The sequence below is a fragment of the Anopheles maculipalpis genome, chromosome 2RL (assembly GCF_943734695.1).
Source record: "Anopheles maculipalpis chromosome 2RL, idAnoMacuDA_375_x, whole genome shotgun sequence".
Lineage (NCBI taxonomy): Eukaryota > Metazoa > Arthropoda > Insecta > Diptera > Culicidae > Anopheles > Anopheles maculipalpis.
This window is the reverse complement of record NC_064871.1, coordinates 59,783,639-59,853,654: the sequence shown is the minus strand read 5'-3', so window position 1 is coordinate 59,853,654 and position 70,016 is coordinate 59,783,639. Positions and strand designations below refer to the sequence as shown.

Sequence of the window (70,016 nt, the reverse complement as noted above, 5' to 3'; positions counted from 1 at the left end):
CAAGAATTCTCAGAAGTCTTAGGAATTTCAAATATCTCAGTATTCTCAGACATCGAAAAATTTTCAAAAACCTCAGAATTCTCTTAAATCTCAGAACTCTCATAAATATCAGAAATCTCAGTAATTTTAAAAATCTCACAAATCTCACAAATCTAAGAAATCTCAGAAATCACACAAATCTCAGAAATTTTAGAAATCTCAGAAATTTCAAAAAAATCAGAATTCTCAAATATCTCAGAATTTTCTAAAATATCAGAATTTTAAGATTTCTCAGAAATCTCAGAAATTTCAAAAATTTCAAAAATCTCAGAATACTCAGAAACTTTGGAAATTTCAGAAATTTCAGAAATTTAAGAAATCTACAAAATCTCAGAAATCTCACAAATATCAGGAGTTTCAAAAATCTAAGAATGCTCAGATTTTTCCGTATTCTCAGAATTCTCAGAAATCTCAGAAATTTAAAAAAATCTCAGAATCCGCAAAAATCTAAGGATTAAAAAAAATCAGAATTCTTAGAAATCTCAGAAATATAAAAAATCTCAGAAATATTAGAAATATAAGAAAGCTTAGATATTTTAGAATTCTACGAAATTTCAGAAATCTTAGCAATCCTAAAAATCTCAGAAATTTAAGTATCTTCAAAAATTTCAAAATTCTTAGAAATCTCAAAAATTTCATAAATTTAAAAAATCTCAGAATTCTCAGAAATCGCAGAATTTTAAGAAATCAATGGAATCTCAGAAATCTCAAGAGTTTCAAAAATTTCAGAATGCTCAGAAAATGTCAGAATTTTCAAAAATCTCATGATTCTTAGAAATCTCAGAAATCTCACAATGTTAAATAATCTCAGGAATCTCACAAATCTTAGACCTTTAAAAAATATCATAAGTCTCCGAAATCTCAGAATTTTCAAAAACCTCAGAATTCTAAAATGTTCTACTTCGAAATTCTTAGAAATCTCATAAAACTTGAAACTATCAGAAATCTCAGAAATCACAGAATTCTCAGATTTTTAAAAATCTCAAAAATCTGAAAATATTCAAAAATTTTCAAATTCGAAGCAAACTAAGATTTTTCAAAAATCTCAGAATTCTTAGACCTCAGAAATCTCAGAGAGTTAAAAAATTTCAGAGATCTCAGAAATCTCAGAAATCTCAGAAATCTTAGGAATTTAAAAAGTATCAGAATTCTCAGAAATTTAGGAAATTTCAAAATATTCAAAAATCTCTGAATTCTCAGAATTCTCAGGAATTTCAAAAATCTCAGAACGTTCAGAAATTTTAGAATTCTCCTAAATGTCAGAGTTCTCAGAAATATAAGAATATTAAATAAATCTCAGAATTCTTAGAAATCTCAGAAAGCTCTGAAATTTTAAAAATCTCCGAATTCTTTGCAATGTCAGTAATCTCAGCAATCGCGGAAATCTTAGGAAGCTAAAGATTTTTAAAAATAAAAACACTCTTAGAAATCTCAGAAGTCTCTAAAATTTCAAAAATCTCTGAAATCTTAGAAATCTCGGAAGTTTCGAAAATCTCTGAAATCTCAGAAACTTCAAAAATCTCAAGATTCTCATAAAATCTCAGATTTTTCAAAAGTTCAGAATTTGAAGAAATCTCAGAAATCTCACAATTTTCAAAATTTTCAGAAATCTCAGAAATCTCGGAACTCCAAAAACTTTCAAAAATCTTGGAATTCTCAGAAATTTTGGAATTCTCAGATTTTTAGAATTTTGAAAAATCATAGAACTTTCAGAAATCTAACAAATTTAAAAATTCTCAGAAATCTCAGAATTCTTAGAAATTTCAAAATTCTCAAAAATCTAAGAATTTAAAAAAAATCTCAGAATTCTTTGAAATCTCAGACATATCAGAAATGTCAGAAATCTCAGAAATCTCATCAATTTCCGAAATTTAAGAAATCTCAGAATTCTTAGAAATTTCAGAAATCTCAACGATCTCAGAAATCTCGAAAATCAAAGAATTTACAAAAATCACAGAATTCTTCGAAATCTCAGAAATCTCAGATATTTCAAAAATCTCAGAATTTTCAGTTAATCTCAGAGTTTTAAAAAATCTCAGAATTATAAGAAATCTCAGAAATCTCACAAGTTTTAAAAATCTCAGGAATCTCAGAAATCTCAGTTATTTCAAAAATATCAGAATTCTCAGAAATCTCAGAATTTTGAAAAATCTCAGAATTCTTTGAATTCTCAGAAAACTCCAAAATTGAGAAATATCTGGAATCTGAGAAATTTCAGAAATCTCAGAATTTTATTTAACCCTAAAAATCTCAGACTTTTTGAAAGTCTCAAAATTCTAAGATATCTCAGGATTTTCAAAAATCTCAGAATTCTTAGAAATCTCAGAATTCTCAGAAAAATCAAAATTTTCAAAATTCCCAGAGCTCTCAGAAATCTCAGAAATCTTAGAATTTCATAAAACCTCAGATGTCTGAGATATTTCAGGAATATAAAAAATCTCAGTATTCTCAGAAATCTTAGAAAACTCAAAAATCTCAGAAATCTCAGAAATCTCAGAAATCTCAGAAATTTCGGAAATTACAAATATTTCAGATTTATCAAAAATCTCAGATTTATCAAAAATCTCAGAATTGTTAGATATCTCAGATTTCTCAGAAATCATAGAAATCTCAGAAATTCCAAAAATCTCAGAATGCTCAGAAATTTCCGATTGCTCCGAAATCTCAGAAATCTCAGAAATTTAAAATTCTCAGAAATCTTATTTATTTATATATTAAAAAATTAATTATGACGGTCCAGTGCCGTATTGTTCATACCGCTTGTGTAGAAAAAAAAAAAACAATTATATTGATAAGGCATTTCCTCCTTATTCTTTGCGTTATCCCGGGCACACTCGGTTGTGGTTGGTTGTGGTGATGGTGATGATGATGAAGATGATGATGATGATGATGATGATGGTGATGATGATGAAGTTGATGATGATGATAATGATGATGATGATGATCTATTGGTGGATGTTGTGCGTTTTGATGGTCCAGGACTATTGTTGTGTCTATTGTGATGATGGAGGTTCATTATATCCGAATTCTGGTGGTGTTGTGGCCGTTCTATTGTTGATCTTTAAGATATGGTCTGGACTGTAACGAACAAATAAACATTGTTAAGACAGTACGAACATTTATTTGTCTGCGTACAGTGTTCCCCAGTGCAGTCCAGCAATGACATTCCAAGCTCAATCTAGTCAACGTCCAATCAAAGGATGATCGACAAGCTCTATCCCGCAGCAGCGAAAGCGACTTCACTACTCCCGAGACTGAGCCCGCCAACCAGCCCGAACCCGGCGCCAACACTGTCTAACTCAAAGTGTCAAAACTGGACTGGAGTGGAGAACACTGCACTTTGAACAACGCCTGCCTCCCTTTTACGGCAGTGTTGGAATCACCCTCGAGTGCTGTTGCCCAGTCATCGGATCACCCGTGGCACTACAAAAAATACACTTAAAACATAGACAACACAACATTTAACAAAAAAGTAATGGGGAATACGAATAAGGATTGGAAGGATGCTTGGGATGTGGAATCATAGGACAAGACCGTTGTCTCTGGCGAATCGGAAGATGGTCCTCATGTAAGGGAGGTCCTTGGTAGCCAACACTTCTCTAATTTCTGTCCCCGCTCGTCTGCCGACATTCTCGACTGCGCTCAACAAGGAGGGTCTTGCGGTTTCAAATTCCACGCAGGACCACAGAAGGTGATCCACATCGTGGAATCCGTTACCGCAGCCACATACTTTTGTCTGAGCCAGAGTTATACGCTGTAGATGAGCATTCAACGCAAAATGATTCGACATCAGTCGAGACATCATTCGTATGAATGCCCGGTATACAGAGAGCCCATCGAACCAAGGCCGCAGGGACACTTGCGGAGAGATCGCGAAGAGAAAACGCCCTAGTTCATCCGCCTCCCACATGCTCTGCCAGCGAGACAGGAAAAGTTGCTGTGGAAAACGAAGGAACTCCTGGGCCGAGATAGGTCGGTCGTAAAAAGCGCCTTCTTGGACGCCTGTTTTGGCCAGTGAGTCAGCCTTCTCATTGCTGGGAATTCCACAATGAGAAGGGACCCAAATTAGCGAGATCTTAAACGCATTTTCGAACATTGCGCCAAGCAGTTCAATGATTTTTATGGTGAGGAAGTCCTGACTCTTAACAGCCTTCGGAGATCTCAGAGCTTCAATAGCACTGAGGCTATCAGTGAAGATGAAGTACTGGTCCGAAGGTCTCGCTGCTATCATCGATAGTGCGTAAAATATTGCGGCTAACTCTGCGGTGTAGACACTACATGGCTGCCTCAATTTGAAAAATGCCTCGGTGGACTCGCTGAAAACACCGAAGCCAGTGCCCTCCTCAGAGGATGATCCATCAGTGTAGTACTGGCTTATTTGCTCTAAATGACCATACTTATTCATGAAAATACCCGGAAGTACCCTCGCGCAAAGATCATTCGGTATGGTCTTAATTTCCTCGTGCAATAAGGAATCTGTTATTAAAATGGAAATGTAGTTCTCAGGAAGGGCAGCACGATTTAATGCCTGTGGAGCGCTAGCATGCACTTGCAGGGCAACAAAATCTTCGTAAATCTTGAGGATTTTGCTCTTAGAACCTGTCTCTAGAAGCGCTTCAAAATTTTCTATTATCAAGGGATTTGATACTGAACAACGAACTAGAAGGCGAAGCGACAGCATTTCAAAACGTAGTTTGAGCGGCATCACTCCAATCATCACTTCTAGGGACATGTTGTGTGTGGATTTCATGCTCCCTAGTGCGAGTCTAAGACAGCGGTACTGTAGCCTTTCAAGCTTGAGTATCAGCGTATTGGATGCCCAATGGAAGCATATGCTTCCATATTCCAATACGGATAGTACCGTTGTCTTATACAGTCTCAGGACGTCTGATGGATGTGCGCCCCACCAGAATCCTGTGACTGTCCTTAGAAAGTTGATTCTTTTAATGCATTTTTGCATCAGATGGTTGAAGTGAGAACTCCAGTTTAGCCTTGAATTAAACTATACACCAAGGTATCGAAAATTGTCGGATGTTGATATCTTTTCACCATATCAACACACATACACCGTTTCGCACTGACAACACGTACTTTGCACCGCTCCTCGATATAACGGATTAAATTAACCGATTCATGTTACTTCTCACAATTTCGCGTACTGCACTGATTACTGCAAGTGGGCAGTTGTTTCTCTGCGTTGGATTGCGGATTGTTTGTTATCAGCATAAAACTCCCACTGATCTTGTGTTTTTGTGCCTCACGAGTTTGTTCCGGTTAGAAGTTTGCTTGGCGCCTTGTCATCGTCGGTCGTTGATCTCACACTTCCTGATGGCAGACGTATGCGTGTCATGTTCCCGTGTATCAGCACCCGAGGATCCCTCCTACAAGTGTGATGATTTCTGCAAAGGCTGGATGCATCGTTCGTGTATGGGTGTAAGTAACGCAGTGTTTAAGGAACTTACCAAGGGAGGCACCCAGTTTCTATGGTTATGCCCCGGATGCTGTGAGCTACGCAGCAGCGGTCGCTCAGTTGTGATTGCTGAGCTGAACGATGCACTCAACGATCTCAAATCTCAACTAACGGCTGAGTTTGAGTCCTGCATGTCATCTGCCTTGGAGAAGACGAAACGTTCGTTGCTCTCTTCACTGACACATCACACTAGTGTCCGACCCCAACCCAACACTTCATCCTCGAACCGCATTGCCGCAACCGAAACGCACACTTCTGAATGCACACTTACACCTTTAACCGAACCGGCTAATCCTGCAAAGCGTCACCTGATTGATCGCTCCCCCCCGTCAGATGTACAGACTCATCCACTACTTACCGGCACAGCCCCGATAATAGCTCTATCTCATGCTGCATTATCGCTGCCACCCGAAACGCCTAGATTTTGGCTGTATCTGTCGCGCTGCCGACCGATGGCCACTGTCGAAGAAGTACTAGCGTTTGTTTAGCAGCAACTCAGCACTGATGATGTCATTGTTAGAAAGTTAGTGTCGGCTAGTCGAGATCCCAGCACGCTGACCTTTTCGTCATTTAAGGTCGGTTTGTCGCTCGCGCTCCAGGATCAAGCCTTGTCACAGTCCACCTGGCCTATCGAAACAGCCTTGAAGGAGTTCGTTGATAGACGAACCGTAAACAACGTAGCACGTTCCGCAACCGAGTTTCACCACCCGCAGTCCATCTCCAGCACTCATCAACGGACGGATCTTCAAGACACTAATGCTAGCTTATCGCCGGCACGCACATCTACATTGGCTCCCACAACACTCAATACCACGGGTCCGTCTTCACCACCACCATTGCAGGCGCAGCAATAACAATCGTCCACACCGGTTCCCACTCTCCCAACACCAATCATAAGCTAAATCTCTACTACCAAAATACGCGAGGTATTAGAACTAAGCTTACTGATCTTCGCCTCGCACTCACGGATATATTTTATGACGTCATTGTTATCACCGAGACTTGGTTGGATGATTCGATACCCTCGTCACTCTTTTCCGATGACAACCTCATCGTTTACCGATGCGATCGTACATCTAATAATAGCAGTGCCACCCGCGGTGGTGGAGTTCTTATTGCCTGCTCATCGAATCTCACAACATCGCAAGTTCCTGTGTGCTATCCCTCCTTAGAAATCCTGTGGATAAATGTGCTCTGTAAGGGAATCCGTGTCTTCATCGGAGTATACTACATCCCTCCCGAATCAAGCAGAAACACAGCAGTGTTAGATTCGCTGTTCAACTCGATCGCGGATGTATAACGGCGTATGAAGCCGCAAGACGTATTACTCCTTTGTGGGGACTTCAATCAACCACATATTTCCTGGTCGTCCGCCGATGGATTCTTCGTCCCATTCCCCACGTCACCCTCTCATGCTTATTTTTGTGATGGAGTACATGAATGTAATCTTAAACAAATTTCTAACGTAAAAAACTCAATGAACAGACAGTTAGATTTAGTTTTCATTAATGAGTCGGCTCTGTTCACTGCCTCGAGAGTATCAAGTGCTGCCATACCTTTACTTAGGTTAGACAATTACCACCCAGCTCTAGAGTTTAATTTATCTGTTAGTGCTAGTGATTCCCTCCCCTCCCCTATCCATAGCATGAGGCGAGGATTTAACTTTCGTAAGTTGGATTCCGCGAAATTGGCTCGTATGTTGGGCGCTTCCGATTGGTCTTTTTTGGACTCTTCTCGGTCGGTGAATGAGGCAACTGACCATTTTTACGAAATTATAAATGCGGCGTTACCGTTATGTTGCCCTCCATCATTCCCCCCTCAATCCCCCCCCTGGTCCGATTCGACCGTTCGTTCCCTCCGCAGAGAAAGATCTCGAGCACTACGGCGTCTGCGTAGACATCCGTCACATCATCACCACGTGACATTTAAATACGCAGCTTATGCTTATCGCATATACAATCGGGCACGATATTCCCGTTACCTCCACATACTCCAAATCCGTCTTCATTCCCGTCCTAATTCCTTCTGGGCTTTCGTCAAGAGTCAGCACAAAACCGCCTCCATTCCCACTGTTATGTCGCTCGGAGATGTGTCAGTTGACAATAGCTCTGATATCTGCGCCCTTTTTGCTGAGCATTTCTCCGCCAATTTCTCTGCTCCTGTGAATAGTCAGCCTCTAACTACTTCAGTTAGATCACATATTTCAGAGACTTCAAACACTATTCCTTCCTCTCTTATTACGATCGATGCAATACTCCTCGCCATTAACAAACTCAAATCATCCTTTTCTCCTGGTCCTGACGGTATCCCTGCTGTAGTTGTGAAAAAATGTAGTACTGTTTTCGCCCCTCTGTTACTAAAGTTATTCCGTTTATCTATGTGTTCGTCCGTTTTTCCTTCGGTCTGGAAACAAGCTTGGCTTGTTCCTATACTTAAGAAGGGAAATCCCTCCATTGTCTCGAACTATCGCGGGATCTCACTTTTATGTGCATTTGCCAAGGTATTTGAGTATGTCTTGCATGCCTGTATCCTTAACGTTTCACGTAGTCTTGTCATCCCTCAACAGCACGGGTTGGTTCCTAAACGTTCCACTTCCTCCAACCTCATGTGTTTTACGTCGTTCGTGTCGACTCATCTTGATGTTGTGCCTCAAGTCGACGCTATTTACACGGATTTCAAATCCGCGTTTGATCGCGTTCCTCATGAGTTACTTCTTGAGAAATTGTTACAATTAGGGATCAACAGCATAATTGTTTCCTTGTTGCAGTCATTTCTAAGTGAACGTACATATCGTGTTAAACTAAATGTTAATTTCTCTACTTCCTTCGGTTCTGGGGCCGGTGTTCCCCAGGGTAGTGTCTTAAGTCCTCTATTGTTCGTCCTATTCCTTAATGACATTACTTCTGTCTTGCCACAAGATAGCTTTCTTTGCTATGCCGATGATGTGAAAATCTTTTTCCCAATCTCATCGGGTGCGGATTGCGTTTTCCTTCAAACTGTTCTTAACCGTTTTTCCTCTTGGTGTGCTCATAACTCTCTCACCCTTTGTCCTGTGAAGTGTCAAATCATTTCGTTTACTCGTTCCCGCACTCCTTTCCTCTATCCTTATGTGCTTGATCAGGTCCTAGTCAACCGGGTTTCGCTGGTCAAGAACTTAGGCGTATGGCTCGATAGTGGCCTTACCCTAACGTCCCACATCGACTCTATGGTTGCTAGAGCCTGGAAAACACTGGGTATCCTGAAGCGTATTGCTCGTGACTTCTCTAATCTTCTGTGTTTGAAAACGCTGTACTGTTCGCTGGTCAGGTCATTGCTGGAGTATTGCTCAGTAATCTGGTCACCAACGGCTCGGATCCATATGGATCGAATCGAGCGGGTGCAGAGGTCTTTTACCAGGTTTGCGGTTCGCAAATTCCTTGGAAGATCCACCTCCACCATGCCCGGTTACGAGTCAAGGTGTCAGCTGCTGAGTCTTGACTCTCTCGAAGACCGTCGATCACGTTCCCAAACACTTTTTGTCGCTTCCCTCTTGTTGAACTGTATAGATGCTCCTTCTCTGCTTGGTTCCATCCCGTTCTATGTCCCTAACCGTTCCCTTCGTATTCGTCCCCCTTTGATTATCCCTAGGCGCCGTACGTCTGCCGGTCGCAACGATCCTTTTTTGAGGGCACTGCGTTCGTTTAACTCCTCGTCTCTTGTGTTCGATTTCCATCTCTCCCTTCCATCCTTACGCTCCAGTATGCGGTCTTCCCTTTAGCACTTAACTCCCTCCCCATTTCTCTAAGTTTAGAGTTATATAATTTTAAGTAGAGTGTAAGAGTGTAGTGAAGCCAATAGGCAGACAGCACGTTAATAAATAATAATAATAATAATAATAATAATAATAATAATAATAATAATAATAATAATAATAATAATAATAACAATTTCAAAAGACATCAATTTTCGGATCATATAGCCTTTTCTCCCTGTTTTTTCCCGTGTCGCTCAAAGGAGAAAAGACTACCATCTCAGTTTTCGTAGCAGCCAACTTGATACCAAGGTTTTCAGACCACTCGGAAAGATTATCCAGAGTGGTTTGTAAAGCCAGTTGTATTTCGTCGGCGTCTCTGCTTGCAACAGATATAACGCCGTCGTCTGCCAATTGTCTAAGACTGCAGTTTGGCGCTCGACAAGAGTCTATCTCACTAACATAAATTTTATACAACAGGGGGCTCAAGCAGGATCCTTGTGCTAGTCCATGGAAACTGGTCCGTTTTAACTGCACGTGACCATTGTTGAAATTCATAACTTTTTCCGACAAAAGGTTGAATAACAAGTTATTCAACTTTGGTCCCAGGCCCGCATTTTCTAATTTTTGACTCAGTTTGTATGGAGAAACTGAGTCAAATGCCCCCTGTATGTCAAAGAAGATAGACCCCATGTTCTGCTTGCGTGCACGGGCAAGCTCTTTTTCAGTGACCAAAAGCACTAAACAGTCATTAGTACCCTGGCTTTACGAAAACCAAACTGAGTACTTGAGAGAAGGTTGTTGGTTTCCAACCATTCTTCTAACCGTAAAAGAATCATCCTTTCAAGGAGTTTCCTCAGAAAGGAAAGTAGCGAAATTGGCCGATATGAATCGTGTCTTGATGGCGGTTTGCCAGGCTTCAAAATAGTGACAACTTTCACTTCCCTCCATTCTTGCGGGACGCTGTTGAACTCCAACATATTGTTGAAGATTCTCAACAGACGTTTCTTGCCCATGTCGGGAAGATTTTGCGGCAGTTTGCTGTTGATCTGATCCAGGACTGGGGAAGAATTTTTGCTTGAAAGGAGAGCATGCGATAGCTCAACAATAGTGAACGGTGAGTCCATCATGATAGGGTCACTGCCAGGCGCATTTTGATGAAAGTTCTGCGCAGGAACGAAATCGGGGCAGAGCTTGTGGGCAAATTCATTTAGCCACTCGCCAGAAAAGCTTTCGCTCTCGTTGATGTTGTTACTGTTTCGCATCCTTCTAGCCATCCTCCAAAGCGAATTAAGTGAAGCGGAAGGGTCTAGGTTATTGACGTATCTACGCCAATAGCCCTTTTTCTTCGCCTTCAACAGGTTTTTGCACGATCTCTCCAGTCCTTTATATTTTTCATATAAAGACCTTGAGCCCGTGTCCCGGAATGCTTTAAACGCCTCCCGCTTCTTATTAAAAGCCGCTTGGCAATCCTTGTCCCACCAAGGAGTGGGGGTTTTTTTGAATGTCCTTGCTTGGTGGGAGCGCCTGGTTTGGGCCTTTTTGAGATTCTTGAAATTTCTGAGATCTCTGAAATTTCTGAGGTTTCCTAAATTTCTGAGAATACTGAGATTTTTGAAATTTTTGAAATTGCTCACATTTCTGAGATAATTGAATTTTTTGAATTTCTGAGAATTCAGAGAATTTTTCAGAAACTTTTGAAAATTCTGTGATTTATGAGAATTCTGAGATTTTGGAAATTTCTGAAATTCCTGAGAATTTTGAAATGTCTGAGATTTCTGAAGTTTCTGAGATTTTAGAAAATTCTAAGATTTCTGAAATTTCTGAGATTAATTTAAATTTGAGAATTTTAAAAAAAACTTAGAATTCGTTGAAATCTTAGTCATTTCAGAAATCTCAAAAATCTCAGAAATCTCAGAAATTTTTAAAATCTCAGAATTCTAAGAAAATGCAGGAATCTCAACAATCTCATAATTCTCAGATATTACAGTATTTTAAAAAATCTAAGGAATCTCAGAAACCTCCGAAACTTAAAAAATCTATGAATTCTCAGTAAATCTCAGAATTTTAAAAATCTCAGAATTTTAAGAAATCTTGGAAATCTAACAATTTTTAAAAATCTCCGGAACCTCAGAAATCTCTGTTAATTTAAAAGTCTCAGACTTCTCAGAAATCTCAGAATTTTTAAAATTCTCAGAATTCTTGGAAATCTCAGAAATCTCAGAAAATCTGAAATTTCTGAAATCTCAGAAATCTCAGAATTTTCAAAAATCTCAAAATTCTTAGAAATATCTGGATTTTCAAAAATCTCAGAAATCTTTGAAATCTCAGAATTCTCAGAAATCTCAGAATTATCAAAAATTCTCATAGCTCTCAGAAATCTCAGAAATCTCAGAAATTTCAAAAACCTCAGAATTCTCAGAAATCACAAAATTTTCAAAATTCTCTGAATTTTTAGATATCTCAAGATTCTCAGCAATCTAAGAATTCGCAGAACTCTCAGAATCTTCAAAAATCGGAGAAATCTCTGAAATCTTCGAAATCTCAGAAATCTCAAAAATTTCAAAAATTTCAAAAATCGCAGAATTCTCAGACATTTATGAAATCTTAGAAATTTCAGAAATTTCAAAAATCTCAGATAAGTCGGAAATCTCAAGAAATTCAAAAATCTTAGAAAACTCAGATAACTCAGAATTCTAAAAAAAACTCAGAAATTTAAAAGTTCTCAGAAATCTATGAATTTTCAAAAATCTCAGAATTCTTAGAAAACTTAGAAATCCCACAATTTTTAAAAATCTCTGGAATCTCAGAAATATTAGTAATTTAAAAAATCTCAGAAATCGCAGGAATCTCAGAAATCTCAGATATCTCAGATGTCTCAGAAATCTCAGAAATTTCAAAAATTTCAGAATTTTCAAATATCGCAAAATTTTCTAAAATCTCAGTTAATAAAGATATCTCAGAAATCTTAGAAATGTCGGAATTCTTAGAAATCTCAGAAAACTCAGAAATATCAGAAATCTCAGAAATCTCAGAATTTACAAAAATCTCAAAAATATTAGAATTTTCAAAAATCTCAAATTTCTTGGAAATCTTTGATTTTGCACAAATCTCAGATTTCTGAGTAATCTCAAAATTCTCAGAAAACTCAGTGTTGACGCGTAGGCGTCAAGAGGGCCATTTAACGAATGCTTGTTTCGTCAAGTGAGTAGCGAGAAAATAGTGAGTAGTGAGACGGTCTCTCACGATAGGAACACTCAACAAAAAACTTATAAATAGGGCTAGAAAAATGGAATAAACTCTCTTACATTTTGGAACTTCGAAACCTACAATCCTGTTTGGTAACTATAACTGCAACAAAAAATCGATCCGAAATTTCGCGAAGCTGTTCATGGTGCCGTGACCAGGATAGTTCGAATTTATGGTTTTAATTCGCGAGTTTCGATTGTTTCGCTGTTTTTGTTGCCTGTTAACCCGTTTCCCGCCTGTGTCACTTCGTTTTTTTGTGTATTGCTTCGCGAAACACACAGCTGCTATTTTACCACATCACGTAGATACACTGTTGATCGCACTCAATCACAATGCCCGCGCAACCAGTAGTTTTGGCGTCCCGGCGGACAGTACTGTTGTCGTTCCTTCCGGAATACGAGCGATTCGTGGAGAATTTCGTTCCGGAGCGAGACCAGATGGAGGTGGAAACGCGCATTCGCAGTTTCGACAGCTTTAGTCAAGAGTTGGAAAAGGAGCAACAAATGTTGGAAGATTGTGCTTCCACAGAGGAGGAAGTGGAATACAATGCTGCACTGAGGGAATCCTTCGTAGATCGATTGATTCGCGTAGAAGCTCCGCTGCTAGCAAAACAACGTTTATGCCAAGGGCTGAGGGCGCAAACCAACACCGGCACTCATGCGCTTCCATTAGTGTTTACAAGTAGTATGACGTCACAAGTTCACGACCTAACTCAGCCAAGGATATTGACCTCTGCGCGTCAGGCTAGTTACGCGTCTACCTTGAACAAAGCACAAAATTGCGAGGCAGGATTTTTAAAACCCGAAAAACTGTCCTGTACACACACATTACTAGTTCCACTGCACCGATGCCAGCTGAGAACTCCAGTTACGATACCACTAACGATCACGACACGGCCACGCACACTACACTTTACACCGTTGCAGCAGCTTTAGGGCAAGCAAAAGCAGAAGTCTGGCACCAAACTGCCTCTGTGAAGATTAACGATTTCGGAATAGCTCATCCCGCGCGAGCGCTGTTGGACAGCGCATCGCAGCCGAATCTAATAAGCAATCGACTCGCTCATCGGCTCCGTTTAAAGAAAAATAATGTGAACATTACCATTGTTGGAGCTGGGCAATCTACAAAAACAGTACGTAAATCCGTACACGCCCAGATTGTCTCTAGATTCAGTTCGTTTACGGTGAACACTGAGTTGTTGATCGTAGACAATTTGATTGCGAATATTCCGACGCGCGATATTGACCGCAACGATTGGGCCATACCACCTGGTTTCGCTTTAGCAGATCCGTTGTTCGATAAAGCTGCCCCCGTTGACATCATTCTTGGCGCTCGTCATTACCATACAGTTTTCGAGAATGCATCTCAGTTCCGTCCAGCACCTGATCTACCCGTCATGACAAATAGTGTCTTTGTTTGGGTTGTGAGCGGCGCAACGTCCGTTGGAAGTTCTGCACCTAAAACCGATTCCAACGCTTCGTATAGGGTCGTCTGTATGGCATCTTTGGAGGAGTCGCTACAACGATTTTGGCAATTAGAAGATTTAACGGTGAATGACGCATACTCACCGGATGAACGGTATTGTGAAACCCTTTCCAAGACCATAATGCGATATATCTATGGATATGGATATGGATATGGATCTAAAAGTTTCCTGGTGACGCGAAAAATCTGCTGGCAACCTGAGACTTTGACCGTAGACTAACTCTGCTGGAGAAAATCCTGAGTCTTCTTTAGCGCATGATCGTATGCCTAGCATCACTAACGGTAATTTTTCAGTCCATTTCTCAGACATATCGTTTGCCATAAGCGCACCTTTTAAATGGCGGTGAAACCTCTCTATCATGCCATTCGCTTGAGGATGGTATGCTGTTGTTTTACAATGATTGCTGCCTAATAGTTTTGATAGTTCTGTAAATAGTATAGATTGAAACTGTGTTCCTCTATCTGTAGTAATGATAAGAGGGCATCCGAATCTAGCTATATATTGTGTTACAAATGTTTTTGCGACTGTTTCGGCAGTTATATCTGTTAGAGGAATTGCTTCTGGCCATCTGGTATACCGGTCTATTATAGTTAACAGGTAATTGAAGTTGTCTGATGGAGGAAGAGGCCCTACGATGTCTAAGTGTACATGATCAAATCTTCCTTTCGGTATATCTTTTTCTTGGAACGGAGAACGGGTGTGTCTGGTTACTTTCGAGATTTGGCACCTTTAGCAGGCTTTACACCATGAGTTAATGTCTTTGTTCATTGCGGGCCAAAAATATTTTGAAGAAATTAATTTTCTCGAAGCTCTATTCCCAGGATGGGAAAACCCATGTAATTTGCAGAAAAGATTGAACCTCAATTCGTCTGGTATATATAGGCGATTGGTACCAGTTGAACCTTCAAAGTATAATTCTCGATTATTAATGAAAACTTTTTCTAATCTATACTTTGAGTTAGATGGTTGATTTTGAATTAAATACTTAAGTTCCTTATCCATTCCTTGGGATGTGGCCAGAGTGTCATAATCGAACGCTTCCACACTGTTGGTCTCTCCAATTCGTGACATCGTGTCCGCGACGATGTTGCTTTTTCCCTTCAGGTACCTAATGTCGGTCGTGAACTGAGCTATAAAATCCATGTGTCGTGATTGGCGAGGAGATTTTTCTGATTTTGTGGTAAATGCAGTTGTGAGGGGCTTATGGTCTGTTGGGACAGAGAATTCTCTCCCTTCGACGAAATATCGGAAATGTTTTATAGATAAGTAAATTGCTAAGAGCTCCCTATCGAATGTGGAATATTTACGTTCAGCTTCTGAAAGTTATTTCGAGAAAAATGCCAATGGTTCCCAGGTATTATTGTGCCATTGTTGCAAAACTGCTCCTACTGCAACGTGCGAAGCGTCAGTAGTAACATTGTACAAAGTATTGCTTCTTGGATGATGCAGCAACACAGTTTCAGCTATTTCCGACTTAAGCTTTTCAAAAGCAACGTCACATTCGGGTGACCAAAACCACTTTTCTGCTTGATTTTTGGAACAGCTGGACATCAACTGATATAATGGTTTTGTAATTTCAGCAATGCGTGGGATGAAACGGTGGTAGAAGTTTACCATTCCTACGAATCGCTGAAGTTGTTTTAGAGTAGTGGGCTGTGAAAAATTGCTGATTACTTTAACTCTTTCCGGAGCTGGAGCTATGCCATCTTTAGAAATGATGTGTCCCAAGAATTCTATCTCAGGATGTCAAATTCATCTAAACGCCTTAACACTTGGGAGAGATGATCTCTATGTTGTTCTGGAGAACTGCTTCCTATGAGGATATCGTCTATGTAGACGTAGACAAATGTTAAGTTCTGAAAAATTGAATCCATAAATCTTTGGAAAGTGGCACCAGCATTCCTAAGCCCGAATGGCATTCTTAGAAACTCGTATAACCCAAAAGGAGTTGTTATTGCCGTTTTATGCACGTTTCCTGGAGCTACTGGAATAATATGAAAGCACGGACAATATCCAACTTAGAAAAAATGCTGCAGTTTTCTAAGTGCATCGAAAAATTTTGAACGTGAGGAATAGGCTACCGGTCAGGGATTGTTGCAGCGTTCAATCTGCGATAATCGCCGCAAGGGCGCCAATCAGTATCATTTTTACCAACCATGTGTAACGGTGAGGACACAGGTGATGAAGATTGTTGACAAATCCCTAATTTCATCATATGCTGAAATTCAGAAAGGGCTGCATTATGTCGAACTGGATCTAATCTTCTAGGTTTGGAAACTGGTAGCTGACCTGTGGTATGAATATGGTGAACTATGTTGTGCCGTACAGGTTTGTTGTAATTAGGAGACTATGTCAAAGATGGAAAATTATCCAAAAGGTTTGAAAAACTACTATTAATGACAAATAGTTTGGGACTGGGCGTTTCAATTGTGGCAATGCGTGCCGTAACTTGTATGTTTGTTAATGAGTCGATAAACTTTTTGTTTTTTAAATCTCTAGCAAACCGTATTTTTTCAAAAAATCGGCGCCTATGATTGGGTGGCTAACAGCTGCAAGAATGAAAGTGTGGGGGAATACGCGACGAAGACCTAATGAGACCTGAAGCAGCTTAACACCGTAAACGGCAATGGATGATCCGTTGGCGGCGATAAGGCTATCACTGGATTTCGTCATTTTCCGGAAAATGTTGTTGGGAATGACCGATACTTCTGCACCACTGTCAATCAGAAAGGTTAACTTGGACATGTTGTCGAAAACAAAAAGACGGCAGGTTTCTAGGGAACCACACTCAGACCCTGCCACATCTGGTAACCCTTCTCGTTTTTTTTGCACTCTTGGTTTGAAATTGCATGGGGGAACACACTTAGTAGCTGCGTTACCGAACCGTGTATGGTACCAACATTTGAGGTTAGGAGACTTTGATCGATTCCGACCACGTGTTACATTACGATCACAACACCCTGACCGACCATGAGGACGTCCGCGATCGCGCGATAGAGCTAATTTTTTCATCTGGTTTTTTAGCTCCATTATTTCACAACGTTGAGATGCTATTTCATGGTTCGAAGAATTTCCCGAAACAACAGCACACTCGTTCACCGTTGCTCCTTTTGAAGCTTCCCAAATCCTATCAGCTATTTCTACTATATCACGCATTGGACGCTCGCCTAAAGATATAACCGCAATTTCGATTGCCTTTGGCAATCGGCCTAACCACAAACGCTTTACCAACCTTTCCGATACATCGGTTGACGATCCTACTAGTTAAGTCATTCGGCGATGGAACTCTGATGGGCTAGAGTCCCCCATCTCTGCGTTGTACAACAGCTTACCGATGCGTTGTTCTTCGCTGGCCGAGAGTCTGGTCATCAACGCATGTTTCAAGCTGGTGTACCGATTTTCCTCCGGTGGTGAGCGGATGACATCTATCACTTTATCCAACGCGTCGGGAGTTAAGCACGCGAGAAGATGCGCGTACTTAGTGTTCTCAGACCGAATGTGCGTCAAGTCGAACTGCGCCTCCGCCTGGATGAACCAACTGTCGGGTGCGCTCATCCAGAATCCGGGGAGTTTGAGAGAACATACTTCCGCATACAACTGCGGTGTTGCTGCTATCGGAGCATTCTGTGGTGGTGGGGCGATCGGAATATTCGGCGGTGGTGATGCGCCCGCCACTGGTAGAGGCCGGTTCTCGTCGTTGGGCATCACTGGGCTGGTAAATCACAGCAGGATTATAATCACAATCGGCGAGACGTTCAGGCGATTGATGATCTTGAAGGAACGTGTCTACACTGGCTGTGAGATATTGCCTTTTTTTTTTAGCTGATGCCACTTTATGAAACGATGACGCCGTTGCCGCGTGGGTTAGCTTTTGCTAACAAAATGGTGGACTCACAATAGTGTGTGAGTAGCGATGCAGATGTTTTTCGGAAAAAAATGGTCCGAATAAGTATAACTTATCTTCCTCAGGCAGGCGATCGCGTCGGGGTCACCAATAATGCGAAATATCTGTAGTTTTCCTTGCGCATTAAAATAATTACGTGAATTCGCCTTGCGCCTGGATCGCTGTGCGGCCACTCGTTTCTCGTGTTTTATTTCTTCTTTTTTCTCCTGTCCAACTTGTGTCACCTTGACTAACAGTCCGTACGTCTATACCTGTCACTACATGAGTTGAACCGCTACAACCACTACCAAACGTGACGACACCGGCAGATATATTGTACGCCTACCAAAGCAGCCTGACTTCGACCAAAAGCTCGGCCTTTCTAGATTACAGGCCATCCGTCGTTTCGAGCTTCTTGAGCGGAGATTGGAACGCAATCCTGCACTTCGAGAATCATATCAAACGTTCATGAAGGAGTCTTTGGAACTTGGGCACATGTCTCGTATAAGCACTGAATGTGACGATACAGCTGCTTATTATTTACCACACCATCCAGTTTTTAAGGCATCAAGTACCACTACAAAAGTTAGAGTTGTGTTTGATGGCTCAGCTAAAACGTCGACTGGACATTCACTGAATGAAGCTTTACGGGTTGGACCCATAATTCAGGATGAACTCATCGCCATCATTCTTCGTTTTCGTACCTATAAGATCGCTGTTGTAGCTGATATTGCAAAAATGGTCCAGTGGTTCATATTGTCAAACATTGCTCGAATGTTTGATCCTCTTGGGTTGATCGCTCCAGTCATCATACGCGCGAAACTGCTGATGCAGGAGTTGTGGCTGCAGAAAATCGGGTGGGACGATCCGGTTCCTGCACATATCTACAACAAAAGGAAATCGGTTACTGACGACTGGAAGGATTTGGCTGACTTCAAAAGTGAACGGTATGTGCTTTTCCCTAACTCTGAAATACAATTCCATATATTTGCAGACGCGTCAGAGGTTGCATATGGTGCCTGTATTTACGCTCGTTGTGAGGACCAGCAGGGACAGGTACGAGTGACTCTGCTCGCGTCGAAATCTCGGGTGGCTCCCCTGAAACGTGTTACGTTACCGAGATTGGAGCTTTGCTCAGCCGTGCTAGCAGTACATCTGCATCATCGTGTTCGACGGGCGATGAAAATCGATGCGATCGAATCGGTTTTCTGGTCGGATTCAACGCTAAACTGGATTGCGTCTCCACCCAACGCCTGGAAAACATTCGTGGCGAATCGTGTTGCTGAGATCCAGAATTATTCGCATCCCCGACAATGGAAGCGCATTCCCGGTACATCGAATCCTGCAGACCTGGTGTCCCGAGGGATGTCCGCAGCTGAGATGCTGAAAAGTTCGATGTGGCGTTGTGGTCCCGATTGGTTGGCGTTACCTGCCTCTAACTGGCCTATTTCGAATCCATCACTGGTTGCTGAAACGGATATGGAAACTCGTCAGAACGAACAACTACAAAACGCCATCGCATCCAAATGTTCCGACTTGGGTATAAATTGGCACTTTACCCCACCTAAGCCCACACATTTCGGTGGATTGTGGGAAGCAGCGGTAAAGACGACCAAACGACATCTCTATCGGCAACTAGGCAGTTCGAGGCTATCGTATGAAGGGTACAGCACCATTCTGCAGCAGATAGAAGCGGCAATGAACTCGCGTCCTTTGTTGCCACTGACGGATGACCCAAATGATCTGGCGGCGCTTACTCCTGCGCACTTCCTTATTGGCACGTCAATGCATGCGGTGCCCGTTCCCGACTACACCCGCTTGAAAGCCTACACGTTAGACGAATGGCAGAGCTGGCAATTGCTTGTTCAACGCTTCTGGAAGCATTGGGCAACAGAATATCTGCAGGAGATGCAGAAGGATAACAAGGTGGTGAATCGTAGTGAGATAGTACCTGGCCGACTAGTCATCCTAGTGGACGATTCGCTTCCCATCACCCGATGGCCCCTCGCACGCATTGTCGAAATACACCCCGGAGAGGATCAGCTTACGCGTGTAGTGAAACTGAAAACGGCGAAAGGTATAATAACGCGTCCAGTAACTAAAATTTGTCTGTTACCTGTTGCGAAGCCGTCTGCTTAGTAGCACGTATAATTTGCTTTGTTTTCTTTATGACGTTCTGTCATGGGGGGGAGTATGTTGACGCGTAGGCGTCTAGAGGGCCATTTAACGAAAGCTAGTTTCGTCAAGTGAGTAGCGAGAAAATAGTGAGTAGTGAGACGGTCTCTCACGATAGGAACACTCAACAAAAAACTTATAAATAGGGCTCGAAAAATGGAATAAACTCTCCTACATTTTGGAACCTCGAAACCTACAATCTTGTTTGGTAACTATAACTGCAACAAAAAATCGATCCGAAATTTCGCGAAGCATTTTCTTAATTCTGAGCGATCTCAGAAATCTCAGAAATTTCTAAAACCTTGTAGTGTCGTAAGTATAGTTAGTATGTAAGCGTATAGTGGAAGCGTTAGATGTAAGTACATGTATGTATTAGTAAGAAGGAGAATAAACCGGACAGTCATAAAACAGCACTTGAAGGATCAACACCTAACTCCATAACAGTTGACGACGAGGATAAAGCAAACGTTAAAGTCAAATTAATAGTCATGTCGTTAATCGGTGTAATCGAACCATTTGTCATGGGTGAAAGCATCAAGGAGTACTTGGAAAGAATGGATTTTTTTTTTTTTTCAAGTGAACGAAGTCGAATCATCGAAGAAAACAATAATGTTGTTAACCTTGGGTGGAGCGTCGCTGTACAGTCTTATATCAAAGCTAGTGTTACCTGAACAGCCAAAGAAGGTAAACTACGAGAAGCTGTGCGTTAAGCTACAAGACCAGCTGGAACAGAAAGTCAACATAGTGGCGGAACGTTTCAACTTCAGAAACTTTCTACAAAAGGATCAGTCGGTTGCGGAGTACATAGTAGAATTAAAAGTGCTTGCACAATCAGGTAAGTTCACGTGTTGTTTAGCGGAAAGCTTGCGAGATCAACTAGTAGCTGGTGTTCGAGACGAAGGATTGAGAAAACGTCTTCTACGAGAATCGGACTTAACATTCGTGAGTGCAGAAAATATAGCCAGAACGTGGGAAGCTGCTGATGAACAAAATGAAACATTTACATCGAAAGAGAAACAGAGGGAAATGGCGGCGATTAAGTTCGCGCCAAAACGTAGCGTCGGTGCGAAAGTGCACTACTACCGTGGAAGCAGTACACCTTTACACCAACAGAGCAGAGCGCACAAGCAAGAAATGAAGTGTTACAGATGTGGAAGATCACATAATTCACAGACATGTCCTGCGCGTATGTGGCAGTGTTTCAACTGCAAAAAATATGGTCATGTGTCGTCGTGTTGCCGAAGTACGAATGTGCAGAGTTTGAGGTCGGAACAAAAGGATGTGTTACTAACACGCATATCCGAAGATAGAGCGATTAGTGGTCCAGAAGTGTGCGTATTGAAAATCAATGGTATAGACATTGCGTTTGAGATAGACTGCGGTGCGTGTAATACAGTCATACCGGAGAATGTGTACCGAAAAGAATTTGCAAATATCGAGTTAGAACAAACACATTTGCGTTTTATTACTGCATCAGGTCAAAGTTTAACACCGTTAGGAAAAATACGTGTAAATGTAAGCACAAAAAGAAAAACGGTCAGTTTAGTAATCACAGTAATTCCAACCGAAAACAAAGGGCATCCTCTACTAGGTCGTGATGCATTAGATATATTATTTCCAAATTGGAGAAAAAGTTTCAATTTAAATCAAATTGATACAGATAAATGGCTTGATGAGATGAGAAAGATGTTTCCGAATCTAACAAATAGCAATTATAAAGAAGCGATAGAAGGATTCGAAGCTAATTTAGTGTTAAAACCAAACTATGCACCCGTGTTTCACAAAGCGTATTCAGTCCCGTATGCTCTTATAGAAAAAGTAGAAGCAAACCTAGATAAATTAGTGGATGATGGCATATTAGTACCAACACGTACATCAGCGTAGGCGAGTCCTATAGTGGTAGTAGGAAAAAGTGATGGCTCAGTACGTATTTGTATAGATGGAAAAGCTACGATAAACAAAAACCTTACGGTGGAACATTATCCATTACCGAAGATTGATGATGTTTTGGCAAAAATTGCAAATTGGAAGGTATTTTGCAAAATAGATCTAACAGGAGCGTACCTACAAGTAAATCTCTCAGAAAATTCTCAAAATATTTGTACTATAAATACGCATAAGGGGTTATACAAGTACACTAGAATGCCATTTGGGGTTCAATCGGCGCCTGCAATATTTCAATCAATAATCGATCAAGTATTGTTAAAAACTAAAGCCTGTGTGCATATGGTCGATATATTTATAGGTGGAGCAAACGAAAAACAATGTAAATAGAATTTATGCGAAGTTCTAAAAAGGCTAAAAATGCATAAAGTGAAGATAAACAAAAAGAAGTCAGATTTTTTTAAAACTGAAATTGAGTACCTGGGCTACAAAATATCAAAAAATGGAAAAAAAAAAAACACCAAATGAGTCAAAAGTGGAAGCTATTAGTAAAGCTCCGGTACCATCAGATGTGATGAAATTACAAGCGTATCTAGGCATGATAAATTATTACAGTAGGTTTTTGCCAAACTTAGCAACAATATTGGGTCCTCTGTACGAACTTCTACGAAAAGACAAAAAATATGTATTGTCAAAGGAATGTCAGGAATCATTCCCAAGACGGAATCGATGTTAATAGACAACAACGTTTTGGTACCATTTGATCCTAAAAAACCTGTGTAACTCTTTCTCAAGCACAGAGAAACTATGCTCAGGTCCATAAGGAAGCATTAGCTGTTGTTTTTGGTGTCCGGAAATTTCACAAGTACATTTACGGAATCAAATTCAAACCCGTAACAGATAACTCTGGAGTGAAAGAAATATTCAAACCGTCACATAGACCAGGAAAATGTATGAGTCACGTGGATGGGTTGAGCAGATTACCTTTAGCAGAAGGTTTAGAAGTAGGAGAAGAGTTCATACAATTGAATGCAATTTCGTCTTCCTCAATTGTCGATATAGAGTTGATGAAACAATTTCAAAAGCCAGACAGTATATTACAAAAAGTCTACAAAAACGTTCAGCATGGAATGGTTAAAAAATGTGAAATGTGAGTTAAAAGATAATGCTAAAGTTTGTAACAGTTTAGCAATAGAAAATGAAGTGTTGTTTTTCAACAATCGAGCAGTAATACCAGATAAGCTGAAAGATAAAATTGTCAGTCTATTCCATGAAAATCATGATGGGTTAGTAAAAATGAAAATGTCAGCTAGAAAACTTGTATGGTGGAAAGACATGGACAAAGATTTTGAGCAGTTTCTAAAGGCATGTCAAGTCTGTCAGTGTAGACAACCCGTACGAAAAGAAATAGTCACAACCAAATGGGTACAATGTACGCGTCCATTTCAAAGAGTACATATCGATTTTTCTTTTTTGAAAATAGTACATTTTTCATAATAGTTGATAGTTTTCCAAGTTCATGGAGGTAAAAATTATGAAAAGTGCTAAGGCTGAAAATGTGATAGAGAAGTTAGAAATATTCTTTGCATGCTTTGGATTACCAGAGGAAATCGTATCAGATAATGGTCCTCCTTTTGGTTCAGAAAAATTTGTAATGTTTTTGAGAGCAAAAGACATAAAAATCAGTAAGTCCCCTCCGTACCACCCACAGTCGAACGGGTTGGCCGAGAGAGCGGTTAGGACAGTAAAAGACAAGCTGAAGAAGTATTTGTTGGATATGAGATTGAAACCATTAAGTCTACAAAGGAAGCTAAATTATTTTCTAATCAGCTATAGAAATAGTCCATGTACGGTTACCAAAGTAACGCCATCAGAAAGAGTATTTTATTACGTACCACATACATTAGTAGCGAAATTAAACCCTAGGAAAGGACATGAAAGAAAAACATCGAGTAAAGAAGAGTCAAGAAGACTAGTTCCAATGGTGAAATATCAAGATCATTATAAAGAAGAAGAAGAAGTCTATTACAAAAACCACTTTAAGGAATACGTGAGATGGATTCCAGCGATAATAAAGAAGAAGATAAGTAGTCTAAGATATTTAATAAGTCTAAATGGAGTAGTACGATTGGTACATGCAAATCAAATAAGGAAAAAGGATAACGGAATGTATAAAAATGTTGTCGTAATACCAAGAAATGAAACTAAGTCATTTAAAAGGAAAAGGAGTGAGTCTAGTCCTCCACGTTTAAGACGGTCGAAAAGGTTGGAAGGACAACCTAGATTAAAGTATCCGAGATAGAAGTAAACTTTGTTTAAGGGGGAGAATGTAGTGTCGTAAGTATACGTAGTATGTAAGCGTATAGTGGAAGCGTTAGATGTAAGTACATGTATGTATTAGTAAGAAGGAGAATAAACCGGACAGTCACAAAACAGCACTTGAAGGATCAACAACTGACTCCATAACATACCTCAGATTTCTCAGTAATCAGAGGAATTTCAAAAATCTCAGAATTCTTAGAAATCGAAGAATTTTCTAAAAATCTCACAATTCTCATTAATCTCAGAAGTCTCAGAAATCTCAGAAGTTTCAGAAATCTCAGAATTCTTTGAAATCTCAGAAATATCAGAAATATCAGAAATCTCAGAAATCTCAGAAATTTAAAAATTCTCAGAATTTTCAGAGTGAAGAATTTCAAAAATCTAAGAATTCTCATGAATCTCCGACGTCTCAGAAATCTTAAAAAATTCAGAAATCTTAGAAATTTCAGAAATCTCAGATATCTCAGAATTCTCAGAAACCTCAGAAATTTCAAAAATTTCAGAAATCGCAAAAATCTCAGAAGTTTTAGAAATCTCAGAATTCTCAGAAATCTCAGAATTTTAATAACACTCAGAATTTTAAGATATCTTAAAAATCTCACAATTTTTTAGAAATTTCCGGAATCTCAAAAATCTCAGAATTCTCAGAAATCTCAGAACTTTGAAAAATTTTCAGATTTCTTAGAAATCTCAGAAATCTCAGAAAAATCAGAAATCTCTGAAATCTCAGTAATCTCAGAAATCTCAGAATTTTCAAAATTTTCAGGATTCTCAAAAATCTCTGAATTGTTAGATATCTCAGATATCTCACAAATATCAGAAATCTCAGAAATCTCAGAATTATCAGAAATCTCAGATATCTCAGAAATCTCAGAAATCTCAAAATTCTCCGAAATCGAAGAACTTTCAAAAATCTCAGAAATCTCATAAATCTCCAAATTCCCAAATCTTTAAAAATTCTCTTAATTCTCAAATATTTTGGAAATCTCAGAAATTTCGAGAATATTAAAAATTTCAAAATTCTCAGAAACATCAGAAATTTCAAAAATCTCAAAATTCTCAGAAACCTCAGGATTTTCAAAGTTCTGAGAGATCTCAAATATCTAAGAAATCTCAGAAATTTCTTAAACCTCAGAATTCTCAATAATCACAGGAATTTCAAAAATCTCAGATTTCTCAGTAATCGAAGAATTTTCAAAAATCTCAGAGTTCTCATAAATCCCAGAAGTCTCAGAATTCTCAGAAGTTTCAGAAATCTCAGGATTCTCAGAAATCTCAGAAATCTCAGATACCCAGAAATCTCAGAAATCTCAAAAATCTCAGCAATCTCAGAAATCTCGAAAATCTCAGAAATTTCAAATATTTCAGAATTCGCTAATATCTCAGAATTTTTAGATAACTCAGAAATCTCAGAAAAATTCAAAAAATTTAAAAAAATTAAATTAAAATTAAAATTAAAATTTTCAAAAATCTAGGAAATCTAAGAAATCTCGGAACTCTCAAAACTTTCAAAAATCTCAGAATACTCAGAAATTTTGGAAATCTCAGAATCTTCACAAATCTCAGAAATTTCAGAAATCTCAAAAATTCTCAGAAATCTTAGTATTTTCAAAAATAACAGAAATATCAGAAATCTCAGAAATTTCAAAATATTCAGAAAACTCAGAAAATTAAAAATTCTCAAAAATTTAAGAACTTTAAATTTTTTTATTTATTTTTATTTATAATTAATAATGACGGTCCAGTGCCGTATTGTCTACACCGCTTGTGTTGAGTAAATTTTATAATCATCTTGATAAGGCATTTCCTCCTTATTCTTTGCCGTATCCCGGGCATATTCGGTTATGGTGATGATGATGGTGATGATGATGATGATGATTATGATGATGATGATGATGATGATGATGTATTCGTGGATGATGGTCCGGTTCTATTGCGGTGGCTATTGTAATGATGGTGGTTGGGTGCATCCGAATTCCGGCTATTGTGGTGTTGTGGCCGTTCTATTGTTGATCTTTAAGAAATGGTCTGGACTATAACGAACAAATAGACATCGTTAAGACAGCACGAACATTTATTTTTCTGCGTACAGTGCTCTCCAGTGCTTTCCAGCAATGACATTCCAAGCTCAATCTCGTCCACGTCCAACCAAAGGATGATCGACAAGCTCTATCCCGCAGCAGCGAAAGCGACTTCACTACTCCCGAGACTGAACCCGCCGAACACCCCGAACCCGCACCAACGTTGTCAAACTCAATGTGCCAAAACTGGACTGGAGTGGAGAACACTGCACTTTGAACAACGCCTGCCTCCCTTTTACGGCAGTGTTGGAATCACCCTCGAGTGCTGTTGCCCAGTCATCGGATCACCCGTGGCACTACAAAAAATACACTTAAAACATAGAGAACACAACATTTAACAAAAAAGGAATGGGGAAATACGAATAAGGATTGGAAGGATACTTGGGATGTGGAATCATAGGACAAGACCGTTGTCTCTGGCGAATCGGTAAATGATCCTCATGTAGAGGAGGTCCCTGGTAGCCAACATTGCTCTGATTTCTGTACCCGGTCGTCTGCCGACATTCTCGACTGCGCTCATCAAGGAGGGTCTTGCGGTTTCAAATTCCACGCAGGACCACAGAAGGTGATCCACATCGTGGAATCCGTCACCGCAGCCACATACTTTTGTCTGAGCCAGAGTTAAACGCTGTAGATGAGCATTCAACGCAAAATGATTCGACATCAGTCGAGACATCATTCGTATGAATGCCCGGTCTACAGAGAGCCCATCGAACCAAGGCCGCAGGGACACTTGCGGAGAGATCGAGAAAAGAAAACGCCGAGTTCATCCGCCTCCCACATACTCTGCCAGCGAGACAGGAAAAGTTGCTGTGGAAAACGAAGGAACTCCTGGGCCAAGATAGGTCGGTCGTAAAAAGCGCCTTCTTGGACGCCTGTTTTGGCCAATGAGTCAGCCTTCTCATTGCTGGGAATTCCACAATGAGAAGGGACCCAAATTAGCGAGATCTTAAATGCATTATCGAACATTGAGCCAAGCAGTTCAATGATTTTGATGGTGAGGAAGTCCTGACTCTTAACAGCCTTCGGAGATCTCAGAGCTTCAATAGCACTGAGGCTATCAGTGAAGATCAAGTACTTTTCCGAAGGTCTCGCTGCTACTGTAGAAATGCTTGCCATCGTTTGGGCATTACATACATTGAGAACCTTCATATTCGGATTTAAAATTAATATTCATACAGATCATCAACCTTTAACATTTGTTTTAACACCGCAGAATAACAACGCAAAACTGAAAAGATGGAAATCTTTCATGGAGGAACACGACTACCAATTATTCTACAAACCCGGAAGATCAAACGTCGTAGCACACGCACTTTCCCGTATACAACTAAACTCACTAACCCCAACTCAGCACTCAGCTGACGAAGACGATCATTCGTATATACCTTCAACAGAAGCACCAATTAGTGTATTCCACAACCAACTAATATTTAAAATTGGAACTTATTTTCCGACCAATTAATTACCCCTTTCCCGAAATTCAAAAGACATATTTTCATTGAACCAACATTTACTTCTGATTTTATCAAGGATAAATTCAAAAAATTAATCAATCCAAATGTAATTAATGGTATTCACACAGATGAACAAACAATGGGAATGATCCAAGAGGTTTATAAAACTTTCTATAATTCAAAAACAGTCAAAGCTAGATTTTCTCAAATACAAGTATAAGACCTATGCGATGAAGAAACACAAATTGAAGAAATCAAAAATATTCATAATTTTGCTCACAGAAATGCTAAGGTAAACTCATCTCAATTTATAAAAAAATGCTACTTTCCTGGAATAACAAAAAGTATTCAAAACATTGTAAAAAATTGTGAAATATGTAAAACAGCAAAATACGAGAGAAAACCCCAACAATTTATACCAGTAAAAACACCAATACCGACATGCTACAGGACACTTTTGCGAAAATCAAAACATTTGTGAAAAGACAAAAACGATGGGACACAATAGGCAAAATTTGGAAATGGATTTTTTTTTTAAAACATTTATTAGAAAAAAAACATAAAAAACCTTAAATTCTAGTTTACAAATTAAAGAAAACAAAAACTGGATATGAGAATCAACTACAAAGATTACAATGAACATTTAAGGACTTCTACATCAATCACAGCATTGTTGTTTCCAACAATGTGGATGATGTAGTTAGCAAACAAACGTAGGATTGGGATCCGCTTACTTTTACTAACATTTGTTAGGACAGGTAAGCGGAGGAATTGGAATGAGGGAGTAAGGGAGGGCTCGACGTTTTGGATAGCTTGCATCAGAATACTCCAGGCTGTGGACACTCTGGAACACAAAGCAAATTTGTGTTCAACTGTATCCACCTGGGAGCACTCTGCGCAAGCTGAGGATCCACGATTCATCCTGTAAAATAGCTCTCCGTGAGCTATTTTATTGTGTGCCAGCAAGTACAACACTGATCTCTGTTTGGAAGACAGCCGTTGCGAACCGATGTTGCTCCACACTAGTCGCCAGCTTACGGTTGGAGATTCCTGCTCGACCTTTGTGTCGGGAAGCCTCTCAACTAACATCCGACGAATCGCTAGGGCGGTGATCTTATTTGTTTTGGTTGGTATGTATGCTAGCTGCATGACAACCTTTCTGAGGCACGGGTAAGTTGTTGTAACAGAGTTGATGTTCGGCGGGTTTCCCGCGTACAAAATTTGCTGGCCACCGACTCGCAGATAGTCCTGTTCTGCGACATACCTGCTGGTCAGCAGCGCCTGGGTGTTGATGGCCGGAATATGCAGATTAAGCCCTCCACGGTTGCGGGGTAAGGCTAAATGTAAGAGAGGTACACGAATGCCTCCAGATCCTTGCCAAAGGAATGACCCAATCGTCAGTGAGACCTTTGATATGTCAATGGCTCTGGTGCCACATACAGATGCCACGTACCATAGCTTAGGCAGAAGAAACCCATTTAATAGGGCTATCTTCTGCATAAGGTTCAAGTCTCTCATACGGTGAAGCCAGACCAAACGCCGGAATTGGTTGATCACGATGTCCCAGTTGTGTCCCACCGCTTCACGAACGTTGTTGGTGAAGAGAATTCCGAGAATTCGCAACCTTTCCACAGTCCTCAGCCAAGGAATAGTGATGGTGTTGTTAACCGAGACATGTCCAACATCGAGTGCTTCGGTTTTTCTTACGTTGAGTGTGGCACCGGAACATAAACCGAAAGCGTCAATGGCCGCTCTGATCCGCTCGATTTTTTCGGGAGAGGTAGTCACCACGGAGATATCGTCAGCATATGCGTTAACCAAATCGTCTTGACCGCAACATATACCTTCTAATCTCGTGATGAGGGGTTGTATGTATAGGATAAATAGGTGCATGGAAAGCGGATCACCTTGACGTACAGAGCGTCGTATGGGCAAGGGAGAGGAGAGGGTTCCATTGATAAGGATGCGGGACGTTGACTGCTCACCAATCCTCCGCAGAAGTCCCACTAACTTAGGATTGAACCCCAACGAAAGCATGTTGTTGAAGAGAAAACTTCTATCGACGCGATCAAATGCATGCGAAAGATCGAATGAGATAAGCTTACCACACTTGCGTTTCCTCTGCAAATCAATCACCCGCTCCTTAACAGAGAGAATAGCTTGAAAAATGTTTCGTGGTTTATTGCAACATTTTTGCACTGACGAGATTATCTCCCACTTCCCGACAATTAAGTCGAAACGATGTTTGACAATTCTAGACAGGAGCTTATAATCTGCATTAAGGAGGGATATAGGACGAAATGCAGACATGGTTAGCCCACCTCCTCGCTTTCTCACGAGCACTATGACCCCGTCAACGAAACTTGTAGGAATCTCTCCATCAAGCGCCTCATTCAGAATTAACCCAAATTCGCGACTGATAATGTCAAATGCGCGAAGGTAAAATTCTGTGGGTATTCCATCCGGGCCAGGGGACCTCCGTGAAGCCGAACGTTTGATTGCATCAAGGATCTCACCGGAGGTAATCTCCTTCATGCAATCATTGTTTGTCTCACATTCCTGGGAAATGACGCGTGTACATGTAAATGTGCGGTCTGTATTTGTTATGTGTGTATCGTCTGTTGTGTACAATGATTTAAAGAACCCCTCAACATGAACATTTATCGTGTCCGGATCAGTCAAGAACGATCCATCAGCAACCTCCACCTTATCGATCACTGTTCGTCTCCTTCTTTCCTCCCCCAGCTGAAAGGTTGACATGCTTTCGCCAAATATGCGTGTCTCATTTATGCGTGTGAAGTCCTCCGAGAAGCGTTTCTGAAGGAAAAGCATCTTCCCTTTTATACGATTAATATTCACCAGCTCAGAAGAGTCGGTGATATATCGCTCGTATGAGGACTTCAATCCTCTATAAAGAAGTTCGTGATGCATGCGGAAACTTCGGTAACGTTCATTCGTTTTCCAACGGAAAAATGATTTGATTTTAGGCTTCGCTAACTCCACCCACCATTGAATCCACGAGCCGTAGTTTCTACGTTGTCTGGTCCAAATATTCCACTTTACTCCGAACTCTTCTAAATTTTGGCTGTTCAAGATGTGAGGCCTGAGTTGCCAATAACCTTTGCTTCGCATGCCACTGGGTGGAGTCGGCAGGCAGAGAGTTTCTCGCTCCCGTTACGTCCTTTGACTCCAACACGCTGTTGAAGTCGCCTGCGAGAATGACATGTTGACATGCATTTTGTAGGTAGAACGATATCGTTCGCTCGAAAAACTCCTCCCTCTCCCCTCTACGCTGACTCCCAGAAGGAGCGTAAACATTGCACAGGGTGGCAGTGTTCTCAAGCCGAAGGCAAATTAGACGCGAATCTAAACTGCGTTCGACGTGAGAGAATTTTAAATGATCTCGAAGAGCGATCGCTGTACCCCTCCCCGCGACGTCAACATTAGTAATGACACTAAATCCGGGGATCGTCAGATCCGGAATACATACTTTTTGCAAAAATACGATATACTGATAAAAGTTCTGAGGGCCTCAAGCTTTGTCGTGTTAGAAATTGCATTAATGTTAATAGTAGCAAAATTGTAGCTACTACTAACATTATCACTTACCGATTTGGAATCCATCACGACAAGACATATATTGTGGTGTTTAAGTGGGCCTTTTTGGAGGGCGACCAGGCTTACGCCTTGTCTCACTCGCTTGGCTGTGTGTGGAAGAACACGAGGCATCACTCTCGTTCTCTGTCTCCGCATTTTGCTTGCGTTTTACACCAAGCACTTCATCGTTGGAGTGTGAGGAATTTGGGCGGGAGAGGAAATCGAGCGGAGCTTTGAAAACAGCTTCCTTCTCTGTTGGTTGGGGGATGGACTGACACGGCCATCCGTTAATCGCCGCAGGAGCAGAAGCAGGAACGATTGCAGCGGCAGGAACGATAGCAGCGGTTAGCACGGCAGTAGCTTCTTCCTTCGATGCTACTTTCTCTTTCGTGTTCTGCTGTGTGTCTGCTTCGGGCGTCACTCGGCTTATCGGCACGATAAGCCTTTGACCGATTTTCGATGTGGATGCTGCAACACGCTTTGTATCCACATCTTTCGCGTCGGACGTCACAAGAGTAGAGTATTTTGGTTTACTCTTCGTCTTCTTGTTGCTGACGACAGTAGACGGTGCCTGAACAACAGCAGGTGGTGTAGGTGCTGTGCGTAAGGCATTCGCATATGATGCCTTTTGCGCCGGTGCCTTATCTTGGGACAGGGTTTCCCTAAAGCGGCATTGCCGACTTTGCACACAATTAAGCCCGTGATGTACGGGTTCTTGGCAGCTTCGGCAAGTTTGTCGCTGCCCCGGATAGGATACGCTGGTCACTTCATCGCACAGCGTGATGTAAGATTTTATCGGGCTGGTAATTTTCATCCGAACGTTTCGAACTCCAGAGACAACCCCTGCAAATCGTGTTGACGGTGCCCATACTTCTCTGGTGATCGACAACACCTCTCCATACACAGACAATGCTGCCTTCACATCACTGTCTGGTACTCCAGGGGGCAAATCACGGATTTTCACGATCGTCGTGTTGTCTTCCATGGCAATATTTACAGGGAACTTTTTCCCCTCGTGCGTCAGGAAGTGCTTCCCAGCGTGTTCACTCACTAGAGCTTGGGCTTCCTCAAGTGTGTGCATCGTGACATAAACTATGCCCTTCACACTGTTCATCTGCACCAAGGATACTTTTTCCTTGGATCGCTGGAACTCCAGATGCTGACGACCTACGTGTCATTTACTCCACAATGAACTCCCTGATAGCAGAAAGCAACAAACAAATAATAATCAACCAAGGTTTCAATGACAGGTTGAAGCAAATAACTGATGTCTCTAACCAAGTCGTAAATATTGAAAACGAACGCTATGAGTCACACCAAGTAGAAATTCGAAAACTTATTCTACTTTCCAACATAAATATGCTACAAGAAAAATTGGATGTCATAGAAGACGCTATACTGTTAGCTAAACACGGGATTCCGAGCAGTAAGCTACTATCCCTTGAGGATCTGACCTCAATAGAACAGTTTCTAGAATGAATGAAGAATGAAGAATTGCTAAGGCAATCAACTGCCCAAGTTGCAGTAAATGAATCACATATACTATACATGCTAAAATTCCCCAAACTATCTTCAAGAATTTACGAGTACGACTATATCGACTCGATAATACAACACGATGCACGTATAATCGTCACACAAAACTTTGTACTACAAAATCAAACCCACGTATATGTGAGAATCAGTTAAACATCAAAAGAAGAAGATGGGTGGCTTTCGTTTAGTTCACTTTATTTATTCTCCAATTCGCACGTCCTTCACCTTCGACATTTCGCGTTCAACTGACCTCCCGACCCAGCAGCGCGCGCCGCTTAAATACCCCCCTTCGCTCACTCGGCGCTCGCCACGATATCGCTATCTCGTTTCCCTACTTCACACGGCCTTTCCTCGACCGATCCTTTCGCCCCGAAGGATCCTCACCGCAATAAAACCGATAGGGTTTCATATGTGACGAAGCCGTCGACGTCACTTTTGGCCCTTCGCCATTGATCTTTTCTACGTCATAGCGATCATGTGGACGAACACTGGTTACCTTATATGGTCCAAGGTACTCAGCTGCGTACTTCCTTCCAGGCCCGAACTGCGTCCGCTTAATCACCACCAGGTCGCCTTCGCGGTAAGTTGTAGCCGACCGCGCTCGTAAGTCGTACGATCTCCGTTGTTCTTCTTGGGCTTTCTCGATAGAAACCCTGGCACCAGCTCGAGTCTGCTCTCGTTGATCGTGATGTTGGGCCACTCGAATTTCTTCCATCAGCTCACCTAGTCGTAAATCTCCTTCGTGTCTCATCGGTACCCCAAACATCGCTTCAAAAGGAGTAACACCGATGCTCTGATGTGGGCTCGAATTAATCCACCGCTGAATATTGGCAACGTGCTTATACCACTTTGCAGGATCGTTTACACCCATCTTTCGCAACATAGCAATAATCACTTGATTTACCCTCTCTACCTGCCCGTTCCCGCGCGGAACACCTGTCGTAACTTCCACACGCTCGATATCCTGATCCTCACAATACCGCTTAAAATCGTTTGACGTAAACGCAGCCCCTTTATCGCTAATAATACGCCTTGGATTACCAAATACCTCGCTCTGTGTTGCTAATCGCTGAATTACTTCAAATGAATTCGTCGTTTTAGTAGGATATATCCAAGTGTACTTACTAAACGCATCAACTACTACAAACAAATATTTATACCTTTTCTCCGTAATGTCCATTGGACCCAAATGGTCTACGTGATACGTGTCTAACGGAACGTCACCTTTCGCGATTGGGTATAATAAACCGTCAACTTTTCCCCTTTTACGCTCTGCGAGGATACATTTCACACAACACTCAATCGTTTGTTTTATTTTCTCACTCGCGTTTGGAATGTAAAACTCCTGTTCGATAATACCCTCTATCTTACGAGCTCCTAAGTGACCCTTTTCGTGTATCCTACGTATCAAATCGCTTTGCATCCCCGATGGTACCACAATCACTTCCCTACCTTTCACTACTTTCATCAGCAGCCCATTGCACATGACAAAATCTTCAAAAGATTGCGTTTTTAACAATTCAATAATTGCCTTCGCACGCTCGTCACTTTGTTGCATTTTTCTGATCGCTTCTATCATAGGATCGCTTTTCACAATCATCACCGGTGCCCTGCTCAACGCATCCACATGCTTCATCGATGAACCTGGCCTATGAACCACTTCATATTCATACTCTTCGAGCATCAAAGCCCATCTCGCGATTCTTGCCGACAGTTCTTTCGATTTTAAAGTATGCCCAAACGCTGCACAATCTGTAACGATCTTAAACTTGATGCCTAAGAGATACACACGAAACTTTTCAACAGCGCGAACCACCGCTAGCACTTCCAAATGAGACGCACTATAATTCTTCTCCGCGTTTGATGTTTGTTGACTCATGAAGGCAACAGGATGAAACTTGTCATCGTCACTCTTCTGCATAAGCGCAGCACCATAACTGTACTTTGACGCGTCCGTATGGAGCTCGGTTTCGGCACTTTCGTCGTAGATCTTTAACACCGGATCGGTCACCAAACACCGTTTCAACTCGTCAAAACTCGAACGCTCCTCTTCACTAAACACAAACTCAACACCTTTCTGAAGCAAACTTGTCAAAGGCTTCGAAATTGTCGCGTAACCAGCAATAAATTTTCGGAAGTAACTCGTAAGTCCCAAAAATCTTTGCAGCTGCTTCACATTTTTCGGTTCCGGAAAAAGCTGAACCGATCGCAACTTACTCGGCGCTATGCGATAACACCCGTTGCGAATCACATACCCGAGATACTCCACTTCATCCTTTAAAAATTGCGATTTTTTCCAATTGAACTGCACACCGTTCTCACTCGCGACATTTAACAATTCCTTCAACGTTTGAAAATTACTTTCCTCATCTAATGAAGGAATTATTAAATCATCCACATACACCAACACACGCTCACTCTTGATGAATTCCCGAAACACATCCGCTACAAACCGGCTGAAACTCGCTGGACTATTGACCAACCCGAAAGGCGTTCTAAGAAACTCGTACTGGCCTGTGTGGGTAACAAAGCCTGTGTACCGCTGGCTCGACTTTTCCACAGGAACATGAAAAAACGAATTTTTCAAGTCAAGTGTGGTAAAAACTCTGGCTGACTTCAAGCGATCGATTTGATCTTCTATGTTCCTCATGGGAAAACAATCCTTAATCATTTTTCGATTAAGTTCGCGATAATCAACACAAACGCGTAAGGAACCGTCCTTTTTTCTCGCTAACGTTACCGGACTCGCAAAATCACTCTCACTTTCTCGAATTATTCCCGCGGCTAACCACTCGTCGATTGTTTTCTCCAGCACCGCCTTTTCACCCGGAGCAAAACGCCTTGGCGACGAACGCACAGGCGTCTCGTCATGCAAAATAATTTTCGTCTCAACACGACTATTCACGTTTCCCGCAGGTTTGTACCCCGAAATAACAGCCTTTACTCTTTCCGAAAATCGAGGAGACACATCCAAATTGTCTTCATTGTCACACACAATAGAAAACATTTCATCCGTTGAACCATATGGCCTGACTTTGACACCCGCCGTTGTCATCGTAACTTCAAAATAGTTCAAGGAATCTCTGCCCAATACTGCATCGTAAGACATGCTTTCATTTGGCACCACAAAAAATCGCACACCACTAAAAACGTTATCATCCACCGTAACGTCCACCGTGAACATGCCGATCGCCTTTGTTCTCATGCCACCAAAGCCCTGGAACCACATCGAAGTATCGATCAGCGGCGATCCCTCGATTCTTTTGTAACAACCTATTGTCACCAAGTTTTGGTTGCTTCCACTGTCAAACAATGCCTTGACCGATGTTTTGTTTAACACGACATCAACCATTCCCACCGATTCTTCCGTCACGTTTATTTTCGCAGGAACGACGCTTTTGTTCCGCGCACACTCGCTCGCCTTATGACCGTACTCACGACACGAGAAACATTTCGGACCACCCTGTGTCTGCGCGCACGCGCGAGCTTGGTGTCCTTTGTTTCCGCAATTGTAGCATCGCTGCTCCGCCCGTTTGTCAACGCGGCTACTGGATGACAAAACTCGTTTGTTTTCTTCTTTATCTGTCGTTTTCTTCTTTCGAGCCATGCGCACTTTTTCAAAATTGAGCAACTTTTCTTTTAACACTCGAATTGTTTGCGCCTCGTACAGCAATGATTTGAAAAGATCATCGTCGGTCACACCGTTCACGATGTACTCGCACAAGCTTGGTTCGTCTAAATCAATTTGGGCAGCAATTCGTTGCATTTCGTAAACGTACTCTCGCATCGTCTCGGCCGTTTCCTTCTTCCGATTTGCGAGAATCCGATGCACATCACTCGACCTCACAAATGGAGCAAATTCCGTGATCAGCTCTTTTTTCAATCTCGCATAAGTTTGCACATTACGCAAAGACGACACGAACTTTCTTGCGATTCCCGTCATCTTTTTACGTAACATGATTAGCTTTTGTTCGTCATTCCATCCTGCTGACTTTGATACGGAATCGAGGTGTGCCAGCCAAATACGCACATCGTGCCCATCCTCTGCTCCAAACGTCTCAATGCTATCTTCCACATCTCGAAATGCGTAAACGCGTTGCGGTCGTTTAGGCGTCGAGATTCGCACAGCAGTTTGAAAAGGGTCTTCTTCCGTTTCATCGTCATCCTCGGCAACAAAGCTATCACCTTCTTCCGGAAGATCCAGATCCGCTTTTTCCTCGGAATCATCATCGCAACTCTCGTACGGTTGGTTACCCGCGTAGTTTTCGACGTCGTCTATGGCGTTAGCTGGTTCTGCTCTGTGTCCACTCCCGGACGGACCGGCGTTGTCCCCTGACGCAACCGTCGCTCGGTATTTCACAATTCGATTCGCGATTTCCACTTTTCCTCCAGTGGTTTCTAGGCCAAGCCTCTCACACTCGCGCACCAACCCAATCTTCGTGAAATCTTCACAAAGCTCCTTGACCGTTGCCATTCTATCTCTCTCTATCTTTCACTCACAAAGCCGACACACACACTACCACACAATTTTCTCGCGGCTTCCCGCACTCACGCACAAATGTCACACTAGTTGACTCGTAAAATTCACACAGAATTTTCACAGGCAGGTTGCTGTAAAGCCTCGCTAAATTTCTTCACTCGGATTGCTTCGGAAAGCCTCGCTATCCCTCACGGATTCTCACTGGTTGCTAAAAATAAAGCCTCACTAATTGCTTCACAAGCCTCACTGATTCGCACGGATTGCTACGAAAGCCTCACTGTTCATCTCTTTCACAAAACGTCTCACTATTTGCCTTCATAAAAAAGCCTCACAGTTTTTTGCTATTTAATCACAAAATAGCCTCACGAAACATCACACTATATCGCACCGATTGCTTTCATCGCAAAAGCCTCACTCGTTTGGGAAAACAGTATCCCGGTTGAGCCCCCATGTGAGAATCAGTTAAACATCAAAAGAAGAAGATGGGTGGCTTTCGTTTAGTTCACTTTATTTATTCTCCAATTCGCACGTCCTTCACCTTCGACATTTCGCGTTCAACTGACCTCCCGACCCAGCAGCGCGCGCCGCTTAAATACCCCCCTTCGCTCACTCGGCGCTCGCCACGATATCGCTATCTCGTTTCCCTACTTCACATATATGCTATAACAGAGAAGTGCCAACAACAAGAAGATGTTTATATATGTCCGCAAATTGGCTTACAAAAACCCACAACATGCATTCAACAAATTGTGAGAAGAGATGATTGACAATGTAACTATGAAAAGATTTACAGTCGAGGCTTCATAAAAAAAATAAAAGAAGACACAATACTAATCAACGACGTAATAGCAGAAATCGCAACAAACTGCAGCAAAATGAACCAAGTACTGAACGGTTCCTACGTCATACAATTCGAAAATTGTAACATTATCATAAATGGAGAAATTTATTCAAACAACGAAGTCACCATTCCTGGTAAACCATTCAAATCAACAGCAGGAATCAACATCGATAAAGGCGAAATCCAACATGAACCGCCTCTCCAACTCTTACAAAAGCTCACCATAGAACATAGAGAAAAACTACAAAGTATTAACTTGCAGAATAATTCTTTGAGATGGAAATTTAATGTATTCGGAGGAACATTTGCATTCATATGCCTATGCGCATTGATAATCTGTTTATTCTTCCACTTCAAGAAAACAACGATAAAAGTAAACATGACTCAAACAAAACGACCCGAAACCTTCGTTAGCAGACCAACTTCATTCCACGCAGCTACGAGACTTTGAGGGCAAAGTCATTTAAGAGGGGAGGAGTTAAGATGACAGCGCAGCACAATAAAAGCAACGCAACAAAACGCGCCACCCAGCATCGCAACATGAGAACCTGCAACTGAGCTAAATAAACAAACAAACAACCGAGCAGCGCGCGCAACATTATCTGCAATGCAGCATAATTCAGCACGGACCAACGCACCACCAACAATCCAAATCAAACCAAAGTAAGTTGATATTCAGACGCTAATCCGAACGGTATCTAACTCCGCCGTCGATGGTAATAAAGTTAAGTTTTTTTTAAAAACACTTCTCCCGGACACCGTGCGTTAACTCTCAGATATCTCCGAAATTTCAAAATTCTCAGAATTCTCAGTAAATCTCAGAAAATTAAAAAATCTCAGAATTTTAAGAAATCCCAGAAATTTCATAATTATTTAAAAGATCCGGAATCTCAGAAATTTCGGTAAATTCAAAAATCACAGAATTATCAGAAATCTTAGAAATGTCAAAACTCTTAGAATTCTCAGAAATCTCAGAAAAATCTGAGATCTCAAAAATCTCAGAAATCTCAGAAATTTAAAATGTTTCTAAATTCTCAAAAATCTCAGAATTTGCAAAAATTCAAAATTGGAAGATATCTTAGCTATCTCAGAAATCTCAGAACTCTCAGGAATTTATCTAAGCTCACAACGTTTAAAATTTCAGAATTTTTCAAATTCTCAGAAATCTCAGAATTCTTTGAATTTTCAAAAATCTCAGAACCTTAAAAATCTCAGGAATCTAAGAAATCTCAGTAATTTCAAAAATATCACAATACTCAGAAATCTCAGAAATCTCAGAAATCTCAGAAATCCCAGAAATTTCGGATATTTCAAAATTGTTAAAATTCTCAAAAATTTCTGAATTTTTAGATAACTCAGAAATTTCAGAAATATCAGAAATCTCAGGAATCTTGAAAAATTCGGAAAATTCAGAACTCTCAGAATTTTCAAAAATCTCAGAAATCTCAGAAATCTCAAAACATTCAAAAATCTCAGAATTTTCACAAATCTAAGAATTTTCTAAAATCTCAGAAACTTCAGAAATCTCAGACATTTCAAAATTCTCAGGAATTTCAGAAATTTCCAAAATCTCAGAATTCTCATAACTCACAGAATTTTCAAAAGTTTCTGAAAAATTCTCTGAATTCTCAGAAATTCAAAAAATTCAAATATCTCAGAAATGATACAAAATTTCAAAAATTCAAATAATATCAGTATTCTCAGAAATTTAGGAAACCTCAGAAATTTCAAAGTTCTCAGAAATTTCAACAATCTCAAAAAGGCCCAAACAAGGCGCTCCCACCAAGCAAGGACATTCAAAAAACCGCCCACTCTTTGGTGGGACAAGGATTGCCAAGCGGCTTTTAATAAGAAGCGGGAGGCGTTTAAAGCATTCCGGGACACGGGCTCAAGGTCTTTATATGAAAAATATAAAGGACTGGAGAGATCGTGTAAAAACCTGTTGAAGGCGAAGAAAAAGGGCTATTGGCTTAGATACGTCAATAACCTAGACCCTTCCGCTTCACTTAATTCGCTTTGGAGGATGGCTAGAAGGATGCGAAACAGTAACAACATCGAAGAGAGCGAAAGCTTTTCTGGCGAGTGGCTAAATGAATTTGCCCACATGTTCTGCCCCGATTTCGTTCCTGCGCAGAACTTTCATCAAAATGCGCCTGGCAGTGACCCTATCATGGACTCACCATTCACTATGGTTGAGCTATCGCTTGCTCTCCTTTCAAGCAAAAATTCTTCCCCAGGCCTGGATCAGATCAACAGCAAGCTGCTGCAAAATCTTCCCGACATGGGCAAGAAACGTCTGTTAAGAATGTTCAACGATATGTTGGAGTTCAACAGCGTCCCGCAAGAATGGAGGGAAGTGAAAGTCGTCACTATTTTGAAGCCTGGCAAACCGCCATCAAGACACGATTCATATCGGCCGATATCATTACTTTCGTGTCTGAGGAAACTCCTTGAAAGGATGATTCTTTTACGGTTAGAAGAATGGTTGGAAACCAACAACCTTCTCTCAAGTACTCAGTTTGGTTTTCGTAAAGCCAGGGGTACTAATGACTGTTTAGCGCTTTTGGTTACTGAAATAGAGCTTGCCCGTGCACGCAAGCAGAACATGGGGTCTATTTTCCTTGACATACAGGGGGCATTTGACTCAGTTTCTCCATACAAACTGAGTCAAAAGTAAGAAAATGCGGGCCTGGTACCAAAGTTGAATAACTTATGATTCAACCTTTTGTCGGAAAAAGCTATGAATTTCAACAATGGTCACGTGCAGTTAAAACGGACCAGTTTCCATGGACTAGCACAAGGGTCCTGCTTGAGCACCCTGTTGTATAACTTTTATGTCAGTGAGATAGACTCTTGTCTAGCGCCAAACTGCAGTCTCAGACAATTGGCAGACGACGGCGTTATATCTGTTGTAAGTAGAGACGCCGACGAAATACAACTGGCTGTACAAACCACTCTGGATAATCTTTCCGAGTGGTCTGTAAACCTTGGTATCAAGTTGGCTGCTACGAAAACTGAGATGGTAGTCTTTTCTCCTTTTAGCGACACGGGAAAAAACAGGGAGAAAAGGCTATATGACCCGAAAATTGATGTCTTTCTGTATGGTGAAAAGATATTAACTACCGACAATTTTCGATACCTTGGTGTATGGTTTAATTCGAGGCTAAACTGGAGTACACACTTCAATCGTCTGATGCAAAAATGCAGTAAAAGAATCAACTTTCTAAGGACAGTCACAGGATTCTGGTGGGGCGCACATCCATCAGACGTCCTGAGACTGTATAAGACAACGGTACTATCCGTATTGGAATATGGAAGCATATGCTTCCATTGGGCATCCAATACGTTGATACTCAAGCTAGAAAGGCTACAGTACCGCTGTCTTAGACTCGCACTAGGGAGCATGAAATCCATACACAACATGTCCCTAGAAGTGATGACCGGAATGATGCCGCTCAAACTACGTTTTGAAATGCTGTCGCTTCGCCTTCTAGTCCGTTGTTCAGTATCAAATCTCTTGATAATAGAAAATTTTGAAGCGCTTCTAGAGACAGGTTCTAAGAGCAAAATCTTAAACATCTTCGAAGATTTTGTTGCTCTACAAGTGCATGCTAGTGCTCCACAGGCATTAAATCGTGCTGCCCTTCCTGAGAACTACAGTTCCATTTTAATAACAGATTCCTCATTGTACGAGGAAATTAAGACCATACCGAATGATCTTCGCCCGAGGGTAGTTCCGGGTATTTTCATGAATAAGTTTGGTCATTTAGACCAAATAAGCCAGTACTTCACTGATGGATCATCCTCTGAGGAGGGCACTGGCTTCGGTGTTTTTAGCGAGTTCACCGAAGCTTTTTTCAAATTGAGGCAACCAGGTAGTGTTTACACCGCAGAGCTAGCCGCAATATTTTACGCACTATCGATGATAGCAGCGAGACCTTCGGACCAGTACTTCATCTTCACTGATAGCCTCAGTGCTATTGAAGCTCTGAGATCTCGGAAGGCTGTTAAGAGTCAGGACTTCCTCACCATAAAAATCATTGAGCTGCTTGGCTCAATGTTCGATAATGCGTTTAAGATCTCGCTAATTTGGGTCCATTTTCATTGTGGAATTCCCAGCAATGAGAAGGCTGACTCATTGGCCAAAACAGGCGTCCAAGAAGGCGCTTTTTACGACCGACCTATCTTGGCCCAGGAGTTCCTTCGTTTTCCACAGCAACTTTTCCTGTCTCGCTGGCAAAGTATGTGGGAGGCGGATGAACTCGGGCGTTTTCTCTTCTCGATCTCTCCGCAAGTGTCCCTGCGGCCTTGGTTCGATGGGCTCTCTGTAGACCGGGCATTCATACGAATGATGTCTCGACTGATGTCGAATCATTTTGCGTTGAATGCTCATCTACAGCGTATAACTCTGGCTCAGACAAAAGTGTGTGGCTGCGGTGACGGATTCCACGATGTGGGTCACCTTCTGTGGTCCTGCGTGGAATTTGAAACCGCAAGACCCTCCTTGTTGAGCGCAGTCGAGAATATCGGCAGACAAACGGGTACAGAAATTAGAGAAGTGTTGGCTACCAAGGACCTCCCCTACATGAGGACCATCTTCCGATTCGCCAGAGACAACGGTCTTTTCCTATGATTCCACATCCCAAGTATCCTTCCAATCCTTATTCGTATTTCCCCATTCCTTTTTTGTTAAATGTTGTGTTGTCTATGTTTTAAGTGTATTTTTTGTAGTGCCACGGGTGATCCGATGACTGGGCAACAGCACTCGAGGGCGATTCCAACACTGCCGTAAAAGGGAGGCAGACGTTGTTGAAAGTGCAGTGTTCTCCACTCCAGTCCAGTTTTGGCACTTTGAGTTTGACAACGTTGGCGTCGGGTTCGGGGTGTTTGGCGGGTTCAGTCTCGGGAGTAGTGAAGTCGCTTTCGCTGCTGCGGGATAGAGCTTGTCGATCATCCTTTGATTGGACGTTGACTAAAGTGAGCTTGGAATGTCATTGCTGGACTGCACTGGAGAACACTGTACGAAGACAAATAAATGTGCTGTCTTAACAATATTTGTTTGTTTGTTGCAGTCCAGACCAATCCACAAAGGACAACAATAGAACGGCCACATCACCACTATAGCCGGAATTCGGATGTAACCAACCACCATCATCACAATAGACACAGCAATAGTCCCGGACCATCAAAACTCACAACAACCACCACTACATCATCATCAGCATCATCAACACCACAACCATCCACAACCGAGTATGCCCGGGATAAGGCAAATAATAAGGAGGAAATGCCTCATCAATATGATTGTAATTTTTTTTTTTCAACACAAGCGGTGTTGACGACTCGGCATTGGACCGTAAAAAAAAAAAAAATATTCAGAAATCTCAGAAATTTAAAAAAATGTCAGAATTCTCAGGAATCGAAGAATTTTCAAGAATTTCAGAATTTTCATAAATTTCAGAAATCTCAGATCTCAGAAATCTCAGAAATATCAGAAATCGCAGAATTCTCAGAAATCTCAAAAACTTCAGAAATTTTAAAAATTTTAGAATTCTCAGAAATCTCAGAATTTTTAAGATAACTCAGAAATCTCAGAAATATCAGAAATCTCAGAAATGTTAGAAATTTCGGAATTTTCAGAACTCTCAGAATTTTCTAAAATCTCAGAAGTCTCAGAAAACTCACAAATTTGAAAAATCGCAGAATATTCAGAAATCTAAGAATTTTCTAAAATTTCAGAAACTTCAGAAATCTCAAGAATTTCATAATTCTCACAAAACTCAGAAAATAAAAAAATCTCATAATTCTCTTAAAACACATAATTTTCAAAATTTTCTGAAAAATTCTTAGAATTCTCAGGATTTTCAAAAATCTCAGATGTCTCAGAAATGTAAGATATTTCAAACATTTCAAAAATCTCGTTATCCTCAGAAATTAAGGAAATCTCAGATATTTCAGAGATCTGCAGAGAAAAAAAATCGCAGAATTCTCAGAAATCTAACATTTTAAAAAATCTCAGGATTCTTAGAAATCTCAGAAATATTAGAAATATTAGAAATCTCAGAAATGACAGAGATCTCAGAAATCTCAGAAATGACAGAGATCTCAGAAATCTTAGAAATCTAAGAATTTTCAAAAACCTCAGAATTCTTTGAAATCTCAGAAATCTCAGAAATTTGAAAAATCTCAGAATTTTTTGAAATCGCAGAATTTTTAAAATTCTCAGGAATCTCAGAAATCTCATTAATTTCATAAATTACAGAATTCTCAAAAATCTCAGAATTCTTAAGAATGACAGAATTCTAAGAAATCTCAGAAAGCTCAGAAAAATCAGAAATCTCAGGAATCTCAGCAATTTCAGAATTTTCAAAAATCTAAAAAAGCTCAGAATTTTCAAAAGTCTCTAAATTCTTAGATATCTAAGGTTTTTAAAGATCTCTGAATTCTAAGAAATATCGTTATTCTCAGAAATGTCAGAAATCTCAGAATTTTCAAAAGTCTCTAAATTCTGAGATAGGTTTTTAAAAATCTCAGAATTTTCAAAAGTCTCTAAATTCTGAGATAGGTTTTTAAAAATCTCAGAATTTTCTGAAACCTCAGAATTTTCAGAAATCTCAGAAATTTCAAAAATCTCAGAATTCTCAAAAATCGAAGAATTTTCCAATATCTCAGAATTTTCATAAATCTCAGAATTTTCAGAAATCTCAGAAATCTCAAAAATCAATAAAATTTCAAAATTCTCAGAAATTTTCTAAATCTCAGAAACTTCTGAAATCTCAGAAATTTCAGAAATCGAATTCTCAGATATCTAAGAATTTTCAAAAATTTCAGAAATCTCAGAAATCTCAGAAATCCCAAAAATTTCAAACAATTTCAAACATCTCAGAATTCTCTGAAAATTCAGAAACCTCAGAAATTTCAAAAATCTCTAAATTCTCAGAAATCAAAAAAATTTCAAAAATCTCAGAAATTTCAGAAATGTCAGATAATTAAAAAATCTCAGAAATCTCAGAAATTTGAGAAAATTAAAAAATTCAAAAATCTCACAACTCTTAAACATCTTAGAATTTTCAAAAATTTCAGAATTTTTAAGAAATCTCAGAATTTTTAATAATCTCAGAAATCTCAGAAATTTCAGAATTTTGAAATTTCTCAGAATTCTTATAAATCTAAGGAAAAAATTTAGAATGCTCAGAAATTTCTGTATTCTGAAAAATATCAGACATGTAAAAAAATTCAGAAATATCAGAAACCTCAAAAATCTCTGAATTTAAGAAATCTCAAAATTCTTGGAAATTACGGAGATCTCAGCAATCCCTGAAATCTCAGAAATGTAAAAAATTTCAAAAATATCAGAATTCATAGAGATCTCAGATACAGCAATTTCATGAATCTCAGAATTTTCAGAAATCTTAGAATTTTTTAAAATCTCAGAAATCTCAGAAATCTCAGAAATTTCAAAAATCTCAGTATTCTCAGTTAATCTCAGAATTTTCAAAAATATCAGACTTCTAAGAAATCTCAGAAATTTCACAATTTTTAAAATTCACAGGAATCTCAGAAATCTCAGTTATTTCAAAAATATTAGAACTTTCAGAAATCTCAGAATTTTTAAAGCATTTCAGAATTATTAGAAATGTCAGAATTCTAAGAAATCTAAAAAATCTCAAAATTTTCAAAAATTTCAAAATTCTTAGAAATCTCAGATTTTTCATTAATCTCATATTTTTTCAAAAATCTCAGAACTCTTAGAAATCTCAGAATGCTTAGAAATCTAAGAATTTTCAACATTTTCAGAGATCTCGGAAATCTCAGAAATTTATAAAACTTCAGAACTCTCAGAAATCGAATCGAAAAATTTTCAATAATCTCAGAATTCTCATAAATCTCAGAAGTCTCAGCAATATCAGAGAGCACAGAAATATCAGAAGTTTCAGAAATCTCAGAAATCTCAGAAATTTCAAAAATTTTAGAATTCTCATAAATCTTAGAATTTTAAGATATCTCAGAAATCTCAGAAATCTTAGAAATTTCGGAATTCTCAGAACTCTCAGGTATTTCACAAATCTCAAAAGTCTCAGAAATCTCAAATCTTTCAAAGATGTCTGTATTCTCAGAAATTTTGGAAATCTCAGAAATTACAAGTGTCTAAGAATTTTCTACAATCTCAGAAACTTCAGAAATCTCAGAAAATTCAAAATTCTCAGAATTCTCACAACTAACAGAATTTGAAAAAAATATCAGACTACTTAGAAATCTCAGAAATCTTTATCAAAATTTTTATTAATTTCAGGAATCTCAAAAATCTCAGTAATTTCAAAATTATCATAATTCGCAGCAATGCCAGAATTTTCAAAAATCTCAGAATTCTTAGAAATTTTAAAAAGCTCAGCAATCTTAGAAACCAAAGAATTAAAAAAAAAATCAGAATTCTGTAAACACCCTGCTTCAAGCAAAACCGGCTAAATATCTTGGTCAATCACAATTGTCGAACGTGGATATGTCAAATGTCAAAATGTGGAACAACCTGGTGAAATAAAGGAGAGACGTCACTTCTGTTGGGAAAGCGAATAGTGAAGAACGTGTTTCGGCCTTATGACTTCGGAAATTGAATTTAATTGAACTTTTTAGAACTCAGAAGTGGGATTACCAGAGCCTATTAAGTGAACATTTTGAGCGTTCGTGAAAGGTGTAGTTTGTAGCCTTCTCCGTGAAGAGAGTGTTAGTCAAAATGTTGACAAAAGATGAAAACGACGCCGCCACCGCCATGTTGCCCGATGAGAGAGACGCAGCCGCCGCCGCCATTTTGTACAGTGAAAAGAACAGTACGGTTCCACATGGTTTGAGCTTAGTCCGGAACTCAACAAACGCCATCTCCGATGCAAATTACGAAATAGAGTTGCTGAAAAAGAAAATCGAGATTCTTGAGCTGCAACAGAAAATCGCAGCTCTAAAAGCCCCAGCTACTGTTTCTTCGGGGCTACAACCAGCAGTCATCAAAATCGAAGAATTTGTTGATACATTTGGTGGTGACAATAGTGATCACATTGAGCGGTGGTTTAAGGAACTGGAGCGAGTCTTCCTTCCATATAATATGGATGACGCGAATAAGTTCCACTGTACACGTCGATTGCTTACTGGAACGGCAGCTAAATTCGCGAAATCACTCGATGTTGCAACCTATCATGAGCTGAAAGATCGTTTGATACAAACTTTCAGCAAAATCAAATCGGTTGAAAGTACGTACAAGCAGCTTAGAGCACGACGACTTGCACGGAATGAATCCATCATCAGTTATATCCTGGACATGCAGACCTTGGCTTGTGTTACACCGATCCCAGAAGAAGAATTGATCAACATCATCATTGATGGAATCGGTGATCCCATCAACACCGCATCAATTCGTTTCGCCGCCAGATCTATGAATGAATTGCAGCAGTTACTTAAGCGATATGAACAAATTCACCCACGTAATATTGCAACGCCGTCATCAGGCGGACCTATTAACCAACCAAATAAGGGCGGTAAAGAAGCAGGTGATATCCAGCAAACAAGATGCTACAATTGCTCAAAATATGGGCATTATCAAAGTTCCTGTCCTTCACCACGTCGACCGAACGGATCATGTTTCACGTGCCATAAGATGGGACATGTCAATCGGGACTGTCCACGTCGTGTCTCATCAAGTTCAGCAGCTGTTCAGCAAGATGGGGAATTAGAGTACGCTCAACCGATTCAGTCAATTCAGGAGGTAGGTCTAACTTTTATGCTTTCGAATGAACCAATTGGGCAAATTCCACATGTGCTGTCTCTTTTTGATTCAGGAAGCCCTAGGAGCTTTATAAACGAGGAATTAGTGCCCAAATGTTGCACAACAACACCGATACGTTCAGGGTATTGCGGACTTGGAAATAGCAGCTTGATGTCGCTGGGATTAGTGGAATGTCACATCAAGTACAGAAATTTGCAAATGACTGTTGCATTTATTATACTACCCAAACAAAGCGTGTCGTGGTCTCTCATTATCGGTGAAGATTCTTTGCCTAAACTAAATGTCAGTCTCGCATATTTTAAGACTTATAAATATGATAAAACTGAACTTCTGAATTTAAAATCAAAAACTCATTCTTTCTTTATACCATGCGTTCGAAAACTGATCAAAGATTTGGGCATTTCTAAGGACTTAGGAAGCAAAGTAATTTCAAAACAAGAAAACCCATCCCTTTCTGAATCCGATACTATTGAAGACGCATTTCTTGAAATATGTGCCATAGATGTTTCTAATGTTGTACACGAATTTGAAGTAGGACAAGATTTAAGTAACGAACAATCTAAATCAATGGTTCAATTGGTCGAACAAAATTACAATGAATTTCCCTTGGAAGAAGTAACTCCACCTGATTACAGCATGAAAATTAACTTCGCACATGACACGCCAATATTTTGCAAACCTCGACGACTTTCTTATGCCGAACTTAATCAAGTAAAGGATATTGTTAAAACTTTATTAGAGAAGAAGAAAATACGCCCTAGCAACTCGCCTTATGCCTCAGCTCTTGTGCTGGCCAGAAAGAAAAATGGAGAAATCCGTAAGTGTGTGGATCGTAGGCCATTGAATAAGATCACGATTCGGGACAATTATCCTTTGCCTTTGATAGAAACGTGCCTCGAACACTTAGGAAATAAACGTTACTTTACACTTCTCGATTTGAAAAGTGGCTTTCATCAGGTCAAAATGGACGAAAACTCTATAAGATATACTGCCTTTGTCACGCCTGATGGACAATACGAATATATGCGGATGCCATTTGGATTAAAGAATGCTCCTGCAGAGTTTCAACGTTTCATTAACAACATCCTAAGGGAATTTATCGAGAAAGGGGTCCTTGTTGTCTACATTGATGACATTATCATAGCTTCAACTGAGTTTCAAGAACACCTCGACATAGTTAAAGCAGTTTTGCAGACCTTAAAAAGGAACGGCTTACAACTTCGGTTGGACAAGTGTAAGTTCGGGTTTAGTGAACTAGATTATTTAGGCTATCGAGCAGGTATACGCCCGAGTGAACAACATCTCACGGCTATAACTAACTACCCACGACCACAAAATAGAAAACAAGTACAGCAATGTTTAGGTTTATTTTCATTTTTTAGAAGATTCGTACCCTCTTTTTCAGTCATAGCAAAACCATTGACGAATTTATTGAAAGATAATGTATTGTTCCGTTTTGATGAGAAATGCATTAATTCATTTGAAACTCTAAAGAAGAAATTGATTGAGGCCCCTGTGCTATCTGTGTATGACCCTACCAAGGAAACTGAGTTGCATCGCGATGCCTGTTCAACTGGTTTTGGATCAGTGTTGCTTCAAAGACAGAGTGATTGCAAACTCCACCCAGTCGCATACTTCTCAAAGACAGCTTCGGCTGACGAAAGCAAGCTGCATAGTTATGAATTAGAGACCTTATCAATTATCTATGCATTAAAACGGTTTCATTCTTATGCCCATGGGATACCCATCAAAATTGTAACTGATTGCAATTCACTGGTGGAAACACTAAAGAATCGAAATACCTCGGCGAAGATAGCACGTTGGTCGTTGTTTTTGGAAAACTATGAGTACTCAATAATTCATCGGCCGGGAAACTCAATGTGTCATGTCGATGCATTGAGTCTTAAACAGGCAGCAACTGCAATCGAAACTTTGGACATTGACTATCAATTACAGATTGCACAATCTCGAGATAATGATATACAACTACTGAAGACAAAATTAGAACCAGGTCCTGTTCAAGGATATATATAAAAGGACAGCGTAGTATATAGACAACCATATGCTAATAAAATCCAACTCCTAGTTCCAAAAGAAATGATAAACAATGTCATCCGTTGCATTCATGAGAAAATAGGGCATCTTGGAGTCGACAAATGTTGTGCTTCAATTAGTAAGCTCTATTGGTTCCCCTTAATGAAAACGCGAGTCGAGAATTTCATTCGGAATTGTCTGAAATGTATCATTTACTCCGCACCTACACGACATAATCAACGAAACTTACACAGTATCCGAAAAGCTCAGATTCCATTCCATACAATACAAATAGACCATTTAGGCCCTCTACCTACAACACTATCACAGAAAAAATACATTTTAGTGGTCATTGATTCATTCACGAAATTCACGAAGCTCTATCCAGCATCATCAACGACTAGTCGTGGTGTTTGTAATGCACTGGAGCAGTATTTTTCATATTACAGCCGTCCTAAAAGAGTAATAAGCGATCGAGGCACATGTTTTACGTCAAATGAATTTAGTAGGTTTTTGTCGAGTCGTGGTATTAATCATGTCCTTACGACTACAGCATTTCCGCAGGCTAATGGTCAGGTGGAGCGTGTAAATAGAGTATTACGACCAATGCTAAGCAAAGAAACAGACCTGCGTGATCATTCCGATTGGACTAAGAAATTACGTTCAATAGAATATGCCCTGAACAATACAGTACACTCTTCGACAGATTTTACACCTTCAATGCTACTTTTCGGAACAGACCAGCGTGGCCCTATAATAGACGAAATAACGGAATTCCTTGAAACAAAAAACCCCGTAGAAAGAGATTTGACATTTATTCGAAGCAAAGCTCATGAAAACATAAATCAATCGCAGATTATAAATGCGGAACAATTTGCAAAAAAGCACCGCCCAGCTGTACAATTCCAATTAGGAGATCTCGTTATGATCCGCAATCTAGACACTAGCGTAAATGTAAATAAGAAACTAATAGCCAGGTTCAAGGGACCTTATGTAGTACACAAGTGTTTGCCAAATGACAGATATGTAATACGAGACATTGATGGAGCACAACAAACTCAAATTCCCTACGATGGTGTACTCGAATCAGATAAACTAAGGAAGTGGATGTCGCAAGATGCAGACTTTGCATCAGTTTGCACATAGTCAGGGGGGAATTGAGGGCAAATCCCAAGTCAGGATAGCCGAGCTGTAAACATCCTGCTTCAAGCAAAACCGGCTAAATATCTTGGTCAAGCACAATTGTCAAACGTGGATATGTCAAATGTCAAAATGTGGAACAACCTGGTGAAATAAAGGAGAGACGTCACTTCTGTTGGGAAAGCGAATAGTGAAGAACGTGTTTCCGAATAGAGAAGAACTTTTTACAATTCGTAGAAAACTCAGAAATCTCAGAAATTTCAAAAATATCAGAAATCTCAGAGATTTCAGAATTTTCTAAAATCTCAGAAATCTGAGCAATCTCAGAAACCTCAGATATTTTAAAATAGTCGATTTCTCAAAAATCTCTGAATTTTCAAAAACCTCACAATTCTTAGAAATGTCAGAATTCTTAGAAATCTCAGAAAACTCAGATATCTCAGATATCTCAGAATTTCCAAAAATCTCTAAATTCTTATAAATCTCAAATTTTTCTAAAATCTCAAATTATTCAAAAATCTCAGAACTCTTAGATATCTCGGAATTCTCAGAAATCTTAGACTTTTTAAAATTCTCAGAGATCGGGGAGATGTCAGAAAATTATAAAACCTCAGAACTCTCACAAATCAAATTGAAGAATTTTCAAAAATCTCAGAAATCTCTTAAAACTCAGAAATCTCGGAAATCTCAGAAATCTCAGAAATTTCAATTTTTCTTACAATGATCATAAATCTCAGAATTTAACGATATTTCAGAAATCTCAGAAATATCAGAATCCTCAGAAATCTTATAATTTTCGGAATTTTCAGAACTATCAGAATATTCAAAAACTTCAGAAGTCTCAGAAATCTTAAAACCTTCAAAAATCTCAGAATTTTCAGAAATCTAAGAATTTGTTTTATATCTCAAAAACTTCGGAAATCTCAGACATTTCACAATTCTCAGGAATCTAAAAAATTTCCAAAATCTCAGAATTCTCAGAAATCACATTATTTTCAAAATTCTCTGAAAAATTCTCAGCACTCTCAGATTTTCAAAAAATTCAGATATCTCAGAAATTTTAGAAAATTAAAAAATTTCAAAAAACGAAGTATTCTCAGATATTTAGGAAATCTCAGAAATCTCAGAGATCTCAGAAATTTCAAGAATCTCAAAATTCTCAGAAATCTCAGGAATTTCAAAATTCTCAGAATGCTCAGAAATTTCCGGATTCTCCGAAATATCAGAAATCTCATAGATCTCAGAAATTAACAAAATCGCAAAAATCTCAGAAATCTTAGAATTTTCAAAAACCTCAGAATTCTTTGAAATCTCAGAAATATCAGAAATTTAAAAAATCTCAATATTTTCAGAAATCTCAGAATTTCTAAAATTTTCAATAATCTCAGAATTCTCAGAATTTTCAAAAATCTCAGAATTCTCAGTAATTCTCAGAATTTTCAAACATCTCAGAACTTTAAAAATCTCAGGAATCTCAGGAATCTCTTTTATTTCAAAAATATCAGAATTCTCAAAAATCTCAGAACTTTCAAAAACCTCAGAATTGTTTGGTTTGTCAGAATTCTAAGAAATTCCAGAAGCCTCAGAAAAATCTGATATCTCAGAAATCTCAGAAATTTCAGAATTTTCAAAAATCTCAGAATTTTCAAAAACCTCTAAATTGTTAGATATCTTAGCTTTTTAAAAATCTATGAATTCTCCAAAAATTTCATTTTTCTCATAAATGTCAGAAATCTCAGAAATTTCTTAAACGTTAGAATTCTCAGAAATCTCAGAAATCTCAGAAATCTCAGACATTTCAAAAATTTTAGTATTCTCTTAAATCTCAGAATTTTTAGAATTCTCAGAAATCTCAGAAATATCAGAAATCTCAGAAATCTTAGAATTTTCGTAATTCTCAGAACTATTAGAAATTTCAAAAATCTCAGAAGTCTCAGGAATCTCAAAACCTTCAAAAATCTCAGAATTTTAAGAAATCTAAGAATTTTCATAAATCTCAGAAACTTCGGAAATCTCAGAAATTTCACAATTCTCAGAAATCTCAGAAATTTCAAAAATCTCTGAATTTTCAGAAATCACAAAATTTTCCAAATTCTCTGAAAAAATCTCAGAACTCTTAGAATTTTCAAAAATCTCAGATATCTCAGAAATGCAAGAAATTTCAAAAACTTCAAAAATCTCAGATTTTTCAAAAGTCTCAAAATTCTTTTATATCTCAGGTTTTGATCCTGAATTTTTAAGAATCTCACAATTCACAAAAAATCATAATTCTCAGAAATTTCAAAAATCTCAGAAATCTCAGAAATATCGGAAATTGCAGAATTATCAGAAATCGTAGAAATCTCTGAAATCTCAGAAATTAAAAAAAATATCAGAATCATCAGAAATTTTCTAAACCTCAGCAACTTCAGAAATTTAAGAAATTTCAGAAATTTCAGAATTCTCAGATATTTAAGAATTTTCAAGAATCTCATAAATTTCAGAAACTTCAGAAATTTCAAAAATCTCAGAAATCTCAGAAATTTTAGAAATCTCAGAAATTTCAGAAACCTAGTAAAATTCAAAAATCTCAGAGATTTCCAAAATCGCCTTATTCTCAGATATCTCAGCATATTGAAAATTCTCAGATTTGTTAATTATCTCAGAAATCTCAGAAATTTCAGAAATGTCAGAAATCTCAGAAAACTCAGAATTTTCAAAAATCTCAGAATTCTGAGAAATCTCAGAATTTTCAAAATTCTCAGAATTTTTAGATATCCAAGAAATCTCAGAATTCGCTGAACTCTCAGAATTTTCAAAAATCTCAGAAATCTCAAAAACCTCAGGAATCCCAAAAATTTCAAAAATCTAAGAATCCCCAGAAATTACAGAATTTTAAGAATTTTTCAAAACTTAGAATTCTCAGAATTCTCAGAAATTTCAAAAATCTCAGAAATTTTAAACCACTCAGAAATTTCCAAAATCTATATATTCTCAGAAATAAAAAAAAAATCAAAAATGTCAGAAATCTCAGAAATCTCAGAAATCTTAGAAATCTCAGAAATCTCAGAAATAACAGAAATCGCAGAAATCTCAGAAATCTCAGAAATAAAAAAAAATTAAAATTTCCAGAAATTTGCTAAATTTCAGAAACATCTGAAATCTCAGAAATTTCAGAATTTGAATTCTCAGATATCTAAGAATTTTCAAGGATTTCAGAAATTTCAGAAATCTCAGAAATTTCAAAAATCTCAGAATTCTCAAAAATTTTAGAAAATTCGACAATTCAGAAATTTAGGAAATTGTAGAAAACTCAGAATTTTCAAAAATCTTAGAATTCTGAGAAATGTCAGAATTTTCTAAAATTTTCAGAATTTTTAATAATATCTCAGAAATCTTTGGAATCTTAGAATTCTCAGAACTCTCAGAATATTCAAAAATCTCAGAAATCTCAGAAACCTCAGAAATCCCAAAAATTTCAAAAAAGTTCAAAAATCTCAGAATTCTCAGAAATGGCAGAAATTTCATAAATATCTAAAACCTAGAATTCTCAGAATTCTCAGAAATTTCAAAAATCTCAGAAATTTCCGACAACTCAGAAATTTACAAAATCTCTTTATTCTCATAAATCAAAAAATTTAAAAAAATGTCAGAAATTTAAGAAATTACAGGTAATTCAAAAATCTCAGAATTCTCAGAAATTTTAAAAAGTAAAAATTATTCAATATTCTCACAATTCTAAAACGTCTAAAAATTTTCTAAAATCTCAGAATTTTTAGAAATCTAAGAAATCTCAGAAATTTAAAAAATTTCACAAATCGCAGAATTCTCAGAAATCTCAGGATTTTTAAAAATCTCAGAAATCTCAGAAATTTCAGAATTTTGAAATTTCTCAGAATACTTATAAATCTTAGGAATTTCAAAAAATAAGAATGCTCAGAAATTTCAGTATTCTAAGAAACATCAGAAATATAAAAAATCTCAGGATTATCAGAAATTTTAGAAATATCAGACATCTCAGAAATCTCAGAAATTTTAGAAATCTCAAAATTCTTAGAAAGTTCAGAGATCTCAGCAATCTCTGAAATCTCAGAAATCTAAGAATTTTCAAAAATCTCAGAATTCTTAGAAATCTTAGATATCACAAAAAATTTCAAATATCTCAGAATTTTCAAAAATTTAAGAATTTTTAAAAATCTCAGATATCTCAACAATCTCAGAAATTTCAAAAATCTCAGAATTCTCAGTAATTCTCAGAATTATCAAAAATATCAAGACTTCTAATATTGTTTTTTTATTTTTGATTTTTTTTTTTTTGGATAATTTCGAAAAATTTAGAATGCTCATAAATATCAGTATTCTAAGAAATTTCAAAAATATAAAAAAACTCAGAAATAACAGATATTTCAGAAATATCAGATATCTCAGAAATCTCATAAATTTTAGAAATCTCAAAATTCTTATAAAGTTCAGAGATCTCAGCAATCTCTGTAATCTCAGAAATCTAAGCATTTTCAAAAATCTCAGAATTCTTAGAAATCTTAGATTTCACAGAAATTTTCATAAACTCAGGATTTTCTGAATTCTAAGAATTTTTAAAAATCTCAGAAATCTCAGAAATATAAAAAATTTCATAAATCACATAATTCTCAGCAAATCTCAGAATTATCAAAAATATCCGACTTCTGATATATTTTTTTTTTATTTTTTGATGTTTTTTTTATATTTTCTGAGAAAAATCACAGAAATCTCACAATTTCAATAAATCTCAGGAATCTCAGATATCTCAGTAATTTCAAAAATATCCGAACTTTCAGAAATCTCTGATTTTGCAAAAATAACAGAATTCCTTGAAATTTCAGGAATCTCAACCTTCAGCCAATCGCAGAAATCTAAGAGTTTTCAAAAAAATCAGAATTCTTAGAAATATCAGAAATCTTAGAAATTTCAAAAATTTCAAAATTCTCAGAAATGTCAAAATTCTTAAAAATCTCAGGAATCTCAGAAATCTCAATTATTTCAAAAATATTAGATCTCTCAGAAATCTAATAATTTTCAAATATATCAGAATCATTAGAAATGTCAGAATTCTAAGAAATCTAAAAAATCTCCAAATTTTCAAAAATCTCAAAATTCTTAGAAATCTCAGATTTTTCAAAATTTTCATATTTTTTCAAAAATCTCAGAACTCTTAGAAATCTCGGAATGCTCAGAAATCTAAAAATTTTGAACATTCAGATTTTCAGAGATCTCGCAATTCTCAGAAATTTTTAAAACCTCAGAACTCCCAGAAATCGAATCGAAAAATTTTCAAAAATCTCAGAATTCTCATAAATCTGTCAGCAATCCCAGAAATCTAAGAAATCTCAGAAATCTCAGAAATATCACAAATATCAGAAATCTCAGAAATCTCAGAAATCTTAGAAATTTCAAAAATTTTAGAATTCTCATAAATCTCAGAATTTTTATTCATTTATTTATTTATTTACAATTGAATATGACGGTCCAATGCCGTATTGTCAACACCACTTGTGTTGAAAAAAAAAGTACAATTATATTGATAAGGCATTTCCTCCTTATTCTTTGCCTTATCCCGGGCATACTCGGTTATGGTTGTGGTGATGTTGGTGATGATAGTGATGATGATGATGTTGATGATGATGTTGATGATGATGATGATGATGATGATGATGATGATGATGATGATGATGATGATGATGATGATGATGATGATGATGATGATGATGATGATGATGATGATGATGATGATGATGATGATGATGAACATGTATTCGTGGATGATGATCCGGTTCTATTGCTGTGGCTATTGTAATGATGGTGGTTGGTTGCATCCAAATTCCGGCTATTGTGGTGTTGTGGCCGTTCTATTGTTGTCCTTTGTAGATTGGTCTGGACTGCAACAAACAAACAAATATTGTTTAAACAGCACGTTTATTTGTCTTCGTACAGTGTTATCCAGTGCAGTCCAGCAATGACATTCCAAGCTCAACCCAGTCAACGTCCAATCAAAGGATGATCGACAAGCTCTATCCCGCAGCAGCGAAAGCGACTTCACTACTCCCGAGACTGAGCCCGCCAAACACCCCGAACCCGACGCCAACGCTGTCAAACTCAATGTGTCAAAACTGGACTGGAGTGGAGAACACTGCACTTTGAACAACGCCTGCCTCCCTTTTACGGCAGTGTTGGAATCACCCTCGAGTGCTGTTGCCCAGTCATCGGATCGCCCGTGGCACTACAAAAAATACACTTAAAACATAGACAACACAACATTTAACAAAAATGGAATGGGGAAATACGAATAAGGATTGGAAGGATACTTGGGATGTGGAATCATAGGACAAGACCGTTGTCTCTAGCGAATCGGTAAATGATCCTCATGTAGAGGAGGTCCCTGGTAGCCAACACTTCTCTGATTTCTGTACCCGGTCGTCTGCCGATATTCTCGACTGCGCTCAACAAGGAGGGTCTTGCGGTTTCAAATTCCACGCAGGACCACAGAAGGTGATCCACATCGTGGAATCTGTCACCGCAGCCACACACTTTTGTCTGAGCCAGAGTTATACGCTGTAGATGAGCATTCAACGCAAAATGATTCGACATCAGTCGAGACATCATTCGTATGAATGCCCGGTCTACAGAGAGCCGAGAGAAAGAGAAAATCGAGCAGAGAAAACGCCCGAGTTCATCCGCCTCCCACATGCTCTGTCACCGAAACAGGAAAAGTTGCTGTGGAAAACGGAGGAACTCCTGGGCCAAGATAGGTCGGTCGTAAAAAGCGCCTTCTTGGACGCCTGTTTTGGCCAATGAGTCTGCCTTCTCATTGCTGGGAATTCCACAATGAGAAGGGACCCAAATTAGCGAGATCTTAAACGCATTTTCGAACATTGAGCCAAGCAGTTCAATCATTTTTATGGTGAGGAAGCCCTGACTCTTAACAGCCTTCGGAGATCTCAGAGCTTCAATAGCACTAAGGCTATCAGTGAAGATGAAGTACTGGTCCGAAGGTCTCGCTGCTATCATCGATAGTGCGTAAAATATTGCGGCTAGCTCTACGGTGTAGACACTCCATGGCTGCCTCAATTTGAAAAATGCTTCGGTGGACTCGCTAAAAACACCGAAGCCAGTGCCCTCCTCAGAGGATGATCCATCAGTGTAGTACTGGCTTATTTGGTCTTAATGACCATACTTATTCATGAAAATACCCGAAACTACCCTCGGGCGAAGATAATTAGGTATGGTCTTAATTTCCTCGTGCAATGAGGAATCTGTTATTAAAATGGAACTGTAGTTCTCAGGAAGGGCAGCACGATTTAATGCCTGTGGAGCGCTAGCATGCACTTGTAGGGCAACAAAATCTTCGTAGATCTTTAAGATTTTGCTCTTAGAACCTGTCTCTAGAAGCGCTTCAAAATTTTCTATTATCAAGGGATTTGATACTGAACAACGGACTAGAAGGCGAAGCGACAGCATTTCAAAACGTAGTTTGAGCGGCATCACTCCAGTCATCACTTCTAGGGACATGTTGTGTGTAGATTTCATGCTCCCTAGTGCGAGTCTAAGACAGCGGTACTGTAGCCTTTCTAGCTTGAGTATCAACGTATTGGATGCCCAATGGAAGCATATGCTTCCATATTCCAATACGGATAGTACCGTTGTCTTATACAGGCTCAGGACGTCTGATGGATGTGCGCCCCACCAGAATCCTGTGACTGTCCTTAGAAAGTTGATTCTTTTACTGCATTTTTGCACCAGACGGGTGAAGTGAGTACTCCAGTTTAGCCTAGAATTGAACCATACACCAAGGTATCGAAAATTGTCGGTTATTGATATCTTTTCACCATACAGAAAGACATCAATTTTCGGGTCATAATGCCTTTTCTCCCTGTTTTTTCCCGTGTCGCTAAAAGGAGAAAAGACTACCATCTCAGTTTTCGTAGCAGCCAACTTGATACCAAGGTTTTCAGACCACTCGGAAAGATTATCCAGAGTGGTTTGTAAAGCCAGTTGTATTTCGTCGGCGTCTCTGCTTGCAACAGATATAACGCCGTCGTCTGCCAATTGTCTAAGACTGCAGTTTGGCGCTAGACAAGAGTCTATCTCACTAACATAAAAGTTATACAACAGGGGGCTCAAGCAGGACCCTTGTGCTAGTCCATGGAAACTGGTCCGTTTTAACTGCACGTGATTATTGTTGAAATTCATAACTTTTTCCGACAAAAGGTTGAATAACAAGTTATTCAACTTTGGTCCCAGGCCCGCATTTTCTTACTTTTGACTCAGTTTGTATGGAGCGACTGAGTCAAATGCCCCCTGTATGTCAAGGAAGATAGACCCCATGTTCTGCTTGCGTGCACGGGCAAGCTCTATTTCAGTGACCAAAAGCGCTAAACAGTCATTAGTACCCCTGGCTTTACGAAAACCAAACTGAGTACTTGAGAGAACGTTGTTGGTTTCCAACCATTCTTCTAACCGCAAGAGAATTATCCTTTCAAGGAGTTTCCTCAGACACGAAAGTAACGATATTGGCCGATATGAATCGTGTCTTGATGGCGGTTTGCCAGTCTTCAAAATAGTGACAACTTTCACTTCTCTACATTCTTGCGGGACGCTGTTGAGCTCCAACATATTGTTGAAGATTCTTAAGAGACGTTTCTTGCCCATGTCGGGAAGATTTTGCAGCAGTTTGCTGTTGATCTGATCCAGGCCTGGGGAAGAATTTTTGCTTGATAGAAGAGCAAGCGATAGCTCAACCATAGTGAACGGTGAGTCCATGATAGGGTCACTGCCAGGCGCATTTTGATGAAAGTTCTGCGCAGGAACGAAATCGGGGCAAAGCTTGTGGGCAAAATCATTCAACCACTCGCCAGAAAAGCTTTCGCTCTCGTTAGTGTTACTGCTGTTTCGCATCCTTCTAGCTATTCTCCAAAGTGAATTAAGTGAAGCGGAAGGGGAATTTTAAAAAAATCTCAGAATTCTTTCAAATCTCGGAGTATCAGATATTTTGGAAATCTCAGAAATTCCAGAAATTTCAGAAATCAAAGAATTCTCAGATTTCTTAGAAATTTGAGAAGCCTCAACGATATCAGAAATCTCAGAAATTTCAGAAATCTCAGAATTTTCAGTAAATCTCAGAATTTTAAAAAAATCTCAGAATTTTAAAAAATCTCAGAAATCTCACAATTTTTAAAAATCTCAGGAATCTCAGAAATCTCAGTTATTTCAAAAATATCAGAATTCTCAAAACTCAGTATTTTGAAACTTCTCAGAATTCTTAGACATCTAAGAATGCTTAGAAATCTCAGAAATCCAAAAAATCTCATAAATCTCAGAAATCTCAGCAATCTCAGAAATTTATAAAACCCCAAAAATCTCAGAATTGTCAAAAGTCTTAAAATTCTTAGATATTTCAGGTTTTTCAAAAATCTCAGAATTATTCGAAATTTCAGAATTCTCAGAAAAACTCAAAATTTTCAAAATTCCAACAGCTTTTAGAAATCTCAGAAATCTCGGAAATTTATAAAACCTCAGATTTTCCAGAAATCTCAAAATTTTCAAAAATCTCAGTATTCTCCGAAATCTAAGAAATCTCAGAATTCTCATAAACCTCAGAAATTTTATAAATCTCAGAACTCTCACAAATCTTAGAATTCTCAGAAATCTCAGAAGTCTCAGAAATCTCAGAAATCACAAAAATCTCAGAAATCTCAGAAATCTCAGAAATCTCAGATATCTCAGATATCTCAGAAATTTAAGAGATCTCAGAATTCTTAGAAATTTCAGAAATCTCAAAAACCTCAGAAATCTCAGAAATCTAAGAATTTTCAAAAATCTTAAAATCCTCAGTCAATCTCAGAATTTTAAGAAATCTCAGAAATCTCAGAAATATCAGAAATCGCAGAATTCTCAAAAATCCTAAAAAATTCAAATAATTTCAAAACTCTCAGAATTCTCAAAAATATTGGAAATCTTAGAAAATTCAGAAATCTCAGAAATTTCAGAGATCTCAGATATATCAAAAATCTCAAGATTCTCAAAAACCAAAAAAATTTCAATAATCTCAGAAATTTTAGAAATTTTAGAAAAATACAAAATTTCAAAAATCTCACAATTCTCAAACATCTAAGAATTTTCAAAAATCTCAGAATTTTAAGAAATCTCAGAAATCTCTGAAATTTCAAAAATCGCAGAATTCTCAGAAATCTCAAAATTTTCTGTAATCTCATAAACCTTAGAAATTTCTAATTTTGAAAATGCTTAGAATTCAAATAAATCTTAGGAATTTCAAAAAATGCTCTGAATGCTCAGAAATTTCAGTATTCTAAGAAATATCAGAAAAACCAAAAATCTCAGAAATATTAAAAATATCAGGAATTTCAGAAATCTCAGAAATGTCAGAAATTTCAGATATTTCAGAATTCTCAGAAATTTCAGAATGTTACTCAGAAAAACTCAGAACTATCAGAATTCTCAGAAATCGCAGAAATTTCAAAAAACTCAGAATTCTCAGAAAATCTCAGAAATTTCAAAATTATCGAATTCTCAGAAATCTCAGAATTTTCAAAAATCTCAGAATTCTTAGAAATGTTAGAATTCTTAGAAATCTCAGAAAACTCTGAAATCTCAGAAACCTCAGAATTTTCAAAAATCTCAAAACTCTTAGAAATCTCAAATTTTTCAAAAATCTCAGATTTTTCAAAAATCTCAGAACTCTTAGAAATCTCAGTATGCTCAGAAATCAAAAAAACTCTCAGAACTCTCATACATCGAATCGAAAAATTTTCAAAAATCTCAGAATTCTCATAAAACTCAGAAGTGTCAGCAATGTCAGAAAGCTCAGAAATCTAAGAAATCTCAGAAATCTCAGATATCAGAAATCTCAGAAATTTCAAAAATTTTAAAATTCTCAGAAATCTCAGAATTTTTAGATAACTCAGAAATCTCAGAAATATCAGAAATCTCAGAAATCTTAGAAATTTCGGAATACTCAGAACTCTCAGAATGTCCAAAAATCTCAGAAGTCTCAGAAAACTCACAAATTTGAAAAATTTCAGAAAATTCAGAAATCTTAGAATTTTCTAAAATCTCAGAAACTTCAGAAACCTCGGAAATATTAAAATTCTCAGAAATCTCAGAAATTTCAAAATTCTCAGAAATCACATAATTTTCAAAATTTTCTGAAAAATTCTTAGAATTCTCAGGATCTTCAAAAATCTCAGATATCTCAGAAATGTAAGAAATTTCAAACATTTCAAAAAATTCAGTATTCTCAGAAATTAAGGAAATCTCAGAAATTTCAGAGATCTTTAGAGATAAAAAACGCAAAATTCTCAGAAATTTAACATTTTTAAAAATCTCAGGATTCTTTGAAATCTCAGAAATATCAGAAAAATCAGAAATCTCAGAAATCTCAGAGACCTCAGAAATTTTAGAAATCTCAAAATTCATATAAATTTCAGAATTCTCATTAATCTCAGAAATCTCAGAAATCTAAGAATTTTAAAAAACCTCTTAATTCTTTGAAATCTCAGAAATCTCAGAAATTCGAAAAATCTCAGAATTTTCAGGTATCTCAGAATTTTTAGAATTCTCAGAAATCTCAGAAAGCTCAGAATTTTCGAAAATCTCAGAACTCTCGGTAAATCTCAGAATTTTCGAAAATCTCAGAATTTTTAAGAATGTCAGATTTCTAGGAAATCTCAGAAAGCTCAGAAAAATTTGAAATCTCAGGAATCTCAGCAATTTCAGAATTTTCAAAAATCTAAAAATACTCAGAATCTTCAAAAGTCTATAAATTCTTAGATAACTCAGGTTTTAAAAAATCTCAGAATTCTAAGATATATCGTTATTCTCAGAAATGACACAAATCTCAGAATTTTCAAAAGTCTCTTAATTCTATGATACCTCAGGTTTTGAAAAATCTCAGAATTCTAAAATATATTGTTTTTCTCAGAAATGTCAGAAATCTCGGAATATTCTGAAACCTCAGAATTCTCAGAAATCTCAGAAATTTCAAAAATCTCAGAATTCTTAAACATCTTAGAATTTTCAAAAATCTCCAAATTTGTAGAAGTTTCAGAAATCTCAAAAATCTCAGAAATTTCAAAAATTGCAGAATACTCAGAAATCTCAGAATTTTTAAAAATCTCAGAAATCTGAGAAATTTCAGAATTTTGAAATTTCTCAGAATTCTTATAAATCTTATAAATTTCAAAAAATTCAGAATTCTCAGAAATTTCAGTATTCTAAGAAATATCAGAAATATAAATAATTTCAGAAATATCAGAAATCTCTGAAATTTTAGAAATCTCAAATTTCTTGGAAATTACAGAGATCTCAGCAATCCCGGAAATCTCAGAAATCTAAGAATTTACAAAAATCTCAGAATTCATAGAAATCTCAGATACAGCAACTTGAAGAATCTCAAAATTTTCAGAAATCTAAGAATTTTTAAAACTCTCAGAAAGCTCAGAAATCTCAGAAATTTCAAAAATCTCAGAATTCTCAGTAAATCTCAGAATTTTCCAAAATATCAGACTTCTAAGAAAACTCAGAAATTTCACAATTTTTTAAAGTCTCAGGAATCTCAGAAATCTCATTAAATTCAAAAATATTAGAGCTCTCAAAAAGCTCAGAATTTTCAAACATCTCAGAATTATTGGAAATGTCAGAATTATAAGAAATCTAAAAAATCTCAAAATTTTAAAAACCCCAAAATTCTAAGAAATCTCAGATTTTTCATTAATCTCATATTTTTTCAAAAATCTCAGAACTCATAGAATTCTCAGAATGCTCAGAAATCTAAGAATTGTCAAAATCTCAGAGATCTCGGAAATCTCAGAAATCTCAGAAATCTCAAAACATACAAAAATCTCAGAATTTTCAGAAATCTTAGAATTTTCTTAAATCTCAGAAACTTCAGAAATCTCAGACATTTCAAAATTCTCAGGAATTTCAGAAATTTCCAACATCTCAGAATTCTCATACATCACAGAATTTTCAAAATTCTCTGAAAAATTCTAAGAACTCTCAGAAATTAAAAACATTTCAAATATCTCAGAAATGTTAGATATTTCGAAAATTTCAAAAATCTCAGTGTTCTCAGAAATTTAGGCAACCTCAGAAATTTCGGAATTCTCAGAAATTTCAAGAATCTCAAAAAGGCCCAAACATGGCGCTCCCACCAAGCAAGGACATTCAAAAACCGCCCACTCCTTGGGACAAGGATTGCCCAGCGGCTTTTAATAAGAAGCGGGAGGCGTTTAAAGCATTCCGGGACACGGGCTCAAGGTCTTTATATGAAAAATATAAAGGACTGGAGAGATCGTGTAAAAACCTGTTGAAGGCGAAGAAAAAGGGCTATTGGCGTAGATACGTCAATAACCTAGACCCTTCCGCTTCACTTAATTCGCTTTGGAGGATGGCTAGAAGGATGCGAAATAGTAACAACATCAACGAGAGCGAAAGCTTTTCTGGCGGGTGGCTAAATGAATTTTCTCACAAGCTCTGCCCCGATTTCGTTCCTGCGCAGAACTTTCATCAAAATGCGTCTGGCAGTGACCCTATCATGGACTCACCGTTCACTATGGTTGAGCTATCGCTTGCTCTCCTTTCATTCCCCAGGCCTGGATCAGATCAGCAGCAAACTGCTGCAAAATCTTCCCGACATGGGCAAGAGACGTCTGTTAAGAATCTTCAACGATATGTTGAAGTTCAACAGCGTCCCGCAAGAATGGAGGGAAGTGAAAGTTGTCACTATTTTGAAGCCTGGCAAACCGCCATCAAGACACGATTCATATCGGCCGATATCATTACTTTCGTGTCTGAGGAAACTCCTTGAGAAGAATGATTCTTTTACGGTTAGAAGAATGGTTGGAAATCAACAACCTTCTCTCAAGTACTCAGTTTGGTTTTCGTAAAGCCAGGGGTACTAATGACTGTTTAGCGCTTTTGGTCACTGAAATAGAGCTTGCCCGTGCACGCAAACAGAACATGGGGTCTACCTTCCTTGACATACAGGGGGCATTTGACTCAGTTTCTCCATACAAACTGAGTCAAAAGTTAGAAAATGCGGGCCTGGGACCAAAGTTGAATAACTTGTTATTCAACCTTTCGTCGGAAAAGCTATGAATTTCAACAATGGTCAAGTGCAGTTAAATCGGACCAGTTTCCATGGACTAGCACAAGGATCCTGCTTGAGCCCCCAGTTGTATAACTTTTATGTTAGTGAGATAGACTCTTGTCGAGCGCCAAACTGCAGTCTTAGACAATTGGCAGACGACGGCGTTATATCTGTTGTAAGCAGAGACGCCGACGAAATACAACTGGCTTTACAAACCACTCTGGATAATCTTTCCAAGTGGTCTGAAAACCTTGGTATCAAGTTGTTTGCTACGAAAACTGAGATGGTAGTCTTTTCTCCTTTTAGCGACACGGGAAAAAACAGGGAGGAAAGGCATTATGACCCGAAAATTGATGTCTCTCTGTATGGTGAAAAGATATTAACTAACGACAATTTTCGATACCTTGGTGTATGGTTTAATTCAAGGCTAAACTGGAGTACTCACTTCAACCGTCTGATGCAAAAATGCAGTAAAAGAATCAACTTTCTAAGGACAGTCACAGGATTCTGGTGGGGCGCACATCCATCAGACGTCCTGAGACTGTATAAGACAACGGTACTATCCGTATTGGAATATGGAAGCATATGCTTCCATTGGGCATCCAATACGCTGATACTCAAGCTCGAAAGGCTACAGTACCGCTGTCTTAGACTCGCACTAGGGAGCATGAAATCCACACACAACATGTCCCTAGAAGTGATGACTGGAGTGATGCCGCTCAAACTACGTTTTGAAATGCTGTCGCTTCGCCTTCAAGTCCGTTGTTCAGTATCAAATCCCTTGATAATAGAAAATTTTGAAGCGCTTCTAGAGACAGGTTGTAAGAGCAAAATCTTAAACATCTACGAAGATTTTGTTGCCCTACAAGTGCATGCCAGCGCTCCACAGGCATTAAATCGTGCTGCCCTGAGAACTACAGTGCTGTTTTAATAACAGATTCCTCATTGCACGAGGAAATTAAGACCATACTTAATGATCTTCGCCCGAGGGTAGTTCCGGGTATTTTCATGAATAAGTATGGTCATTTAGACCAAATAAGCCAGTACTACACTGATGGATCATCCTCTGAGGAGGGCACTGGCTTCGGTGTTTTTAGCGAGTTCACCGAAGCTTTTTTCAAATTGAGGCAGCCATGTAGTGTTTACACCGCAGAGCTAGCCGCAATATTTTACGCACTATCGATGAAAGCAGCGAGACCTTCGGACCAGTACTTCATCTTCACTGATAGCCTCAGTGCTATTGAAGCTCTGAGATCTCCGAAGGCTGTTAAGAGTCAGGACTTCCTCACCATAAAAATGATTGAGCTGCTTGGCTCAATGTTCGAAAATGCGTTTAAGATCTCGCTAATTTGGGTCCCTTCTCATTGTGGAATTCCCAGCAATGAGAAGGCTGACTCATTGGCCAAAACAGGCGTCCAAGAAGGCGCTTTTTACGACCGACCTATCTTGGCCCAGGAGTTCCTTCGTTTTCCACAGCAACTTTTCCTGTCTCGCTGGCAGATTATGTGGGAGGCGGATGAACTCGGGCGTTTTCTCTTCTCGATCTCTCCGCAAGTGTCCCTGCGGCCTTGGTTCGATGGGCTCTCTGTAGACCGGGCATTCATACGAATGATGTCTCGACTGATGTCGAATCATTTTGCGTTGAATGCTCATCTACAGTGTATAACTCTGGCTCAGACAAAATTATGTGGCTGCGGTGACGGATTCCACGATGTGGGTCACCTTCTGTGGTCCTACGTGGAATTTGAAACCACAAGACCCTCCTTGTTGAGCGCAGTCGAGAATATCGGCAGACGAGCGGGGACAGAAATTAGAGAAGTGTTGGCTTCCAAGGACCTCCCCTACATGAGGACCATCTTCCGATTCGCCAGAGACAACGGTCTTGTCCTATGATTCCACATCCCAAGTATCCTTCCAATCCTTATTCGTATTTCCCCATTCCTTTTTTGTTAAATGTTGTGTTGACTATGTTATAAGTGTATTTTTTGTAGTGTCACGGGTGATCCGATGACTGGGCAACAGTACTCGAGGGCGATTCCAACACTGCCGTAAAAGGGAGGCAGGCGTTGTTCAAAGTGCAGTGTTCTCCACTCCAGTCCAGTTTTGACACATTGAGTTAGACAGTGTTGGCGTCGGTTTCGGGCTGGTTGGCGGGCTCAGTCTCGTGAGTAGTGAAGTCGCTTTCGCTGCTGCGGGATAGAGCTTGTCGATCATCCTTTGATTGGACGTTGACTGGGTTGAGCTTGGAATGTCATTGCTGGAGTGCACTGGAGAGCACTGTACGCAGACAAATAAATGTTCGTGCTGTCTTAACGATGTCTATTTGTTCGTTATATTCCAGACCATATCTTAAAGATCAACAATAGAACGGCCACAACACCACCGGAATTCGGATATAATGAACCTCCATCATCACATAGACACAACAATAGTCCCGGACCATCAAAACGCACAAAATCCACCAATAGATCATCATCATCATCATCATCATCATTATAATCGTCATCATCATCACCATCACCACAACCATCCACAACCGAGTATGCCCGGGATAAGGCAAAAGAATACGGAGGAAATGCCTTATCAATATAATTGATTTTTTTTTTCATCACAAGCGCTGTGAACAATACGGCACTGGACCGTCATAATTAATTATAATAAATAAATAAAATTCTCAGAAATCTCAGGAATTTCAAACATCTCAGAATGCTCAGAATTTTCCGAATTCTCCGAAATCTCAGAAATCTCATAGAACTCAGAAATTAAAAAAAATCACAGTAGTCTCAAAAATCTAACAATTTTAAAAAATCTCAGAATTCTTAGAAATCTAAGAAATATCAGAAAATCAGAAATCTCAAAAATCTCTGATGTCTAAGAAATTTTAGACATCTGAAAATTTTTAGAAATTTCAGAAATCTCAGCAATCTCAGAAATCTCAGAAATCTTAGAATTTTCAAAAACCTCAGAGTTCTTTGAAATCTCAGAAATCTCAGAAATTTCCAAAATCTCAGTTTTTTTCAGAAATCTCAGAATTTTTAAAATTCTCAGCAAACTCAGAAATCTCAGATTTTTCAAAAATCTCAGAATTCTCAGCAAATCTCAGAATTTTCAAACATCTCAAAAACCTCAGAAATCCCAAAAATTTCAAATTATTTCAAAACTCTCAGAATTCTCAAAAATTTTGGAAATCTTAGAAATTTCAGAAATTTCAGAGATCTCAGATATATCAAAAATCTCAAGATTCTCAAAAACCAAAAAATTTTCAATAATCTCAGAAATTTCAGAAATTTTAGAAAAATACAAAATTTCAAAAATCTCACAATTCTCAAACATCTAAGAATTTTCAAAAATCTCAGAAATCTCAGAAATTTCAAAAATTGCAGAATTCTCAGAAATCTCAGAATTTTCTACAATCTCAGAAATCTTAGAAATATCTAATTTTGAAAATGCTTAGAATTCAAATAAATCTTAGGAATTTCAAAAAATGCTCTGAATGCTCAGATATTTCAGTATTCTAAGAAATATCAGAAAAACCAAAAATCTCAGAAATATCAAAAAATATCAGGAATTTCAGAAATCTCAGAAATGTCAGAAATTTCAGATATTTCAAAATTCTCTGAAAATCTCAGAAATTTCAAAATTATCGAAATTCTCAGAAATCTCAGAATTTTCAAAACTCTCAGAATTCTTAGAAATGTCAGAATTCTTAGAAATCTCAGAAATCTCAGAAATCTCAGAAATCTCACAAATCTTAGAAATTTCGGAAGACTCAGAACTCTCAGAATTTCCAAAAATCTCAGAAGTCTCAGAAAACTCACAAATTTGAAAAAACTCAGAATATTCAGAAATCTAAGAATTTTCTAAAATCTCAGAAACTTCAGAAACCTCGGAAATTTCAAAATTCTCAGAAATCTCAGAAATTTCAAAATTCTCAGAAATCACATAATTTTCAAAATTTTCTGAAAAATCCTTAGAATTCTCAGGATTTTCAAAAATCTCAGATATCTCAGAAATGTAAGAAATTTCAAACATTTCAAAAATCTCAGTATTCTCAGATATTCAGGAAATCTCAAAAATTTCAGAGATCTTCAGAGAAAAAAAAACGCAAATTCTCAGAAATTAAACATTTTAAAAAATCTCAGGATTCTTAAAAATCTCAGAAATATCAGAAAAATCAGAAATCTCAGAAATCTCAGAGATCTCAGAAATTTTAGAAATCTCAAAATTCATATAATTTTCAGAATTCTCAGCAATCTCAGAAATCTCAGAAATCTAAGAATTTTCACAAACCTCATAATTCTTTGAAATCTCAGAAATCTCAGAAATTTGAAAAATCTCAGAATTTTCAGATATCTCATAATTTTCAGAATTCTCAGAAATCTCAGAAACCTCAGAATTTTCGAAAATCTCAGAACTCTCGGTAAATCTCAGAATTTTCAAAAATCTCAGAATTCTTAAGAATGTCAGAATTCCAAGAAATCTCAGAAAGCTCAGAAAAATCTGTATTCTCAGGAATCTCAGCAATTTAAGAATTTTCAAAAATCTAAAAATACTCAGAATCTTCAAAAGTTTATAAATTCTCAGATATCTCAGGTTTTAAAAAATCTCAGAATTCTAAGAAATATCGTAATTCTGAGAAATGTCAAAAATCTCAGAATTTTCAAAAGTCTCTTAATTCTTAGTTATCTCAGGTTTTTAAAAATCTCAGAATTCTAAAA

At 38.5% G+C, this 70,016-nt stretch overlaps 1 pseudogene; it reads left to right on the top strand.

The window, feature by feature from the left end:
• The first annotated feature begins 20,553 nt into the window (after positions 1 to 20,553).
• On the top strand, positions 20,554 to 27,554 carry LOC126567310 (uncharacterized; annotated as a pseudogene).
• Positions 27,555 to 70,016: the final 42,462 nt, after the last annotated feature.